The sequence below is a fragment of the Mercenaria mercenaria genome, chromosome 2, assembly GCF_021730395.1.
Source record: "Mercenaria mercenaria strain notata chromosome 2, MADL_Memer_1, whole genome shotgun sequence".
Taxonomy (NCBI): Eukaryota; Metazoa; Mollusca; class Bivalvia; order Venerida; family Veneridae; genus Mercenaria; species Mercenaria mercenaria.
Window position 1 is genome coordinate 49,854,041 of NC_069362.1, and position 66,708 is coordinate 49,920,748.

A 66,708-nucleotide genomic window follows, 5' to 3' on the forward strand; every position below is an offset into this window, starting at 1 on the left:
TCTCAGAAATTGACGACTGAATCGTGCTGATTTTCGATGAGTCGCTCCGTGAATGTTTGGTAATGATAGTCGCGGAAGTTGTTGGTTCCGCTAAATGTGTGGCTTCTGTATATTGTGATTTTTCTGTAGATTCTACACGCAATAGTTCGTTTTTTTTTTTTATTTCATCTCCATTATTTCTTTGCTCTTTCATTTTCTTTACGAATGTGTACCATTTCTCAGGAAGTCGTTCCGACTTTGGATCTGTAGCTCTCTCCGGATGTATCAGTTTTTCGCTACCAACTCGAGATCTTATCTGCAAGGAACTATCGGACCAACGCCGGTCTTTGTTAAAAGTAATCTTCCGAAATAAGTCAAACTGATTATTAAAAAGAGCATTTTCTAAAACACTTTGGCGACGGGAATCATGTCTGGAATCGATACCCGGAAGCTGCAAACACGCTGACAGTTTCCTGTCAGCCGATTTGTGATATTCGGTCTTGGATGATTGGGAAGGTTTCCGATCTAGTCTTTTAGTCCGAAGTTTTCTAAACTCTGTAAATTGGAGAGATGCCCGGCGGGTTTTCTCATATTTGCATTCAGCTTCTTGCGACATTTCCACCGATCCGTCACTGCGTCTTCTAATTTGCGGCGGTTGAAACATTCCATTTTCAAGCAAAGCAGACGATGATAAGTCAAAGTCACTCATTTTTCTTGAAAAGTCAATTTTTCCTGAAGGTTCATCCAGTAATATTACAGAAGCCTTTAATTCCTCCGTTATTTTAGTTAAATATTCGCTGAATAAAAGCAGACATTGAACTCAGTTTTTAATTTCCACGCTACAAGTAATTCACAAACTTTCTTTAAAAAACGGCGTTAAGCCCAAAACAAACAAACAAACTTTCTTTATATATCTGAACAGAAATTGCAGAAAAGAAGGATTTATATAACCGGGAGTTAAAGATTTATATAACGAGAATAACTATTGTATTTCTCAAGTATTAAAACAGTTTGTTGGACACTATTACCACTGTCCCAGACAAAAACAACAGGTTTTCTCCAAACATGATTTTGCGTTATATACATTAAGTTTTCTTTTTAATAAATAAATATCAATATGTACATTTGTGTATAGGATATCGACCGAGTCATTCTTTCTCAAAATGCCCAGCGGTTACGATTCTGACGAAATTTTATCGCAGACATTAGATCTACACAATGAACTTGAAAACATAAAGATTTACCTGACACAGAAAACATACAGGCTGGGAATACTAAATGTTACTTTTAGAAAATTACGTTTTATTCATAGAAGTTATGGCGTGATAATTATTCTCGTACTGTAGTTTATATAGATATAGGAAGTGGTAATAGTGTACATGTAAGGCCGGGAAGGTATGTTACCCAATCAAATATTACCTGAAAGGTTTTATTTATGCAGGATAATAATCGCCTGCCTACCAAAACAGTATTTCGACATCTGTAGACAATTTGAAACCTCAGAATAGTAACTCGCGTTGTCCGTGCCAGTGCTCGACTATTCGAATCGTTGTCCCAGAAGCAGGAATATTACTCTAAATGTTAAAATATCTATAGATTTTCAATCCAGTATCTGCATTAGTTTTGGAGATAGTAACTTTCATGCCAAACTTTAACCAGAAGTTTTAAGTTCAATAGTGGACATCATTTGGCCAAAATGCATGTCAGAATTATGGGACTTGAGCTATCAACTAGTTTTATAACCCCGAAAACACATGTGAAGTTTCGACTTAATATCTGCATTTTTTTGCAGATAGTAACTTGCATGCAAAACTTTAAAAGAATTTGCTAAGTCCAAAAGGGAGCATAATTTGCCCAAAATACACGTAATGGGACTTGACCTAGTGAGGTTGGTAGTTGACCTAGAAAAATAAAAAATAAGTTGCAAAGCTATATGCCTTTAAATTATAGCCATATGTACTTGCACGCAAAACTTTAACCAGGATTTTCTAAGTCCAAAAGTTGCGTAATCCAACCAAAATGCATGTCAAAGTTATGGGACTTGATGCTATCATCTACTTTCAAAACCCCGAAGACACATGTGAAGTTTCAGTTCAATATCTAGTTTTGGAGATATTATAGTAACTTGCATGCAAAACTTTAACCAGGATTTTGTAAGTCCAAAATGGGGCATAATTTGGCCAAAATACATGTCAGAGTTACGGGACATGGCCCAGTGAGGTTGGTAATTCACCTAGAAAAAGAAAAAAAGAGTTAAAAAGCTATATGCCTTTAAATGATAGCCATATGTACTTGCATGCAAAACTTTAACCAAGGTGTGACGCCGACGCCGACGCCATGGTGAGTAGAATAGCTAGACTATTATTTGAATGGTCGAGCTAAAAATTACTTTCATTTTTGTAAAGCAAATTATGAACATTTTGGTCACAAAACACCGAAAGACATTGCCAAAACTGTTTTAAAAAACCTTTTACTGTAAGCGTTCATGGATAAACTTGATATAATTTGACTATGGTTCTGAATATAACTAGAAAACTGCATAAAAGTTTGACTTGATACTTCACATATTAAAAATGTGCAGTGACAACGTATCATAAATACAGCTGACATTTTTAAAGATATATCCCTGAATGTTTACAAATTGTATGGAGCATTACTTGTGCAGTATAAGAGATGCTCATAATATAAAACACATTATGGACAAGTGAAAAGGCACAAATCGCAACCATCCCTTTGTTTACGAGCCATCATACTTACTGTTTGGCCGATTGTGAAATGAGTTCACACGTATATGTATTGGATGAGCTTTGATACCAGGATTGTTGGATTCTACTGATACTTCAAAACATAGCTCTATAGGACCACATTCGTATCAGATCGCATTTGTAACAAATGCAATGCGATCGCATATGTAACAGGTGTTACAAATGAGATCGCATATGTAACAGAAATCAAGCACATATGTAACAATTTTTGAGACGAATGTGATCGATGCCGATTTTTGATGTGACATCTGATCACATTTGTCACATGTCATTTTCGATCGGAAAAATGAACAAAAAAGTGCATTTTTACATCTGAAACATATTTATAACATGTTTTAGCTCACTTGTACGAAGTGAAAAAGTAAGCTATTGTGATCACCCTTTGTACGTCGTCCGCCGTCCGACCGTCCGTCCGTTCACATTTTTCTTGTGAATACGATAGAGACAACATTTATTATTTGATTTTGACAAAACTTACACAGAACTTATATATATCTATGATATCTCGGTTCCTTTCGAAAACCAGCCATATCACTTTAATCGTCTTTGAGATATGGCCCCTGAGATGGCAATAATTACTGCTTTTAACCTTGTGAACGCGATAGAGACCACATGTTTTGTTTATTTTAACTAAACTTGCACACAACTTATATATCTATAAGATTTTGGTTCCTTTCTAAAACAACCGTATTGCACCATTTGACTTGGAGTTATGGCCCCTGAATTGGCAAACATGATGTTTTTATTCTTGTCAACACACTGGAGACTGCATTTATTATTTGAGTTTTATTAAACCTATAAAGGATCTCACTTCCTTTTAAAACAGCCATCGCGCCATTTGTTACGGGGTTATGGCTGAAATGGCAAAATTTGCTTATTTTAGTCTTGTGAACATAATAGAGACCATATTTATTATTTAATTTTGACCAAACTTGTATATAAGTTATATATCTATAACATCTCGGTTCCTTGCGAAAACCAGCTATATCACCACCATTTGTCCTGGAAGTACTGTTTTCACCTAAAATTTTGAGCAAATGTGACTGATTTTTAGCATTGTGAACTGAATCTATACATAGTAAGCATGGTACTACCTATTAGATACATGTTACACTGTACTAAATTTATCCATCATGGTTTTGGTTGTCTGTAAGGATTTTCATTTTTAGTAAATGCATGAAATATATGAATATGTATGATTAAAGGGGAAGATGCACACCACATGCAATCCCTGTGTTCAACTTTTGTAATCGGCAAGTCGCTGGTTGTACCGCTTCAACAACATATAAAATGCACTAAAATCAAGATGTAGGCAGTCTCAGCTAACACAGAAAGTCTTGTAAAAGCTTGTTTCCGTAAAACAATCTATTGTACACGTAAGGGATATCAAGATGAAATTTTTATTCATGAGCACCCGACATTATAGAACCTGACTCTGTATGGACATCAAAGCCCTTTTCGAACCAGCAGGAAGTTGGCAGTTAGCAGTTGCAGCAGTTGTAGCAGTTAACTGCTAGAACTACCAGCAGTTACAGCAGTAAAACATTACGAAATGTCAATAATTACAAAGCTGAAAAATATCAAAGCTTTTAGTAAGAATGCAACATCTATATACAGTATGAGGTAGCATAAACCTACGGATCGCCGGAAGTTTGCACTGGAGTAGTACTTACAGTTTTGCTGCTGTTAGGTTTTAAAACCGGTAACAATATTCTTTATTCTATTGCTGTTGCAACAACAAACACTAAATTAATAGAATCCATGTTACTACTGTATTCCCAATTTTGAGGGCAAACCATATATAGCTACGTTTATTTTGGAAATAATATCTAGCATAAACACATTTTAACATATACAATGAATAAACAATACGCAGAGTATAGGGCCTACACCTGCGGGTCTAGTTCGGGTGAATTATCCACTCACCGTGTAATTGACTAGTATTGTTTGGATAATTAAAACATGGATCTGCTGTTTATTATTTCGATCGATTCTAATATGGGTTTTTTTATGTAAAGACGTAGATGGAAGAATGGGGAAGCACTATTTCACGTCTCATTTAAGGTGCCAAATCTTGTAGGTGGACACGTCACCGTGCAACGTGTAATTGTGCTAACAACGCTGAAAAAAACGTAGGAGTGCGTAAAGTGAGTTATATTATGCGTATTGTGCGTAAATTAGCTTTTAAGTGTAACAGGCCTTTCATATGAAATAATAGATTGAATGTTTATATAGCAGAACTCATTATTCGTACCTGTTAAATTATTATTATTATTATTATTATACCAGATTTATACAGCGCCCTTTTCATGATCAATTTCACGTTCAAAGGCGCTTTACATAGTTCAAATGCAACCACACAGGGCGCATAATCATCATCATCTACCAGTACAGACACAGAGCGATCTGACCAGAGGGACAGGGTGAGTCAAAGCCCCCACGACAGAGAGATCAGAAATCAGATACAGGCTTGTTGTGAATAGACAGCCTGGTTCTTTAACGTGCCCAGTGTATAGCACTGATACACGCAAGGATTGCCTGGGTTCCTGACCAGTACACCTTTAGTTGGGTGGGAAACACTGAAAAGCGTTTCTGAAAATTCCCGAGTAGCTTCCAGGGATCGAACCCCCGACCTCAGGATTGGAAGGCCAGCGTGCAAACCACTGAGCTATCCGTCCACTCAAATGTAACTTTCATATTTGAATCAAACTATCATTTATTGCTTCACCAACGGATTGTCAGTATGCCAGAGACCTAATAACAAAATGTGCACAATATATATGATAATGGCTGTTCCATTTCTTTCAGCATTCACTGATGTGGGCATGACTTTGGAGAAACAAATTAATGTTTACAGAGCAACTGTTTCTGTAGGTTGCGTATGAAAGCCATATTACACTTGTTTATCTTTTATCAGCTTTTCACAAAACGCATCCGTATACGACTCAACGCAGCTAATATAGAAATCGCATTACAAGCATGTTTTAATGTCGGGCTGCTGTGACTTTTGTGTTTGCCCCTCTCTACCACTGAAGATATATCTTTGAAACTTATGGTGTGATCTACATTTTGAGGGGTCACACTGCCGATTCGGTTCACTGGTTAGGGCAGGGTGACGGTATCAATTTGGAGAAAATTTCAGATTTACAGAGCTAATGTTACTATACGCTGCATTTGAAAAAAATATATATGATACTGGCTGTTCCATTTCTTTCAGCTTTCACAGATGAGGGCATGACTTTGGAGTAACAAATTAATATTTACAGAGCAACTGTTACTGTAGGTTGCGTATGAAAGCCATATTGTACACTTATTCATCTTTACCAGCTTTTTACAAAACGCATCCGTATACGACTCAACGCAGCTAATATACAAATCGCATTACAAGCATGTTTTAATATCGGGCTGTTGTGACTTTTGTGTTAGTCCCTCTCTACCATTGAAGATATTTCTTTGAAATTTATGGTATGATCTACATTGTGAGGGGTCACACTGCCGATTCGGTTCACTGGTTAGGGCAGGATGACGGTATCAATCTTGAAAAAAATTAATATTTACAGAGCTAATGTTACTATATGCTGTATTTGCAAAAATATATAAGATACTGGCTATTCCGTTTCTTTCAGCTTTCACAGATGAGGGCATGACTTTGGAGTAACAAATTAACATTTACAGAGCAACTGTTACTGTAGGTTGCGTATGAAAGCCATATTTTACACTTGTTCATCTTTACCAGCTTTTCACAAAACGCATCCGTATACGACTCAACGCAGCTAATATACAAATCGCATTACAAGCATGTTTTAATATCGGGCTGCTGTGACTTTTGTATTTGCCCCTCCCTACCATTGAAGATATATCTTTGAAATTTCTGGTGTGATCTACATTTTGAGGGGTCACACTGCCGATTTCTTTTCATGTTCAAGCATGACGGCTATCCATTCTGTTTTTTATATTATGAGCTTACCATTATATAGTTTTTAATTAATATATGTATGCTTCCATCTCGATTTCAAAATTTTCAATTGACTTTGATTAAAGCCTAGATTCACTACTTATAAGGTCCCACGCCCCCTCTCCGCTCCCATAAATCCATATTACAACTCCTCTATCTCTGCTTTCACGATATAACATGTATACGATAGAGCATTAGCACATCAAGGACCATACAGACATGAGATATGGTGCTGAGTGAAAATTTTTTTCTTCATTGAATTGAAGATAATATTATAATTTATTTTTGATATTAATTATGAGGTAATAACAATTGCGTCTAGTTAGGCTAATGAATAATAATTGATATATAAATATAATATGATTTATATATATCTTATATATTATATATATATGACATTTAGTGATAAAAGATACAGAAATATATTGATTATAATGTGATAAAACACAAGATAGTTGAAAACTTCTGATTTCTTTGTGTGAAACAAAATCAATATAAAATTTTGTGTTCCATTCTATGATAACCACTTTCATTTCAGAAAATAGTGCCCAACGGACTTTTATATGTTTACAGTTATTAGACAATGTTATTACATAATTTGCCAGCTTTAGATTGGAAAGTTCACATTTTTTTAATATCACAATGATTCCAGACAATTTGAAAAATAAATTGCAATTCTTTAAGTAGTCCTCTTATCATTATTATGAATTATTTTATTTTTTATTCATTTTGATCAACAATATTTTTCTTTACAAACATGCCAAAAGAACTGATCAACTTAATATGTTATCAGTCATTCAATATTTTTAAATAATCTATATTTTCCTTTCTCACTCATTGAACACTTGTAAGAGACTATCTCCTAATGAAGACCTTTTATGTGGAACATACTGTGGATGGTCAATAGCCACCACTGTGCAGGTGAAGACAAAAATCCTTTGGCCCATGCAAAATTAGCCTTTAATGCGTGCACGAGTATTGTTATAATGACGTGCAATTCATGAATATTTGATACTGTTATTCTCAACATCAACAGCATAGAGCATATTGTAAATACAACATGTTAAACAGTTTTGACAAAACTAAACTGCTATGTAGAAGTTATGTTCGGTATATAGCCACAAAATGGATATGTTCCAACAAAAAGCATGACAAAATGATCAACTGCGTAGTTATACGATACTAGCTATATGAATATAATAAAGATGTTCAATGATGGCTGGCTGTCTGGATCATCAGTTGTTGCCACTTGCTCTTACAGGAAGGCATGTTGTTTAGTTATTTCTCATATGACCCATTTAACTTCAGCGTATAAATCGATTTGGATGGGGTCCAACTGACCGTTTTAACTATTTCCCACTGAAAATCAATTTCTCAGTTGTCGAACTTCCTTCTGTTTTTTTGTATTAGAGCTTACCATATTAAGTGTTTTTTTAGAATAGGTTTGCTATACAATCTCGATTTCAAAATTTTAATTTGATCTTGCTTGCCTAGATTCACTACTATATAAGTGCCCCCCCCCCCCACCACAATCCAATATACAACTCCCATCTTATCTGCTGCTTATCAGCGATTATGTAACAGTAACTGATTAGATGGCAATTAGCACAGCAGGGACCCATACTAGACCATGAAGATGTGTGCAGTGGAGTTGAAAAAAAATAATTGTTCTTCAATGAATGTGGAATGATAATAATGTTAATTATTATTTTGATATTATATAGATGATAATAACTATTACTTTAATGTTATAATAATTTAATAATAATAATGATAATTATAAATATAATCATGATTGTTATTATTATCATTATTATTATTATTATTATTATTATATTACATTTAGGATGATAAAAGATACAGAAATAATATTGAAAATAATAATGATGATAAAACACAAGTATAGTGAAAACTTCATGAGTTCTTTGTGCTGACAAACAATATAATATAAAATTATTGTGTTCCATCTATAGATACTCGACTTTTCATTTTCAGTATGTTGCCAAACGGGACTTTTTTCATGCTTTTCAGTTTTAGACAAATGTTATTTACAGTATTCTGCCAGCTTTAGATGAGTGAAAGTCACATTTTTTGAAATATCACAATTCTCCAGACAGAATTTGAAAAAATGAAAACTTGCATATTTCTTTAAGTAACTCTCTCATTATTTCATTATTATGAATTATTTTATTTTATTATTGTGTTTGATCAACAATATTTTTCTTTACATAGAAATGCCAAAAAGAAACTGGTATATGTTATCAATTATTCATTAATTTAAAATAAATTATATTGTTTCCCTTTCTCACTAATTGATACACTTGTAAGGTAGACTGACTCTCCAATAAACAATGACCCTTGTTTATTGGAACCATACTGTGATGGTCAATAGCCCCCAACTGTGCTGGTGAAGACAAAAATCCTTTGGCCCACTGCCAAAATCTAGGCCTTTAATGCGTGCACGAGTATGTGTCATATAATGTACGTGCAATTCATGGTCAGTCTTGAGACTGTTTCTCAACAATAAACAGTCTATAGAGCATATTGTAAATACTAACATGTTAAAAAGTTATTGCAAAACTAAATCTGCCTATTTAGAAGTTATGTTCGGTATATAGCCGACAAAATGGATATCGGTCCAACAAAAAAACAATGAACAAAATGAATCAATCTGGCGTAGTTTTACGATATCTAGTCTATCTGATATATAAAAAAGATATCAGTCCAATGATGGCTTGGCTGTCTGGGAATCATCAGTTGTTGAGACTTGCTCTTTAACAGGAAAGGCAATGTTGTTTATGTTATCTTTTCTCAATAGTGACCCGATTTTAAACTTTCAGCGTTATAAAAGATCGATTGCGGATGGGCTGTCCAACCTGACCTGCTTATTGAACTTTGTATCCGACTGTAAAAAAATTACTCTTGCTCTGATGGCCCGAAAATAACTAGTCAGCTAATCTTGTTTTTGTCTGTTTCTGCAGGAAGGTCTAATACGTATTAGTTGTTCCAGGTCCGTCCATTTTCTGTTACGCACAGAGGCTATCACAATATAGCTCATTTTCCCCCAAAAGAATTTGTTACCGACCCTTTAGGTATAACATAGAAGGTACCTTCAATAAACATCTGAACACATAACATTTGTCTTGAACGATGCGCACCTTTCGTTTAGATAGACTTTAAAGACGATTATCAACACTTTTATACCTTTTAAGACCGTACTGTACCGGCTGAATACAGTCCCGGATAGAACGGAGATTAGACACTGCACAGGTAAACTCAGGTAAATACAGGTGCGCATGCGTTATGACTCAAAATACGGAAGTGGACAAACTGAAATTGAATTTCTGGCGACCATTTTTTCGTAAATAATTGTTTCAAATATGAGATGACAATATGAAGCCGAAAACTAACAGACAGCGCAAAGAGCGCGAGATCGACAAAGACACTGTTGTCGCCTATCATGAATTTCTCCAGGGACGTATACAGGGGGAACTGAACGGGGTTACGATTGGCCCCGGATATACGCTCAGTAGATTTGCCGTTGGGTTTTTCATTTTCGGATTTGTTTGTATGATTGTTGGTATTCTTGTGATCACACTCCGCCACAGACATGTATACCTTGTGTCCTGGGATGACCAGTTTTTGGGCCCATTCTTTATCATCATGTTCTTGCTATGTTGTGCTGTTGCTACATTCTTGCTTCTGATTGCCAAACGGAGGACCAATCAGTACAGAAAAGATCTTGCAGTATGTAATTAATTCATTTTCTACCCAAGTATTCTGTGTGTTTTTATGTCACTTAAAGTTTAGTACAAGTATCAAGACCCATATTCTATTCAAAATAATTTGACGGTCAGATTGTTTTATATTTGTAAGGCTGGTAACATTGCCCGATCGGGCTTACGACATAAAAAGTGATATTTCTTGAAAAATAATAAAGATATTTCTCTCAAACTTGGTCCATTTATTAAGCATAACATATGATGCTTATCAAGATAGAAGTAACTTTGTTGCCTTCAGTTTTGTTAGAATTACTTCCCTTTTTCAGATTTTTATGATGCATAATTTTTGAAGTCCAAAATAGTTATGTTTTAATGCAATGTTTAAAACAGAGAAGGTTCAATGACTTTCTATCGCTCCAAACTTTTGCGCCAATACCTTTATTCTACATATTTAGGGTTAATACTTAATTCGTTTCTAGTGCAGATGTATGAGCATTTTTTTTTAAACTAACATTTCTCTATGATGTTGTAAGTGAAAGCAGAGTAAAATGTAAACATTCATGTACTAGCGCAATAATTTAGAGCATTAGAAAGCCATTGAACCTTATTAGCTCGACTATTCGAAGAATAGTCTAGCTATTCTACTCACCCTGGCGTCGGCGTCACACCTTGGTTAAGTTTTTGCATGCAAGTACATACAGCTATCATTTAAAGGCATATAGCTTTGAAACTTATTTATTCTTTTTCTAGGTCAATTACCTACCTCTCTTGGTCAAGTCCCATAACTCTGACATGTATTTTGAGCAAATTATGCCCCCTTTTGGACTTAGAAAATTCTGGTTAAAGTTTTACATGCAAGTTACTATCTCCAAAACTAATGCAGATATTGAATTGAAACTTCACATGTGTCTTCGGGATTATAAAACTAGTTGATAGCACCAAATCCCATAACTCTGACCTTCATTTTGGCCAAATTATGCCCCCTTTTGGACTTAGAAAATTCTGGTTAAAGTTTTGCGTGCAAGTACATACAGCTATTACTAAAAGGCATATAGATTTGAAACTTATTTTTTCTTTTTCTAGGTCAATTACCTACCTCACTGGGTCAAGTCCCATAACTCTGACACGTATTTTGGGCAAATTATACCCGCTTTTGGACTTAGAAAATTCTGGTAAAAGTTTTACATGCAAGTAACTATCTCCAAAACTACTACAGATATTAAATTGAAACTTCACATGTGTCTTCGGGGTTATAAAACTAGTTGATAGCACCAAGTCTTATAACTCTGACATGTATTTTGGGCAAATTATGCCCCCTTTTGGACTTAGAAAATCCTGGTAAAAGTTTTGCGTGCAAGTACATACAGCTATTACCAAAAGGCATATAGCTTTGAAACTTATTTATTCTTTTTCAAGGTCAATAACCAACCTCACTGGGTCAAGTTCCATAACTCTTAACATGTATTTTGAGCAAATTATGCCCCCTTTTGGACATAGAAAATTCTGGTTAAAGTTTAACATGCAAGTTACTATCCCCAAAACTAATGCAGATATTGAATTGAAACTTAACATGTTTCTTCGGGGTTATAAAACTAGTTGATAACATCAAGTCCCATAACTCTGATATGTATTTTGGTCAAATTATGTCCCCTTTCGAACTTAAAACTCATGATATTTAACATTTTGGGTAATAATTTCCTGCTTCTGTGACAATATTTCGAATAGTCGAGCTTGGCTGTCTTACGGACAGCTCTTGTTTTTGTTTTAAACTTAGCATTAGAACATATTTTTTTTTTACTTCAAAGATTATGCGTCATAAAAATTTGAAAAGGGGAAATAATTCTACCAAAACTGAAGGTAACCATGTTATTCTTATTCTAATTTGTATAATTTGTTATGCTTATTAAATGGACCAAGTTTGAAAAAAAAAACTTCATTAGTTTTCAAGAAATATTACTTTTCATGACGTAAGCCTGATTGGGCAATGTTACCAGCCTGTTTGTGATGGGCAATCTAAGTTCTAACCATCAAAACTTCGAAGGACTAAATTAATGGAGGGTAAATCACAGCCTAGTGAGTACAAAGGACTTCATGTAAAGTTATTGGTTTTATTGCTTGCTCATATTGTCGTGTAGACGTGGTAAATGTTAATCGTGTACAGTACATACAGTAGGTTTAAATCACCAGAAAATTTGTAATTTTGGAAATTGTTTGGTAATTTTCACATAAACCAATGAAGAATCGAATCCCCTTTTGATACATGTAAGTTTTATATATTTGAAGTTATCTCATATTTGCAGCAAAATCAGCAGTTAAACCCAAATTGGCGGCACCAGTTTCATCTGAAATTTCCTCCACTACTTTGGTCTTTTGGGTGTTCAACGGGAGCACTTGGAGATGTTGCCCATAAGAAATATAACTCGATATTTCCTAGGATCACCTCAAATTAGTTGGATTAACAAATGTATTTAATTATGTGCAACTAATTTCATAGATGTTAGGGATTATTAAGGTGCATGGCCAGCCTTTTTTCAGATAATGCATGTTATATACATTTTAGATTTAATTGTTGCAAATTAAATATCAAATGGGATTTAATCAATATTCATATAAAACTTGAATCTTAATGATTCCAAGATACCAGCATTCACTCAGTTGTTTTGAAGTATTCTCTGCCCTACAGTACATATTTTAGTTTAATTTATCTCCTTCTGCCAAAATAACATCGACAATTTTTTATGTAGAATAGAAGTGTCTAGCCATCCAGTAACTGGACGCCTAGCCTGCGTTCTAGCCATCCGGTAATCAGACGCTAGCCTATAATATGCACCAGATATGCAGCGTATCTACTTAACAGATGTGCAATTCAAATTTTTATCATGCTTATCAAATATATACAGTATGTAAATCCAAAATACACAATATTTGATTTGATAGATGTGTGTATGTCAGCGCTTGAACTCAAAATCAAGCGAACTGAAGTCTACAGCACTAAGTCTAAGATCCTAAATTACATCACACTAAGTGTTTTAGCTTCTTCTGTAATTTAGATGGAATTTGATGGTTGACATTTGCCATTCTTTAAACTGTGTCAGAAATACACAGCTGATAAAGGGGTTTATGAGTATGACACTTGATTGAATAATCAAAATTGATAACTGACCAGCAGAAATATTTTAAACCAAAAGTGGTAAAGATGAATGTCTGTGGCTATTGCTCTGATAGGGTACCAAACTGACCTTGAAAAGCTTTTCTGATTGTGAAAATAGCTGACCAGTATATTTCGTCATAATTCATAATAGATTTTACTGACATGTTCACGTCTTTGCACTTGCTTGAGTATAAGCATTTATAGTGAACATGATCCTGCTCATGCCTTATGTTCATCAGAACACTGATACTGTTAAATTAAATTATGCGTGAATGAAGGTAGACATCGGTTAATACATCACCTGGTATAATTTTTGAAAATGAATATATTTCAGTTTCGACCAATTGGAGACTATGGTGTTGCTGTGGTCCACAAGAGCAAGCTTAGTTATGATGACCAAAAGAAGTAAGTGAAAGAGTTATGTTCTAGTCATTGTTTTCAAGGGTCTCAATCTGCATCATGACATGCATTCAGTTTAAAATCTGGGACATCTGTGTATATTTCACCAATATCAGATTGAGCTCCTGCAAGGTCTTCAGCTACTGTTGAGTTTTAAGTCCAAGTTTCATGCATCAGTTTTGACATCTTACTTTCTTTAGTTTTTGACAAAGATTGACAACACATTATTTGACAAGGGATATTAAATTAACTACTATTCACTTTGCAAGTATTACCTTGCAGAAGTATATATGGCAGAATGAATACTGTTGATCGAACCATTTAACTTTATGGGTATGAAATTTGACCAAAATGGCCATTTTGCGGGGGCATATATTCACGGATTCCAACTTTAGTTTTAATGATACTATGACTTGGAATTTAATTGATCGATCAGATTTTATTTGATAGAGGAATGATATGCTACCACAAAATCCATGAAAAATGTGTCCCCTGAACCCCATGAATATAAATGATGAAACAGTAATCAGTTTGAACAGACTATAAAATAATTTTGCAACTGTTATTTACACAAACAAAGCTCATTTTTCTTGTTTTCAGATCAGAGTTAAAGTCTGGTACAACGCCACATAATGTCAGACATCCAGGCCGACCAGTAAGTATCAGAGAACGAATGGTGTACTCGAGGCTTAAATGCACAATATTAGGTCATGTCTTTCTTGATTTCTGTCTGAAAATTTGTGAATTCTTTTTTTAAAGAAACACAGGTGGAAAAGGACTTTTGTTGTAATGTTGAAAACTACAGACTTTGTGCATACCTCGGGTATGTCATCTCTCCTTTGCATGACTTGAATAAGCTTAATACAATGGGTTTTTTCCTCTTTTGAATTCATTTTGAAACATTAAATTTGCACACTGGAATTACATTGTGTGTGTTCATAATTAAACTGGCACATTGGATTGAAAACTTGTGTGTGTTCATATTTAATCTAACACACAGTTTGATATGAAATTTGAAGTTTATATACTTACATTGATTTGTGATTTCTAAATAGTTTCAAATGGATGTGCATATAGTAATAATATGTTATTGTTTGAAGCATCAACAGAAGTTTATAAGATAATTTGTTCATCAAACTTTGACTAGAATTCTGTATCTGCCAGGAAGTTAGTGATGCACTTTTGTACTTAATTTCTTAAAGTTTCAAAGATATATGTGATCATAAGCCTTTGGCTTGGCTTTGCACAGTCAAGATTATGATAGTTTGTAGTTTGCAGAGTAGTATAGTTAGGGTTTCTCTATATAGCAATATAAGCATGGGTGTAAGGTCCTATAACCTTTGTATTAGCATGTGTGTTTAAACAAAACCTCCAGTAATCTCTGTTCTACATGTCTAAATGATACTATAGATTGGGATTTCATTCTGTCAGTTAACAATAAACATCCTTAACTATGTTTTTAATAATTCCTGCATCACAGCTGATTAAATTTTTTGGGACTGGTAATTTATGGATTGAAGTTGTTAGCTGTACAGTTTGCCCATATAAATTTTAAGTCTATACGAATATTACTCAATCTATAGTATTGAAATTGCATGTTATTAAGTTATGTAATCATATATTATGCAGAATTTGTAATGTTTATATTAAAATTAGATTGAATTGTGTAAGATATTTTTAAAGCTGCTTTATTTACCTTCTTTCTAAAGAGAACAAAAAAGCGACCCTCTATGTCAGACATAAAAAGGGGGAAATATATGCCTTTAAAGGTATCGCCATGGTTTTAGGGCAGTTACCCCGGTTGTTGTAAATATCTTCTCTACTGCCATTTTTAGCAAATATGAGGAAATTACTTTAAAAGTTTTTAGCATAACCTAGAAGGGTCTGGGGCCACCAGTCATGGGTCAGTTATGCCATCACATTTCATGTTAGATACCTTTACAGTGAATTATTATGTCTCCCCCAGGAGACATATTGTTTTTGCCCTGTCCGTCCGTCCGTCCGTCCATACGTCACACTTCATTTCCGAGGAATAACTGGAGAACCATTTGACCTAGAACCTTCAAACTTCATAGGGTTGTAGGGCTGCTGGAGTAGACGACCCCTATTGTTTTTGGGGTCACTCCATCAACGGTCAAGGTCACAGGGGCCTGAACATTGAAAACCATTTCTGATCAATAACTAGAGAACCACTTGACCCAGAATGTTGAAACTTCATAGGATGATTGGTCATGAAGAGTAGATGACCCCTATTGATTTTGGGGTCACTCCGTCAAAGGTCAAGGTTACAGGGGCCTGAACATTGAAAACCATTTCCGATCAATAACTAGAGAACCACTTGACCCAGAATGTTGAAACTTCATAGGATGATTGGTCATGAAGAGTAGATGAGCCCTATTGATTTTGGGGTCACTCCGTCAAAGGTCAAGGTCACAGGGGCCTGAACATTGAAAACCATTTCTGATCAATAACTAGAGAACCACTTGATCCCAGAATGTTGAAACTTCATAGGATGATTGGTCATGAAGAGTAGATGACCCCTATTGATTTTGGGGTCACTCCGTCAAAGGTCAAGGTTACAGGGGCCTGAACATTGAAAACCATTTCCGATCAATAACTAGAGAACCACTTGACCCAGAATGTTGAAACTTCATAGGATGATTGGTCGTGAAGAGTAGATGACCCCTATTGATTTTGGGGTGACTCCGTCAAAGTACAAGGTCACAGGGGCCTGAACATTGAAAACCATTCCCAATCAATAACTAGAGAACCACTTGACCCAGAATGTTGAAACTTCATAGGATGATTGGTCATGAAGAGTAGATGACCCCTATTGGTTTTGGGGTCACTCTGTCAAAGGTCAAGGTCACAGGGGCCTGAACATTGAAAACCATTTCCAATCAATAACTAGAGAACCACCTGACCCAGAATGTTGAAACTTCATAGGATGATTGTACATGCACAGTAGATGACCCCTATCGATTTTTGGGTCACTCCATTAAAGGTCAAGGTCACAGGGGCCTGAACATTGAAAACCATTTCCGGTCAGTAACTTGAGAACCACTTGACCCAGAATGTTGAAACTTCATAGGATGATTGGTCATAAAGAGTAGATGACCCCTAACGATTTTGGGGTCACTCTGTGAAAGGTCAAGGTCACAGGGGCCTGAACATTGATAACCAGTTCCGATCAATAACTTGAGAACCACTTGACCCAGAATGTTGAAACTTCATAGGATGATTGAACATGCAGAGTAGATGACCCCTATTGATTTTGGGGTCAGTCTATTAAAGGCCAAGGTCACAATGGCCTGTTCATGTAAAATCATTTTTTGGAAATAACTTGAGAACCACTTGACCTACAATGTTGAAACTTAATAGGATGATTGGACATGCAGAGTACATGACCCCTATTTATTTTGAGGTCACTTGATCAAAGGTCAGGGTCACAGGAGCCTGAACAGTGACTTGAGAACCACTAGGCCACGAGTGTTGAAATTTAGCGGGATGACTGGACATGCCAAGTAGATGATCCCTATTGCAGCCAACCATCAGTGTCTCTTTGACTTTCGCTCCTGACCCCTATTGACTTCTTGCCTATAGGACTTTGCATTGGGGGAGACATGCGCTTTTTTACAAAAGCATTTTCTAGTTATGAAAGTTTCTGAATCAGCCAATGTCTACCATATCACTTGGTTGAACACTTACATTAAATGTCGGAGATAACTAATACTGTAATTCACTAAGTTTATATAGAATACTTACTGAATGGCTTGCCAGTCTTTAGCCAAAACTATTGCCCTGGGTCTAAAGGAATGTAGTTTGACTACATTGACCAGCGAGCCATTCAACAAGACTTAGTGTTCTATTTACATAACTTCAGAAAAAAAAAATTAATATTTTTTTCTTCAAGTTTCGACTTTAGTCCAGCAAATCTTACTGTTGAACTATTGCCCAGACAATAGTACAATCTATGAACCAGCAGTTTATATAAGGAGTCATGTAATGATAACTACAGGTTTATCTAGAGGTTGAATTATTTATTTCCATAAAAAGAATTTCAATTTTCAAGGCATAGAAGCTAAACTCCATTGTATTCTATCACTAATACATGTGAGGAAGTTGTCAGTTTCTGGTGAAGAATAGGTTACTGTTGCTATGAATGTTCAGCCAAATATGATTGGAGGAATATGTCTTTATATAAAGAATGAAATGGCATTGGGGAAATATCTTTCGTTTCCCAGTTCATAACATAATTAGAGCAAAAAAGATGAAAATATATCCAGATGAATATTTTCAGAGAGCTTTAATATTATGGTATATATACAGTCATGCTGCTTTGGTTTCCTTTTCACTTTACAATCCTGGGTTGTGTTTTCTTTGCTTTATTGAAATAAACCTTGCAGGTGGAAGTGCTTCTGAATTTGCTTTGGATTTTGTGACACTGACTTAAACATTCAAATAAAAATTTGAAGTATCAAAGCACTGCAGTAGCTAGGGTAGCCAGACATGAAAACACTGAGGCAGAACTTCAGAAAAGTTCTTTCATTAAAGGTTTTGCTTTCCTTTTTAATTTTTTTCTCAGAAAAACACTAAGTCAGCTGCCTTTTGTGCTTCAAAGTAGCTGTTGGCACTGCAAAACCTTATATACTTCAGCATCATGAAAAGTTCTTAAATCCAGATTTATGCCATTTTGAAATTAATTTTCTTTTCACATGTTATTCTTTAAAAAAAAAGAATTGTATTAGAAGTTAAAGAATATTCATTGTCATTTTTTTTGCATCTAATTTCCACAATATTTATTCTCAATTTTTGTTTTCAGATCTTCAGATAGCATGTTCTTTTATTGATATTTATTTTACAAGTACTGTAGAGTAATAACTCTCAATCTTGTTATCAGTTATGCATGTTCATATCTTCCAGTGTGCCCAATCACGTGATCGCGCTACGTCATTTTGAGCTTGAAAGTGAAAGTGGAAAGGTAAACAAAAATTATAAATCAGGGTGTAAGTTTTGTATTTAATATATTGTGTTAATATCATACACATGATTCGAAACCTATTTGAAAGTGCTACCCCCGGTACTACAATTTCCCCACCAACACCTCGTTTTAACACTATTCCTGTTCAATTGACTTGCAGTGAGAACACCTCAGAGCGCACAATGTCGAAAGTGGTTGAACAAGAAAAGCATTAAAACGAGAAGATTTTGGTGGGGAAATCATAGTACCGGGGGTACCACTTTAAAATAGGTTTCGAATCATGTGCATGATATTAACACAATATATTGGATAAAAAACTTACGCCTTGATTTATATTCTTGTTTACCTTTCCACTTTCACTTTCAAGCTCAAAATGACGTAGCGTGATCACGTGATTGGGCACACTGTCTTTGTGAGTCACTGTGTGAAAAGAGACCTGCTTTAAGCAATATATTTCATTTTAATAACCTGGTATACTATTGTGCTTGGTGCTGAATGGAAAGTCTTTAAATTAATTGTTCTGTTACAATCTGTGCAAAAGATTTTTCTTCACAAAATCTGAAAGACCATCCAGCTAGCTTACAGAAGGTTGGTGATAACATACCCGGGGGTGGTGGGGGGCGCGTTTTCAAGGGCAGATAACTCTTTTTTTCAATACTGGTGACCTATGACTTTGATTGCATATCTATTGCGAATGTCTTAATTTAACAGTATGGGCACAGTACAAATCATTCAAAGATGTACATAATAATGACATATAATCTGTAGGAAATGCATTATTATTCAGAAGTAATGATTCACACAAACAGGTATATTTGGAATGCCTTTAACACATCTATGTAGAAATCAAGTGGTTGATGGGTTGTTAAAATTACTGACTTTATACAGAGTATTTTCAATTGTCTTAAGATGTAAGGGATAGGGCTTGGCACAACTTCCAGTTGTAGAATCCACCTGTAGAAGTAATGTAGTTAAAATAATTTCATTGCAGGACTGAGGTATTTCACCCTGAAGATCCCTCCTCACATAGTTGTACTAATCATCTATAATTTCTTTGATATATTCTCTAGTTATCTGCACTGCAGTTGGTTTACCCCTACCTTCTACCTTATATATATATATATATATACACACACTATTTAACCAGAAAAACATTTCAGTTTTTAACTCCACTTAACTAAGGATATGGAGAGCTATCCTATTCACTGTTGCATCCGCAACCAGATAACTGGTTAAAAGATGGATGAATTTTCATTTATTTGTGTTATGACTCAGAGGGTTTGTTTCAAACTTATCATAGTTGTTCCTCATTTTCACCCACATGTGGCACAAGGGTCATAACTCTTACACTAATATTACATTAATTTTGCTCTCTTTTGAAGTTTTGATACATTTTCACTCCCGACCTGTAATCACTTAATGGACTTGATTCAAAATTAAAATATATGGTCTGCATCATGCACCCACCTAATATGACACAAGGTCCATAACATTCATATTGATATTTCAGGAATTATGTCCCCATTTACTTAGAATTTCAGGTTTCAGGCTAAAGGTTTTGTTATACATTCACATTAGATATCCTCTATTTCACTATCCAACATGGACATAGTCGAGCACACTTAGATACCTGAAAAATGTGTAGTGACAGTCACTGAGAAGGTAAAGACTAAATTTGTAAGTAAGTACATGTTTATAGGTCAAAAAGGGCCTTAGAAAATCATTTCATTTGAAAACCGAACTGTAAGTTAAAAAATTGGAAGTTTTTTCAATGTAGAAATTGCTAGAGAATATACGCAAAGTTAGATAATGCTCACCCATAAGATGACTGTCTTTACTTTGCTCTAGAGCCTAACAAAGCCTAACTTTAGTGACAGTTAGTGCGTATGGAACAGTGTTTGTGCATAGATTAATTATAAACTTTCTTAGCATAGAATAAAATCAGACATTTTTTGGAATTTTTCCTCTGTAAAATATAATTATGATATTTTAAATGGTCCGAGCCTAAATAAGTTTGGTCAAATAGAAGCTAATTGGTCTTTATGACTGATGCTGTCAAACATTAAAAAAACACTTTATTAGTCCCCTACTGGTTGAAAACCAGTTTCGGGGACTATAGGAATGCGCTTTTCCGTCATTCCGTCCGTCCGTCTGTCCGTCCGTCCGTCTGTCCGAGCCCACGAATGAACATTTGTTGGGTATAGAGAACAATAGGTAACGGTAAATTCTATTCATTCCGTAGTGTTTATTGGGTACTTTTTGTAGCATATTGGGTACTTTTTAACAAAAGAAATACCCAATAAAGGTCCATCTGTAGGAACGTCCGTCCGTCCGCAATTTCGTGTCCGGTCCATAACTCTGTCATCCATGAAGGGATTTTAATATTACTTGGCACAAATGTTCCCCATGATGAGACGACGTGTCATGCGCAAAACCCGGACCCCTAGCTCAAAGGTCAAGGTCACAATTTGAGGTCAAAGGTCAACAGGGCTTTTTTCCTGTCCGGTCCATAACTCTCCCATCAATGAAGGGATTTTAATATTACTTGGCATAAATGTTCCCCATGATGAGACGACGTGTCATGCGCAAAACCCGGACCCCTAGCTCAAAGATCAAGGTCACAGTTGGAGGTCAAAGGTCAACAGGGCTTTTTTCCTGTCCGGTCCATAACTCTCCCATCCATGAAGAGATTTTAATATTACTTGGCACAAAAGTTCCCCATGAGAAGACGACGTGTCATGCGCAAAACCTAGACACCTAGCTTAAAGGTCAAGGTCACAATTTGAGGTCAAAGGTCAACAAGGCTTTTTTCCTGTCCGGTCCATAACTCTCCCATCTATGAAGGGATTTTAATATTACTTGGCACAAATGTACCTCATAATAAGACGATGTGTCATGCACAACTTTCAAACCCCTAGCTCAAAGGTCAAGGTCACACTTAGCAGTCAAATGTTAACATAGCATGAACAGGGTCTGTTTCGTGTCCGGTCCATAACTCTGACATTCATTAAGGAATTTTAATATCACTTAGCACAAGTGTTCCCCATGATGAGATGACGTGTCGTGCGCAAATCCCAGACCCCTAGCTCAAAGGTCAAGGTCACAATTGGGGGTCAAAGGTCAATAAGGTTTTTTCCCTGTCCGATCCAGAACTCTGTCATCCATCAAGGGATTACAATATTACTTGGCATAAATGTTTCCCATGATGAGACGACGTGTCATGCGCAACACCCAGTACCCTAGCTTAAAGGTCAAGGTCACACTTTGAGATCAAAGGTCAAGAGGATTTTTTTCCTGTCCGGTCTATAACTTTGTCATGCAAAGCAGGATTTAGATATCAGTTGGCACAAATATTCCCCTGGATGAGACAACATGTCATGTGCAAGAACCAGGTCCCTAGGTATAAGGTCAAGGTCATATTTAGAGGTCAAAGGTCAAATTCAAGAATGACTTTGTACGGAACATTTCTTCTTCATGCATGGAGGGATTTTGATGTAACTTGGACCAAATGTTCACCACCATGAGGCACCCTTGTTTTTAGAATTACGTCCCTTTGTTGTTACTATAAATAGATTTTATTGTAACTTTTTTATTACTGGCGGTAGAGAAAAATCGAGACCACTTTTCTGTGGTACAGCATGCATGTTACATCCAATTTTTAGGTGTATTTTGACCTATCTCTACCTGGTAAAGAGTTTCTTGTGGACTTATATTATATAGATTTTTTTTTTTTTTTTTTTTTTTAAGATTAATTTCCCTTTGTTGTTACTATAAATAACTTACATGATAACATTTTTATAATCAGCCAAAAAAATTCAATATGAAAACAACTATAGGTTTTTATATATATAAATTTTAATCCAAGTGTTTTGTTATAGCATATTGTATATATAGTACAATATTGTTTATACAACATTGACAGGTATCAGTTCATTATGTTATACTGCAGTAGAGAAAATTAGGTGCCTTCCAGTAGGGGACTTTGTATTGCATGGCAATACTTCATTCACTTGTTAATTTGACTTTGTTGCCACTTTTATTTATGAACCAGACTGTCTTATGGTTGGGTATATACCATATACTATTGTTGTATGTTTTGCTTGTTTTTACCCATTGTGAATTATGATTGTATATGCACCAATCAAATCTTTAACCACTTGGAACATGACAATTCCCTTTCTTGGTGTGGGTCGGCTTCTTAGGAATTTTTAGCATGTTTTATTTGTTGTTCAATGGCATGAGTTTTAAGTTACATGTTTTACTCATATTTTTTATGTAAATTTCCTTTTATATTGTAATAATTCACAAGTGCTAGTTCAGAATGCATGTCTTTGTTCAAACCCCTTTTGTCTTTGGAAACACAGCTTCAGGTGCTTAGAATGTAACATCACTGTTCGTGTTTAAATTTTACCAGTAATTTCATGTAGTGCAAATTAATAGATGAGAAATCAGATTCTTAACTGGAGATAGAATAACAGAAGGCTTGGGAAACTACAGAGCCCTGCTATAGCTTGGCAAAAAGAAACTTTTTGAAATTTGAACATGCATTTTTAGCTTCTTGAAATTAATTTGGCAATGTTGTTTATCTCTGATAAGTGACAACAACACCAACACAGTCAGTTGGAGGACTGATTTGAAATGTAAGATAACAGTTTTGAAGAATGAAAATGAAAACAATAAAATGTATCTCAGAAATTAAAGTGATTGTGTTTAAGTGTAGCTACATGCCTTGAGTAAGATAAAATGGAAAGAAAGTTTATTTCTTTGCTTTATTGATCCAATCCATTTCTTTTTGACAAGAAATAAGACAGAAGGTTTTTGCTCAAGTTTTTGACTTTCTTATAAAATTAACCTTTCCATAACAACAACAACCTCTGACACAACAGACTCCAGACTTCCAAATGATGTTGCTGTTGAGAGATTGTGCTGTGTTTTCACTTTGAAAATCACTTTTAAAGGGAATAAGCTTACGCTGTTTGTAGAATGAAGGTAGACTGGCATAAGTCAGAGTCCTTTAAATAAATATCTGCCATTAAGGCCTCTCAAATAGCACTTTCTGAAAAAAAAATTACAGTATCTCTTACCTCTGACTGTAACGTTGTGTTGAGATGAGCCTAGAGAGAAAAGGGATTTCTTAGAAATTATCAGTGTCATGAAAACAAAGAGATAAACTTTATTACAGATTACTTAATCTCAACAGACTTTGTAAGTCTAGAATGAAGGTACCTGAAGTGGTTTCAAAGACATTGTTGTGATGTTTAACAAGTTAAGTTATAAGCATAACAAGTGGTTAAAGCTTTGTAAGTAGTGGTAGTGTAGACTTTTGTATGCCTTACCAGGGAGAGAAGTCCAGGAGATTGAGTACAGGAAATAGAAATGTTTGACCTTGACCCCAATACACTGTAACCATGGTTATCGCACAAGAAATTAGACCTGTATTCCTACCTCCAGTCCTTCTTTCCCTGAGTAAGATACTAATTGTTGAGTGTTTTCCTGTTTTCAGGGCGTTAATGACAAAGGTAACCGGGGTGATTATAGCAAGAGTCGAGGCTATGATAACCGTGGTTACAATGACGACAATGGACGTCGGTACTATGACGATGAAAAACGACGTGACCGAGACAGGGACAGGGGTAGAGATCAGAGAGACGGTCGTAGTCGTGGCGATAGGCCTAGGGATGATCGACCAAGAGACCGGCCACCTAGAAGGGATGGGGATCGTCGTCCTCCTCCTCGTGAAGGAGAGAGGGGTCGCGATGATCGGGAAAGAGGTAGAAGACCTCCAGGTGATCCTAATCGCCCACGACCTCCCAGGGGACCAGAAGATGAACGCCGTAGAGCTGAAGCAAGGAGGAGATATGAAGAAGACAAGAGAAGGAGATATGAGGAAGACAAAAGACGAGCTGAACTCAGGAAACAGGCAGAGGCTGAAAGCTATGAGTATGATTTTAACAAATTGAAGTTAAATTGATTGTAAGAGAATCTTTATTGAATCTCTGTAATTTACTTCAGAGAGCCACTAAGAATTGGTGTCATACAAGGAGGTGTTTTACCTTAGGGGTTTGAGACTTCGGATTTGTTTGACACCTAAGCCACTACTTTTGCCTCCCCTGAAGCAAGGCATTTGCCAGATTTGTCATTTTTGCAGTGCAATAGCAGTTGTTTATGAAATAACAGTTTTTTTCTCACGGAGTTCCATATTTTATTACATGGCTTGGTTTTAAGTAAGATCTTCAAAAATTAAAATCTCCTTGGTCACATGTGTGATGCGTATCATTCTGACATTTAGAAATAACAAAACGAGCAAGTCAGCCCACCCGCTTAGCTCAATAGGGAGAGCGCAGATCTACGGATCTTGGGGTCAATGAGTTCGAGCCCTGGGCGAGGCGTATGTTCTCCGTGATGATTTGATAAAAGACATTGTCTGAAATCATTCGTCCTCCATCTCTGATTCATGTGGGGGGAAGTTGACAGTTACTTGCGGAGAACAGGTTTTTTCTGGTTCAGAATCCAGGGACACTCACGTTAGGTGGGACACTCATGTTAGGTTAACTTCCCGCCATTACATGACTGAAACACTGTTGAAAAACGGCATTAAACCCAAAACAAACGAACAAAACGAGCAAGTCTGAATTAAAAGATTATAAAAACCTATGGGGAGTATTGATTATTGTCTATCAATATATATATATATATAACAGGGTTCTCGCCAAGCTATTATCGCCTGTCGCGTGCGACATGCCTTCAGACTTTGAGTTGTATATTCGACATCCCTTATTTCCCCCGTCATCCCTTAATTGCCGAAACGACATGTCATAAAATCATCCCAATAAACACCCCGATTAATTCGATAATGTATTCGAAAAGCTTCCACGTGCTACCCGATAGTTTAGGTAAAGCGATGCCAGTTAAGATAACCGATAAACCAATGACAGCTTCCTATATGTGGAACGTGTGACGTAAATTTCATCGTAGCTCCGCCTTTAAATCCTTTGACAGGCGGCATCTTGCGATGTGTACATGAAAGTGACTGTTTTCGCAAGTTTTAAGATTATACATGTCATTAGATATAATGACAGATGATTCAACAATTATCGTCCGAATGTTTTTCGCAATCAAGGAAAGACAATGTAAGGAATTAAGTCAAAATTGTGCAACACGGTAAAATGCTTTTGAACAATTATCGCCGTAATATTAATGTTTTTCACATGTATGAAATGTGTTTTCTCGGGCGGAATATCGAAAAGACAATGCAAGAATTAATGTTTTCTGTTGTCACATTCAAAATAGAACTTGTAGAGAAAAGTTTGAAATACCCTCCGTGCATTATTTCAACACGAACGGACACTTTGGTAGAACCACCGACCTTCCGTAAGCCAGCTGGATGGCTACCCCACATGAAGAACCTCGCATGAAGAATTCAACGCCCCGAGTGAGGCTCGAACCCACATCGATGAGGGGCAAATGATTTGAAGCCAACGACCTTAACCACTCGGCCACGGAGGCCCCGTTAACAATTTCAGAATCCCTCCCAGCCATGCCAAATGGCCATTGATCCAAAATGGAAACCAGCGTTTCCCTGGATGACAGTCTCAGATTGTGTTGTTTTACATGTATGTACAACAAACAGTTGACATTTTCAAAAACTTAAAATGGATAAGTTTTCAGCAAATAAACTCCGCAGAAATAGAAGACATAAACTTTAAAATACAAATAGATCTGTGTGCAGTGCTAAAATTGTGTTGTTTTATGTACAATAAATAGTAAATGAACATTTTAAGCAACTTAAAATTGATGAACTTTTAACTGTCATTCAGCAAATAACTCCATAGGATTTTTATGACCTAATATCTTTTCTTGTTGTACATGTAAATGATGCTTATTAATACCACTATGTTTTTCACTCTGAAATGCACCAGAATGCACCAAAATGAGTTGTAGTAACACAAAATTTTCTGGGGAGACCCCCATACCCCCCATGCACGAGGGGGCACCCCTCCGCACCCACCCCTTTGCTCGTCAAAAAATATCCTTCTGCAACATGCCTTCAGAAAATCCTGGCTAGAACCCTGATATATATACACATTCTTTTGCACTTGCTATTTTATACAAATTTATTACCTAGAAATAAGTAGCTTCAAAAATGTAAGAATTAGAAGGAATTTTCTTTTCTGAGACAACAAAGCATCTGCGTAATTTGAATAGGGTTTTGATTAATCTGTATAAATATTTCAGTCGTATGGAGCGTACTCCGAGCCAGGAACGTGGTATAGACGTTGATGAAGGGGCACGTACGTACCAGGTACAGACCACAGTAACATTATCACGTCAGATTCAAGAAACGGATGAATCTGAGTTATAGATCTGTACATTACTACAGCATTCCATTGTGCTTATACTTGGAAAGGACATTCCATTAATATGACATTCCTTTAATATGACATTACAGATAACAAGCAGAAGATATTCCATGGTACATTTTATACTGATTAAGCGGACATTGTGCACACATCATTCCATTGAAAACCATTCTAGAACACAAGACAAATGGAAGTATATTTCATTGTACATATGATTACAGTAGGTTGATGTTCAAAGTAGGTAAATGTTGGAAAGGGACTTCATCAGTTTTTTGTAGTAAAAGAGCTTTGTCAAAGTATTAGTGTCAAATAATTTTGTTATTGAATTTAGAAAAATTTTAATAGCTATTCCTTGTCTGTAAAGATTTTTTTTTCAATGATAAAATTTTAAAATAGAATTAAAATGCAAGACCTAAGCAAAATTACTTTTTCCACTATATTCAGAATTATTTTCTTTAGTAAGAAAAATGTTGCAATCAAGTGTTTTAACAAACACTATGTACAGCCAAGTCATTTTGTTGTAAAATTATATAAAACTACTAAAGTATTAGTCAGGTATATAGAAATAATTTAATTTAATACTGGATTATCTTATCCTTTTAAAAAAGAAAAGGCTTATTCTAATCAATAGCATGTCCAGAACTGTATGAGTTGGGAGTTATACATGTCCTTGAAATAGTTTTTGTACATATATGTATGTATACATTTTTTAGCATTTAGTCGTTTTGAGTCCTGTATCATAGCCCTGATCATACCTTTTATATATATCATTTGGTCTAACCATTTTCACATGTATATAGACAAGCATATATTTTTATACAAATCATTTTTATAACTCTCAGTTGTATATTCTTTTTATGCAATCTTTATTACAGCAGAATATGTAATTTTTAAGTGATTTTATTCAGTACTATGTTGTGAACAGTAAGGTGTTTGATGTTGAAATTTGAGAAAAAAGTGTTAACTATGATTTAGCTGTGAACCTTTAGGTACTTGAGTATTTGAAATAATAAGCATAACATAAACTGAACTTTTTCATCAGTTAAAATGAACTTTAGTTTTAGAATTAACTATCCATATTGTCAACAATGGTTGTGCGAAAAAAAATATCAAGATTATATTAAAGGGAGAAAACTGATGCTTGGCTTGTTAGTTTTGTTTAACATAGTTAACAAATCCTGGTTAAAATATTTCATTGCTAGAGCTGAAAGTTAAATGAGCCGACCTGTATTTATGATAACAAAAGGGTGTATAAAAAGTTTTATCCTATTTAGAAAGTAGGACATTGTCAGACAAATGTGTAAAGGAAAAAATGTGGGTAAAATGATGACATATTCCTCATGCAGAACTTTGGTAAAATCAAGGGTATAGTATTTCAATGAAGTTAGTGTAAGTTATTTTGATGTTTGATATATGGAATCTGTCATGTTCTGAAAACACTTAGTCTAGTATTTTATGATAAATGTATGTGTAATAAAAGCCAACCTTTCATTCTAAAAAATGTAACCGCTAATTTCAAATGTTTTGCAGTATATTAATGTTGTAGAGTCTGCAGGTGGCCTACAGGAAATTTAGTACATGACCATTTTTTAGCTCATCTAATTTTTTGAAAAAAAAGAAAGATTAGTTATAGTCGTCACTTGGTTGGCGTTGGCATTGCCAGGTTAAGTTCTATGTGTAGGTCAGCTTTTCTCCTAAACTATCAAAGCTATTGCTTTGAAACTTTCAACACTTGTTCACCATCAATAGCTGACCCTGCACAGCAAAAAACATAATTCCATCCTGCTTTTTGCAAGAATTATGTTCTCTTTTGGACTTACAAAATATTAGATTTCTTGGTTAAGTTTTATTATGCCCCCACCACTTTGCGGGGGGCATATAGATTTGCCCTTGTCCGTCCGTCCTTCCGAGAATGTGTTGCGCCTAGCTCCAAAAGTATTTGACGTAGAGTCACAAAACTTTACAGGAATGTTGGTCAGCATGTGAAGTTGTGCACCTGGGGTTTCGCGTCCAGATTCATTCAGTCATGTAGAAGTTATGGCCCCTGACTTTGTAAAAATTGGTCATTTTAGTGTTGTGTCAAGCCTAGCTCCAAAAGTATATGACATAGAGTCACTAAGCTTTACAGGAATGTTGGTCAGCATGTGTAGTTGTGCACCTTGGGTTTCATCCAGTCATGTAGGAGTTATGGCCCCTGACTTAGTAAAAAATTGGTCATTTTAATGTTGTGCCGCTCATAGCTCCAAAAGTATTTGACCTAGAGTCACCAAAGTTTACAGGAATGTTGGTCAGCATGTGCAGTTGTGCACCTGGGGTTTCGCGTCCGGATTCATTCAGTCTTGTAGGACTTATAGCCCCTGACTTAGTTAAAAATTGGTCATTTTATTGTTGTGTTGTGCGTAGCTCCAAAAGTATTTGACCTAGAGTCACCAAAGTTTACAGGAATATTGGTCAGCATGTGCAGTTGTGCACCTGGGGTTTCCCGTCCGAATTAATTCAGTCGTGTAGGAGTTATGGTCCCTGACCGGGGAAAAAATTGTCATGTAGTGGGGGCATCTGTGTCCCATGGACACATTTCTAGTGTTTAGGTAAACTTTTTCCTAAACTATCAAAGCTATTGCTTTGAAACTTTCAACACTTGTTCACCATCAATAGCTGACCCTGCACAGCAAGAAACATAACTCCATCCAGCTTTTTGCAACAATTATGTCCTCTTTTGGACTTACAAAATATTAGATTTCTTGGTTAAGTTTTATGTTTAGGTAAACTTTTCTCCTAAACTATCAAAGCTATTGCTTTGAAACTTGCAACACTTGTTCACCATCATAAGCTGACACTGTACAGCAAGAAACATAACTCCATCCTGCTTTTTGCAAGAATTATGGCCCTTTTGGACTTAGAAAATCAGGTTTCTTGGTTAAGTTTTGCGTTTTGGTCAACTTTTCTCCTTAATGGTCAAAGCTATTGCTTTAAAACTTGCAACACTTGTTCATCATCAAAAGCTGACTGTGTACAGCAAGAAACATAACTCTGTTTGCATTTTGCAAGAATTATGTCCCCATTTGGACTAAGAAAGTATAAGATTTCTTAGTTAAGTTTTGCATTTAGGTCAACTCCTTAGTGGTCAAAGCTATTGCTTTAAAACTTGGAGCAGTTATTTGCAATTAAAAGCTAACTCTGCACAACAAGTTCCATATCTCTATATTGCTTTTTGCAAGAATTATGGCCCCTTTTGGACATAGAAAATCATGGGTAGGACACTATTTCTATTATAGAGACAAAAAAATCAGATGAGCGTCTGCACCCGCAAGGCGGTGCTCTTGTTATACAGTATTGCAAGAAAAATGGCCAAGTTTTGTTCTTGTTTTAGCAATTATCCTGTGCTGTGTGGTATTAAGACTTGTTCGATCAAAGGTTTCCTTGCTGCAGATAGCATGTCTCCCAATATGATGTTATAGCTGTTGTTTAATTGGAACAAACTTTTTGCACACACTTTGTCTTTCAAAAGGCAACCAAAACATATGTATCTTTAAAGTAGTACTGTACATTTGATAAAAATATTGTTCTACAATGCAGAATTTTATTAAAACCAAATTTTTTCAATGGATCATTGTATCCAAAGGAAATTGGGTCAATAAATAAAAAGGTCATGTGCTTGAGATTTTGTTAGACTGATGTGACGATATTAAACCTTCACAATGGGCTCCTTTGAGTAAATTTCACTTTTGCTGACAATTTTGCATACTAGTGTAAGAAAAGTTTCACAATGATTAAACTTTTCATAGTTGTAGAATTACATGTTTTCACTCATATGGCCAAATAAGGTTTATAGGTCACAATTCCTCAAACACATCAGTTCTGTTTTGTTGGGTTTAACGTCTCACCGACACATTTATAGGTCATATGGCAAATGACCAGCTTTGATGGTGGAGGAAGACTCCAGGTGCCCCTTCATGCATTTTATCACGGGTGGGCTCCTGGGTAGAACCAATGGTCAAGACTTCATATGATGATTAACTATGGTCGGCAGATGATCCCAGTTGTTTTAGGGGTCAGTAGCTGAAGATCACATTGGCCTTTAGATTGAATTTGGTATCCAATTAATAAATGAAGACTGCTTTGGCCTACTGTCATCAAACTTTATAGGATGATTGCCTATCCATATTCTTTAAGGGATCATAAGGTCAAGATCACAGTGACCCCGAGACTGACCCAATAACAACATTTTACTCTACAGTTGTCAAACTTAATAGCCTGTGGTCAGTATATTGTCCCTATTGTTTCAGGGATCAGCAAGTCAAAGGTCATGGTCACAATTTCTTTAGGACTAGAAACGGTTTCCACTTAGTAAGTATTGGTAGAGTGACAATGATCAGAAAAGTCCCCTATTTTAGGAGTAGGTGGGACCCCTCTGTTAACAAGGCGTGTTATATACCAAAATGTTTGGCAATGTCTGTAGTATCTGGAACTGCCGGCATAAATTGGCAAATATGGTGGCGTTCCGAAAAATCCAAGATGGCGTCCAAGATGGCTGCCATAATTGCGAATTCAATGAAAATTGTATGTAACAATGTTGGAGTTTTATTTTTAAAGGTAATGCTAAGTATTTGCATGGATATTATTTGTATTATGATGTACTTCATATTGGAATATAGCAGGGACCACTTCAAGGTCAAGGTCAAGGTCATTTCAAGGTCAAATTACAAAAATGACATAAAAATGATATTTCCTGTATATAGTTTCTTATTTTAAATGATTTTCATATTCACTTTGATCACAAATGTAATAGAAAAACTTGTAATTGGGTGTTTTTCATTTAAGTTATATTTTCAATAAAGAGTATTGATATGTTGTGGATACTAATACATTTTCATACCAGTACATGTTGTCTAAACTTCACCAAAAAAGTCACTGTTTCTGTAATATCAAAAGGTGAGGAGGGACCTCTCTGTTAACAAGGCATGTTATATACCAAATTGTTTGGTAATGCTTGTATAATCTGGAACTGCTGGCAAAAATTGCCAAAATAGGGGGTGTTTCGAGAAATCCAAGATGGCGTCCAAGATGGCCGCCATAAATAACCAATTCCATGAAATGTATGTAACAGTATGGGGGTTTAATTTATAAAGGTGATGCTAAATATGTGCATTGATATAGTTTAATATTATAATGTATCTCTAACTGAAATATAGCAGTAACCACTTCAAGGTCAAGGTCATTTCAATGGCAAAGTACTTAAAGTTCCCCCAAATTTGATATTTCCTACTTATTTTTTCTCATTTTAAATGATTTTTACATTCGCTTTGGTTACAAATGTAAAAGCGAAATTGGTAATTGCATTAAAAGTTGTATTTTTGTTAGAGTATTTATATAATGTGGACAGAAATATTTTTCATACCCGTACATGGCGTCCAGAATTGCTAAAAAACTGCTGGGTTTATGATAATTTAATGTTCAAATGTTATAGATTAATTTTAAAGGTATAGCTACATTTGTGCACGGAAGATGTCTTTAATATTTGTATACTCTTTCTTTTATAAGTTTACTTTTGATAAAGAATATTCATGTTTTGTGAATACTTTGAACATCTTTTTTTTTAATATCAACAAACATTTAGGAAAGAGTATTTAGAATGGTCGTCTGCTAACGGTAAAATACTGCAAAGAGCTTTGGTCAAGTAGTACACCATCTGATATCATACAAAAATATTTAAGCCTACTATAAATAGATAATGATTTCAGTGAATTCAAATCCATCTTTTATAATAAACAAAATAAAAGATAAATACTTTACTGAATTATTTATGAAGAGGTGTTAAAAACAGATAATAGAACATCCCGTTATAACAGGGGTACTGAAAAATGCAACAATTTGCTTGTCTGTTTTGAGCATAGACAGGTAATCAATGCAAAAGACCATTAACTCTATCACTAATTTTCAGAAAATTCTTTGTTGCAATCAAAATGCCACCATCTGTGAACAAACTTAATAGCAAGGGTGAGTTCTCATATAGGAATGGACTGAAACTCCACACATTTTTGATTTTGATGATCTTTCATTCATTGCAAAGGGTTCATAACTCTACTTTACACTGTTACACAATATGCCCCTTTTTGGTTTAATTTTGTATGAAAGCTGGTAGCTCAGCACCCACTAATGAGAATGGATGGAAACTTCACACACCTGTCCACTGTGATGAGCTGACGTGCATGCTACACGTTCCATAACTTTGCATTGCTTTTTTACAAAAATGTTCCCCGTTTTCAACTTTTGTATTAATTGAACTGACAACTGTTAAATTGTTTAACGTTGCTGTCCACCAGCAGCTCTTGTTTCCAAACCAAAGATAAAAAGTGCTTTTCAACCATTATGATTGCTTTCAGCGCTATGTCAAAATCTTTTCCAGACAAAAAATGCCCTGCTGTAAGATTGGCAATTACATCAGAGTCAACCATTAGGTCCTTCAGACCAGCATCACCATAAATATGCCCAGTCTCATTTAACAAAGCCATCATGTAAAGCATGTCAACTTCTATTGGTATAACAACATTTTGTTTTCCGACAGCATTTTTGAACTACTATCAGTATTTGTGCATCTTTCGGCAAACACTTCTTATTTGGCCAAACAATCCACCTTCCTGTGATATCTCGACTCAGCAGCCACTAAATTACCTTTTGAACTATGTAATCTATTATACAGTTCAGCGTCATTCTTTTATTTTGATGTTTCTAGAAGCTGTAAATAAAGTTTTGAACTTTCATCAAAAGATGAAATTCCTTTGGAAGCACAGAATGCAACCAAGCAAAACAATAGCAGACTCTGTTTGATTGAGAGGTAATTGTAAAATGGACACCCCATGCCCTCTAGCACCAGCTTATGCAGAACTTTACTACCCATGAACATTGAGTGGTCTCCTTAATCCCAAAGGACCAGAAAAAATAATAACACTGAATCCAAGTATGTGGAGATTTTTACGGCTGCCACACGGCACATAAAATTTCTGTTGATATAGTTGATAAAATCTGTAAGAAGATCCTTTAGGAGCATAAAATGCAACTAGGCAAAATGATAGCAGACTCGGTTAGACTGAGTCTATTTATGAGAGGAAGTGTAAAGTGCAATACCCCTCATGCCCCCAACTCCTCCCCACTAGCACCGGCCTAAGCATAACTTAAGGTAGCATAGCTTTACCTGCCCGGAATGAATTGCTTTTCATTTACAAGCTATCTTGTCATTAAGAGTTTTGCAAACAGCTAACAAAGACTCAAGGTTTCTGGGATCTATTTCTGTTTTATTTTCTTGTTTAGAACAGAAACAACATCCAACAGAAATGAAATCCAACCGCCGCTGCTTCGATGGTGTTCCTACAGGCAAAAATGCGCCTAAACCCTATTACCACCTACCTTGATATCAATCTATACTTCTTCATGAAATGCATGTTATCATGATGGATTTTTATAGTTTGCATCCTGACATTTGAATTTTGCCTCCATAAAAACTTCAATTGTGTTTATGTAAAGTAACATATTTCATTTGAAACTATAGGTGATTACAATATGATATTCACATGTCTAATTAAAAAGAGTTTTATACGCGAAGAAGTGTATCTAAGTAACACTTATTGAGAAAAATGATATAATTTATGCCATCTGTGAAATATATTTTTCTTTCCTTCACTTTAAAAAGATGGTTGGATTGGATGAAGTAACCGGCATTGTAGGTTATTACTGTAACCATTTGCAGATCAACTTGGCCCATCTCCTTTTTTTAATCGATAGAATTTTACCATTTACGTCACAAAAGAGGCGATGCTGAAAGCATTTTTGGGCCTCGTCTATACAGGTAACTTCGCCCTTTCGGTATTTTTTTCCGATATGAGGTAAGATATTAATTTACGCAACAAGTCGGTAAAATACACTTAATGAACTTGTTAACGTTGGCCCTATGACCAAGAATTTCATAAGATATAAAGTTGATTTAAGTACTGTTGAAACTGGTGTTTAATCGAACTGTAAAAGATATACTAATCGTCATTTAAATTCTAAATGAATTTTGCCACAAAATATTATGTTAAGCATGCATACACACTAAATTTAGGTTAGAATCCTCTAATACATTATATATAGAGATTGTACCTAAAAAATCAAATTCATCTTTATAGGTTTTTTTCAGAGTGAAATGATAGCTAAAGGCACCAATTTCCTAAATATATTTATGGTTTTCCTCTTCTCTATGTCAAAAATAGAAATATTTGATATCTAAAAAATGACTTTCTCAAAATATCTGAAGCAAAATGGACAACTCTTGTTTTGACCGTTTATCAAAGATTTTAGGACTTCCCCAATTATAGTCTATATCAAAAGCTCCCACAGCTAAATAAATTCAATAGAGTATAAGGTAAGTTTACACTACTTTCAACATTTTGAAAGAGCCTATACTGAACTTCCTTTTGTCTTTTAATAAAGTCAAATTCCAAGACTAGCCAAGAGTCTAAAACGCTTGAAAAAATTCTGAGTGAAAGAGAATGGCATGCTCTTTATTATACGCTTACCAAACCGATACCAAAAATGTACCTTAAAGAAATTATTAAAGATTTTATATTGTAAACAAACCCCTACACCATTTTACCATCATTATTTTCCACTCATGAATGCACTCAATTCAGGTGATAATTGTTGATATATTTGTAAATTAGAGGCCCCAACAAAAACATTTTTTTCAAGCTGTGTAAACAGTATATGTTTTAATTTAATGTTGATATCTGAAATTATCCGATTTCTTTGTTTTCAACAGTAAATAAAACACCTTTTAGTTTGTTTAACTACGACTTCTAACGAAAATCATCAAATAGAGTAATCTCCACATGCTTTTTCAGCATTTATTCATTTTTCAAGGAAAGCAAATGATCGTGCTAGTTCCCTCCAGAGAATGTTTAAATTGAGAATTGCTTAAAATACATTACATAGAGTAATTACCTGTCAGCTACCTTAACATGTAGTAATTACAACCACTACCTTAAAACATTGGAATTATAATATTTGACGACAACAAATTTTTGTGTTACCAATTAAACTTTTTATGTTATTTCTCATTGTTGGATACATACATTTTACATTTTGATATATAAATGTTGTGTAAACCAATGTATCACCATCGAGAACAATAAATAAAGAACTTTGGCTAAAAGATCAAAACTTAATAACGTTTCTTAATGTCGTTAATTTTCTTCAAAGGAATGTATGCATTATTCTATATAATCTTCATGCATTACTAAACTTTCTATCAGGGCCTCACTACAACTTACAAAATAACTGTCAATGTAAGTCATGAGAAAAGCGTGCATATTGTGTATGAATACAAAGGGATTTAAACAAATGTAGGTCATATTTTGTCTACCTGATAAGTTGTTTGTAAAAGGACCTATCTGATTTTTCTTTCACTTTTGATCAATGTTTAATGTTGGCTTCAGTCTATTGATCAATTCAGAGTTGTCCCCCTTTGATTTTTTTGGGTAGGTACCATCTCTATTATATAGGCATTGTCCTGCCTAAATTTCAGTGCCCTTTTGCTGCAAACTTTTCTTCTAAGTAATGTATCTCGTGTTTAGCTGTTAAAATATAAAATTCGACTGACGCGTGCTCCAGTTCTTGGAGTCGCTTTTTTAAAATCACTGTAACCTTTCAATGAATGAAGGTCATAAGTTCGATTCCCGGAACTGACCATGCCTCTTAAGTTGAAAAAGTCGGTAATTTCTTATTGAATATGCGAGTCTAAAGCTAGTTCTTCCCAGGAACGAAGGCAAGGCTTATCAACTGCCCGTCTGTCTGTCCGTAAATAACTGAAATAGTGTTTAAAAGGCGGGCATTAAACCCTTCAAAATAAATAGTAGATAAATTCACATATAAACTCATATAAAGGATCAGACTTAAGACTCCCCAACCCCACCCTACACCCCCTCCCCCGAAAAATGCCCCCAAAAAACAGAAACAAAGAACAGTAATCTAGGTCAAAACGCAAATTACTACTAGTATATCTTTTCATTTTTCCCTCCTCGCTAATAATGGTCAAAACGAACAAAAAACGCTGTTTCTATTTGGACGTAGTTGAAATATGTACATATTTGTATTTTCCTTCCTTCGTCTGATACAATATTTTGAAAAAAGGGAGAAATGGTCCATGATGTATATTCAGTACTTCATATTTCCAATAACATGCCTTGTTCAGAACAATTTTGACCAGATTTAATGTAAAATCCTTAAATAGAGTGGAATTATCAAATTGTGTGGGGCATTTCTGTATTTTGACCTTGAAACGACCTTGACATTGACCTTGAAGTAGTCAGCATTGTATGACAATTTGATATGTATCATAAAAATAGATAATATCCATGCAAACATTTAGCTTACCGTAAAAATTAATCTGTAACATTTGAACATTAAATTATTACGGAAACAGCGACATTTTTGATCAATTTTAGACACCATGTACTGGTATGAAAAGTATTTGTTTCCACAACATATGAATACTTTGTATTAAAAATAAAACTTTTAAATGAAAAACATGCAATTACCAATTTCGATATTACATTTGTAACCAAAGTTAATGTACAAATCACTTAGAATTAGAAAAAATAAGGAGGAAATATCATTTTTTGGGTGCGTTTTGTACTTTGACCTTGAAATGACCTTGACCTTAAAGTGGTCCCTGCTATATTTCAAATTGAGGTACATTATAATATGAATAATATCCATGCAATTATCTAGCATTGCCTTTATAAATAAAACACCCACACAGTTACATAAAATTTTCACGGAACTGGCAATTTATGGCGGCCATCTTGGACGCCATCTTGGATTCCTCGGAACGCCACCATATTTGCCAATTTATGCCGGCAGTTCCAGATCATTCAGACATTACCAAACAATTTGGTATATAACATGCCTTGTTAACAAATGGGTCCCACCTCACCTTTTGATATCCCCAGATTGTCACCCTACCATATAGAATGGTTTCTGCAGTGGTCAAGCTTCATAGGGTGATTGCCTGCGCTCAGTAAGTGACTCGTATTGTTTTCGGGGTCAGTGGGTCAATGTCACTGACTCCAGTACTGAAAATTGTTTTCGCTTAATAACTTGAAAGCCTGCCGGCTTGCTGCCTTCATACTTCATAGGATGGTTGCCTGTGTCTATTGTTTTGGGGGAATGTAGGTCAAGGTCACTGTGTCCTTGTTCCGCTCAGTAATCAAAGAACCGTTTGGCATAAAGTCCTCAAACAAACAACATAAGATGATTTCCTGCCAGTAGGCCAGGTCATAGTGACTTCTGGACTGAATATAGGGCAGGCTACTATTGAGGGCACGCGTGCTGTACAAAAAAAAACTTATTTCATAATGTTATTGTAGTGTATGAGACTAGTATGTCATTGTTTTTACAAGACTAAAACACACCTGCAATACTTTTTCCTTTGAAAAGTATTGCTGGAATTATCTTACGTGAAAGTTGACAACACTCAACTTGCAATACATATCTGATGAGAGATACCAACTCAACGAAATATCACATGAAAATAAAAGTTTGGTGTATGAACCTGAAATTAACTACTTAATCAGTAAAAGTTTGTATTCTAGAAAGGTACGTACTTGCCGACGTGTCGTTGCATTAATCAACGTAAAAGGTGAGTTCGAATGTTACTGATGGCAAACCAACAATCTTTTGAAAAAGATCAATTCCTGTACTGACTAAAAGTAACTATTCATTTGCAACTTTTTAATTTCGAAAACTGTATTCTTTGGGCAGCAAAGTTTATTACATAAACGCTGAAACAAATGCATCAACATGAAATGCATAAAAGCTTCAAATATTGTAGCGAGCATGATGTAATTTGGATTTTCAAAAAAAAATGGAGATTATATGGGAAAATGCAATGCACACGACTATAAATTTAGTGATAATGTCCTGTCTTTATAATGTCAACTCAATACTTTGTAAAGTACATAATTCTTTTAATATATTCACGAAATTCAATTGTGAAAAGTTCGATTTATAGATTTAATATTAAGCTGTATACGGCAAATAAGCAATTTCCATTAATGTTCAATTTATAAATGTCTTTCATCCTTTTAAAATGTTAGGACATAAAAGTAAAATCTTACAATAAAGACAGTGTCAAAGACTTGATTTTGTAAACTTTGCTAAAATTAATAGCTCTTAGAGGAAATCTGATTGTTGGCTTTTAAAGTACTTCATTAAATCAATTCAGTATTAAGCAGTATTTTAAGACATACATCTTTTATAAATAATGATATAAATAATGATGAAAATATTTATATACATTATCGAACAATTGATGATGTTTGAACATATGACCATAACATAATATCATTTTGACAAAACCATTAGCGACCATCGTTTTAATAGTTTGTTGATGTTGATTTGTTGGGTTAAAGTCACTCTAACAGATGCGGATTATGGCTACATTCAGCTTAAATGTTAGGAATTGGATGGGCAGACCCTGACTTAAAATAAAATAAAAAAAACTTTTTTATAGTTCTTACATCTTTATTACAGCTTTCTTACTCCATAGAATTTTATGATGGGAAACTTAAGGTAAAAGATTTCTAGGTCGGCAGCTTATGTTCGTCCATGCCCCGACACATTTATATCATTAATTACGGTAAAACGTCTTAAGTACAGATCATAATATAAGTTCCATTGCGGTGATCATATATTGATCGCTATTTAGTACTTTTTTGATCTTCATTTGAACCTTAAAAAGTTAAGTTTTTATACGGTCCAATTTACGAACATTGGATTAAGCCGTGTGTGTAGAATTTGAACAATTGTTAATCGTAATTTGAACGTGGCGGCGCGCATGGCCTATAGAAATCAATATATCTATTCCCTTGTACTTTATCAAAAAAATTCCATACATTAGTATCAAATATATATTTGCCGAGAGATTTTACATAAATCTTTCTATTAAGATGTATTGTATACTCCGATACTGATTCCTTAATCAAAATTGTATACATTGTGAGAGCACATAAAATTTAACAAATTCCTCAACGTTCTTATATGGTTAAAATCAAGTGGATTTTTCGTATAATGAATGGAAAATAACATACGATATCAAAAGGTTCCCAAATGAATGGATAGATCATTAACGATGGAAAAGGTAAGTGATTTACATGATTAAATATAGTCAAGTTGTAATAATATATAATAAAGGATTATTTTTTCAGAAACGTGTGAAACAAAATAATCCGTCAGATTATCATGTCGCCGATTTTTATATCAGATTCGTTGCAGAATGTAATTACTTTCAAACGTATCATAGTCTAATCATTCACCTTACCAGGGTGATTATAACGAACTTATTCTTTTATAAAACTTCTGTGGTAGACCTGTAGGCTTCATTTACTTAGTTTGTGCATTCTATTTTAGATTTTAGTACATTTAATTGCGAAATTCGGAACAAATGTCAAACATGAAACAAAAATGAAAAATTAAGAAGCGTCCTTTTGAAAATTTGGCATCGCTGGTGAAGCGAATAAGGTATCAGTCGTGTTATTGTAGCTGGGGAAAGGTGGTGAAGCGAATAAGGTATCAGTATTGTTACTCGTAGCTGGGGAAAGGTGGTGGAGCGGATAAGGTATCAGTCGTGTTACTCGTAGCTGGGGAAAGGTGGTGGAGCGGATAAGGTATCAGTCGTGTTACTCGTAGCTGGGGAAAGGTGGTGGAGCGAATAAGGTATCAGTCGTGTTACTCGTAGCTGGGGAAAGGTGGTGGAGCGGATAAGGTATCAGTCGTGTTACTCGTAGCTGGGGAAAGGTGGTGGAGCGAATAAGGTATCAGTCGTGTTACTCGTAGCTGGGAAAGGTGGTGGAGCGGATAAGGTATCAGTCGTGTTACTCGTAGCTGGGAAAGGTGGTGGAGCGAATAAGGTATCAGTCGTGTTACTCGTAGCTGGGGAAAGGTGGTGAAGCGAATAAGGTATCAGTCGTGTTACTCGTAGCTGGGGAAAGGTGGTGAAGCGAATAAGGTATCAGTCGTGTTACTCGTAGCTGGGGCAAGGTGGTGAAGCGAATAAGGTATCAGTCGTGTTACTCGTAGCTGGGGCAAGGTGGTGAAGCGAATAAGGTATCAGTCGTGTTACTCGTAGCTGGGGTAAGGTAGCTGGGGAAAAGGTGGTGAAGCGAATAAGGTATCAGTCGTGTTACTTGTAGCTGGGGAACGGTGGTGAAGCGAATAAGGTATCAGTCGTGTTACTTGTAGCTGGGGAAAGGTGGTGAAGCGAATAAGGTATCAGTCGTGTGTTACTTGTAGCTGGGGTAAGGGTGGTGAAGCGAATAAGGTATCAGTCGTGTTACTTGTAGCTGGGGTAAGGGTGGTTAAGGTATCAGTCGTGTTACTTGTAGCTGGGGAAAGGTGGTGAAGCGAATAAGGTATCAGTCGTGTTACTTGTAGCTGGGGAAAGGTGGTGAAGCGAATAAGGTATCAGTCGTGTTACTTGTAGCTGGGGCAAGGTGGTGAAGCGAATAAGGTATCAGTCGTGTTACTTGTAGCTGGGGTAAGGGTGGTGAAGCGAATAAGGTATCAGTCGTGTTACTTGTAGCTGGGGTAAGGGTGGTGAAGCGAATAAGGTATCAGTCGTGTTTCTCGTAGCTGGGGAAAGGTGGTGAAGCGAATAAGGTATCAGTCGTGTTACTTGTAGCTGGGGTAAGGGTTACGAGTTCGAACCTTAATTTCCCATTCTTAAGCCGCTGTAATTGGTTGTTCCATAGAAAGTGATGAATGCTATTAGTAAAGTTAAGTTATCGTCTCATTCTAGCTATATTATCCACTAACAAATGATTTTATTATTTTGATTGAATTCGTTAAGCAATGACTGTGTTTGGTATAAAGGCTAACCTGTCTCAGATGCTGAACGCTCGGGACAAGTTCTAGAGTTAATGGCCGTGTGCCGATTTACTTCTTCTATAACTATATTTAACACTAAACCCACTGTCAAGGAAAGTGCGAACAAACCTAAATAAGGAGTTTGAGTGCTCACGGAACGCACGTGCTATGAGTTCAAACTTGTCAATAAAATACAAAGCTATCAGTTGAGACAATAAAGTTAGATATTTTAGATCTCTTTAAATCGATGAAAGCGATATATTTTGCACTTCACAGCAATTTGCACATTCCGGTAACAAATTTATAAACTCATTTTTTGCCATTTCACCACTCAACATGACATAAAACAAAAATAAATGGCTGATAAAACGCAAAAATCGTTGCATAAACGAAACAATTGCAATAACCGGTAATTGTTTTTTTCACGTTGATAAAGATCGTTCGATTTATATTGAACGCGTTCACTATTAATGCCATTGTTTTACGTACAATGACTGTCACTCGGCGACCCTAATCCCCGATTGAACTTTTTGTGGCCGCAAAACACTTGGCTAATAAAAAATCAATGAAAATTTGTAATGACTGGAAAAATCATGTATTTATTTAACGGCATTGTTTTATTAGGACTTTGGGAGGTTGTTACATTGTAACTATCGATTGCGCTTGTATGCTGTGGAATTTTGTTTGTTTTATGAATAAATAGATATATGTATACATTGTTACATCGACTTTTATCAGCGGTTCAAGTGGATTTACGTGACTGAGTGCGGTTGAAATTTTCTCTTCCGTTTTAAATTGAATTATTTCAGCTTATGTTGTTATATCCTAATCAATGGTGACTTAAAAAATTTTTTTATAGTTCTTTTAAGTTTTGATTTTTGGATTACTCAAAGCAAGTATGGTAAGTGTTGATTATTATAGCGGTCATGTTTCTACAAGAGCATATTTTACATTTATTAACTGAATTGCTGGTCAATAATCAAAACTATTAGCCCGAGGGCTGATAGATTTGACTATTGGTCGACAAGCCATGCAATAAGTGTTACATGGCATCAGAAATAAATTTTAGAGTTTTTTTCTCCCTATAATGAACTAAATACTTGCTAATGGTACAAACTATAACTTCTCATCTATATGATAATTATATCAAGGAGTCAGGTAATATATATATTTATTCAAATGATGTTATAAAGATTTGTCAAAAGTTCTATTTTGGTAAAATTGAAAACTAACGACTCTTGATGTCTTCACTTTAAATTTGGATATGTATGTACATGCAAATGCATTGTTTCGACCAGGGCGTATTACCACATTAACATGACCGGATTAAAATGGGATTTAAGAGAGAGATTAAAAGTTTATCGGACTATTTTTATACATTTATGTATACAGCAAAACATTTTAATTTGCCGATCCTATTCTGTCGTTCATTTCGCATGAACACCGGAAAAAAATCATTTCATTTCTTAAATATATACCTACATTTTGGAAGGCGGTTTCTTTTCGGAAATTACGCTCTTTTGACGTAAGTTCTTTCAAACAAGACATCTCAACATCTCCTGCACTAAGTGTATTTTCAAAAGGCACAGACGTGGATCAACTAGTGAAATGCATACTCAAATGTATTATGTTTACCGATAGATAAACATCCTCCCCTACGTACAAAAACTATCGTTGTTCGACCTAGCTGTTCTTTGTTTACAGACGAACTTCATGACCAAAACTCTTAAAACGTAACGCGTAATTCTAAACTAACAATAGGACATCAACCTTTTAGAGACTAATGTGCGACCGTAAATAAACTCCTGATTCAGGCCCGAACCGACTACTTCTATTATGTGGCACTGACCACAGAGGCCAAGACAACCAACAATCTGCTAGGAGACAGTCAATACGCTGCCAGTACCTCCAACTCATCGTCAGAGGAACTTGCGCTGAAGTTTCGTGACTTTTTCATCGATAAAATTGAAAACATTAGGAATGACATTATTTCGCATAGCCAAACTGATTGTGATTCAGCAGACTTGAATTATACAGAACATCAGGAAGTAGCAAACTGTCTTGTTGATTTGGCTCCTGCAATGACAGAAGAGGTAAAACAAATCGTACAAAAATCTTCAAACAAATCCTGTGAACTTGACCTTTTACTAACATGGCTTTTGAAGAAATGTCTTGATGAGCTCTTGCCATTGATAACAAACATTATAAATACATCAGTGGGGTAAGGTTATGTACCAAAAGAGTTTAATACTGCGAGGATAAGACCTCTGCTTAAGAAACCAAATGTTATCAAAAACTACATGCCTGTGTCTAATCTACCATTTATTTAAAACAACTTAGAAAAGGTATTAGATGAGCGGCACTTGAGTGGTAATAAGCTGCATGAGGGACTGCAGTCTGCGTACAGTAAGTTTCAACTGAGTCGGCTTTGATAAAAGTACAGAATGACATCCGCAGATCTCTAGACCAAAATTCTGTAACAGTTCTCGTCCTACTCGATCTGTCTGCAGCCTTCGACACGATTGACCACCAAACATTGTCACATCGCCCCAAACATTATTTTGGAGTTACAGACAAAGCACATGCATGCGTGTCATCATATCTAAGTGACCGTTATCAAACTGTGTGCGTTGATAGTGAGTTGTCGATGCCTATGTTGATGACGCACAGTGTGACCCAGGGATCAGTACTTGGTCCAAAGAACTATACCATGTACACTAAACCTGTCTGTGCCATATGCAGACGTCATGGACTGCTTCATCATTTCTACGCCGATGACTCTTGAGTTATACCTTTCATTTAAGCCGCTAGAAGTGAGGCTTTGCGCCGAATTGATAGTTGTCTCATGGATGCATTCTCAATGCTGATAAAACAGAGGTTATTCACATCAAAGCAGACATTGAGGTCGTCTTCGTGATGGTCGGTGCCTCTGTAATAAATCAACAAAATTTGTTAAGAATATCTTGTTACAGTATTTGACAACAGTATGGATATGGAACCGCAAGTTAGTTGTTTGGCGAACTGGATATGCACAACTACGCAGAATAGGTCACATCAGACCGTATCTCACCAGTGGTGCAACATCGACCCTTGTCAATAGCCTAGTAACCTCGCAGCTAGACTACTGTAATGTCTTGTTCAGTGGTATTCCAAACAACACACTAGACAAGTTGCAACATGAACATGTCCAGAGCACGGCAGCTCGCGTTATCACTAGGATCGGTTCTGAAGGAGATCCACTGATTGCCGGTGAAATACAGGATACAGTTCAAGGTTCTGACCCACGCCTTCAAGGATGTAGGCCCTACACGATCAGTCCCCTGCCTATATAAGGGGTATGACTGAGGTGTATCCTAAAATCACAAGACACATACTCATAACTCGTAACTCATAATTTGCGTATCTCGAAATCTCGAAATTTCGAGCTGATAAATAACATACAATTGGCATTAATGCTCTATCGTAGTATTCTGTAACATGGTAGGCATTCCTTAGCATCAATTACATAAAAAAGTCGTCGCATATCAGGGTAAGGGGCGGGGTGAAAAAGAAGGTTGAGCTTTATCGTCTTTATAATACTTGCCACTGATACCAAACTGCTAGTTGTATTAACCGATAGCACAAATGGAAATGATCTGTGACTTAGTGGGGACAAAATCATCAGTCATAAACAAAAGGTCTTGAGTTCTAAACCCCGATACCCCAGCTTAGATAACGTCTTTTGTAAACTACACAGCTTAAAACGAATATTCTTGCATGACTCGATTTGATTTCCAGTTAAACAAAGAAGGAAATCAAGCTCTGTATATTCTGCGATAAACAACGCTTGACCCGCGGACCGGTAAGAGAGCATTATGACGTCAATTATGACGTCGAATTGCCGCATGACGTCCGATACATTACTCCTCGGGTAAATGAAGTCCAACATAATATTTATTGAGCATGTCAGAATGTAAACAATCAAGGCCTTATTGTGATTTATCGTCTAATTTACCACGGTTCATTGTTCAGATGCTTCAGTATTTAACCACTCGGACTAACGCCCTTGTGGTTCAATTCCTACATATCTGAACTCTGGACCGTGGTAAATTAGACGATAAACCACTCGAAGGCCTTGATTATTTATTAAACATATTTCAGGAGGAGTAATCGTTGCGCAGACGAAAATTACAATGATATTCACTGAATTCTTATATCTTGATACACGTAATTTAAACAGTTCTTCGCTTGAATGTTCCTGGTATGGTTGTCGATTAATTTGTCAATAATAAAGCCATCTATACGCCTTGTTTCCATAAAACCTATCGATATACAATCATCCAAAACCATTAGGAGTTTTATTTCACTATGAAACACAGGGCTTGTATTTGCTGATCGCCAATATCCAAAAAATTGAATGATTTTTTCAACAAAGTAAATGTTGTATTGTACAACTTAAGATCAAGCTAGTCGGTATATATACGACGTGGATTAAATAAATGTTTGACAACATTTCATTCGGGGATAATAGCGAATTTCTTTAAAGAAAACGTCGATTCTATCTATCTTAACAGTAAATACTAACAGTGTATTTTGGCATTTAAACAAGTTTAATTTGCTTAAAGAGAATTGTGTCAAATATTGTTGACAACTGAAGGACTTGGACAATACTTGTTAAAATTGGATTTTGTTTTATGTTAATAAGTAGAAGGTAAGATATCGATTTCATACGGTCTGTTTATAAAAAGGGTTCAGCTCAATTCACTGACAATCGGGGTGTTTTTAGATGTTTGTTTATACTTGAAAAAGTCACTAATCACTTCTTCTGTTTCCGTTTTTCAACACTGAACTTAAAAATTGTTTTAAACCATGATATTTACATTCTTCTCATTGAAAATTTTTAATTTCATTTGCGCAATTCATAGATTTGCTGATCATATTCGGTCGTTCTTTTCACATGAACTCCGAAAATGATAATTCATTTCTTAAAAAAATGGTTTTTGTAATATTGATAAATTTTAGATATATCTATTATGTATATCCTTGATATGGATTAGCAAACAAGAGAGAAATTCTTAAGTTACTATGAAGATTTGACAATCAGACGTACTTGATTGTAGTTGATAGGATTGATCGTGATCCTAGGCTGAAATGAATACGTACAGTATAGAATATTTTGTCGTCTGCTGAACGACATTTGTCTTCCCGTCACGAAGTAGGTTTTTTCGTATTCTGTTAGAAAACGGAATTCTGGGTATAAATATACATATCCGGTATCAATGTATACATGTATTATTAGTTACACTGCTGGTTGGTGACAGGATACGGGATATACGCTGTCGAGGAAATCCATATCAGCGAAGCTCTCGCCTGATATGGATTTTCGAGACAGCGTATATCCCGTATCCTGTCACCAACAAGCGGTGTAACGATTTTATCTTGCCGACTACCCTTTACTTACATGCTATAATCTAATATTTTGTAAATTAACAAAGCGGCAGCCATTTTTTTTTAAAATCAAAATTTATATCTGAAATGTACTAGCAGGATATGGAATATATCCTGTCTCCACGTGACGTCTATTGACCAATAGAAATGCAAGAAACTTGTATGAGGCAAGATAAATCAATATTCTCGTTTAAAAATACTAAACATACTAAACATTAGTATTATTTTGTCATCAGTTTTGCTGCTACGAGTGTTTTAGACCCGCAGAATTCACATTCAGTGTTTTTTTGTAATATGTCGCAAAGATAAGTATGTAAGAATAGAGAAAACAATAGGAGTCGCGTCCTTTGTGTCAAAGCTTGTATATAAATCTTTATTTCAATTCGATTATTCGACAAAAAATGCAGATTTTACGTCTTAGTATCACACCAGTTTTGTAAAAAATACTATTACTGCATGTAGACGACTCATTTGCTTGCACAAAGTTAGTGTATGCTACATACCATAATCGTCTTTAAAACTTTGTCTTCTTAGTATAATGTTTTGCTATATATTTTATAAACATGTTAACGTTAACATTAGAAATAATTTAATTGTTCAGTTGCAAGTGAGTTAGGTGAGAGAGGAGGGTGTATGTTGCTGTCAGAGTTAATGAAATAATGCTTATTCTTTCTATATTAACTACAACCTTATTAGTAACGTGTTGTTTTTTGTGGTTTTATACCAAGGCAAATCAGTCAAGGCTGAGAAGCCAATAACAACTGGTTTATTGACACAGAAAGTATAAAAAAATAAGCCCAGAGAAAGAAACTTTTCTTTATTTTCATTTTAGCTCTAAATATGGCAATCATAATGGTATCATAATCCTGTCACAAAAGTATTATAAATCTATGTTCATTTGTATTAACAAACAATAGAGAAAGCACGTTATTTTGATTCGACGTAACCAAAATAGATAAGGCCAAATTTGAATCCAATTTTAGTTATACAAGAATATTTTGACCCTATGAAATGAGAAGAGACAAATTGAATCATTGAAAAAGATTGTGTGAAAATTAAGAAACTCTTTTAAATTTAAACAAAGTGTTCTGTTTTTTCTCGTTAGTGAGAAGAATGAAATCAAGCTATTTGATGGGGTATATCGCTTCCAATGACAATTGGTTTTAATTGCCGACCAATAACGAAGCACATAGTCTCTAAGTAACCATACTCCAACTGAGTATGATATTGATGACTGCTACCCATTGGCCTTTTGCCTTTATAAACGTCTGTAAAAAAACAGAGTAAATCAACATTTCCTAAGTTATAGCTCTGGCAAAAATGAAACAGTGATGAAATTATTAAATTTCTTATATGATTCATACGAATCGTGTTTTTTTTCCTTCTCATTGTGAACGGTCCAGTTTATCTTGAAGACATCGGAATCATTAGAAACCTAACACTGGTATAATATTATCAGTTGTTTATTTCTGAGGGTCCTCACATAAATGCCGCCGACTCAAAGTCAGACCTAACTGTATAACGAAAACCATTCTAAATAATTGATATTTGCTTAAGCAGTTTCTAATAAAATCTATAAAAATATTCTTTGAAATCATAGAATGCAGCCAAGCAAAATAATGGCAAACTTATCTTGATGGAGGCGTATCACGTGTAACATGATTTAATTACATATGCAATTTATATTAATTCATATTTTGAAGTCTTATACTTAAACTATATCATGGTAAAGATGTAAAATCAATAATGATGGACAAATACTTTATATTCCTTCTTTTTCATAAAATGTTTACTGTAGCACTTATATACATTGTGTTTCCAGAAAAGCTACTTGTTTAAGAGATAATATCTAAGATGACTTTTCTGTTGGTCTTCATTGAATCACCTTAAAGTGTATTCCAATGTTTCTTGCGAATGGAGGTTTTCAGTTTTATGCCGACATGCAATATGTGTTGAAGAATTTTGTATTGATCTCTTTCAAATCGCTTTTCCAAATGTTCCTTGACTTTTTATTAAGGAGTTCTTATTGCAACTATGTTTATAGAATTATATCATGAGATACATACTCTTTCTTTGGAAGGTGTTGACTACTTTGTTAGCCACATCAACGTAAGACCTGGTGACATTTTTGCACGCTATAATGCTATATTATTAGGATTTTACTCAACTATAACGCATGTTTAAAAAGTTACCATAATCTTACCTCTATCATAGTCTAATTTATCCACCACCACCTCTACCTGGCGTTCCGTAGTGAAAATGATGATTAAGCCACGAGTTGGACTACGCCTAAACCACAACAAGCCGGTGTCAATTCTTGGATATTTTTTTATTGTTTTCGTGATCTAGCATCAAACAGAATTGGCAAGACACCACATTTAGAAACTAAGGGTTTGGAGCTCGAGCCACCAACTATCGTCCCAAGTTGAATCACAAAATAGTGAAAGAAAATCTCGAGTAGGTATTTAACACCGAACTGGATGAATCTTATTAAACCAGTGTATTGTTTATCCTTCAATAATAAATTCTATAATAGCAGAGTCTGTTCATGAGAGGTAATGGAAGTGCAACATCTGTCACGCCCCGTAGAACCGGCTTAAGCGGAAGTATGTTACCTAGAAATTGAATGGACTCCATGATTTCAAAGGACCAGAAAATATAACAACACTGATTCAGGAGGAGTCATTTTGATATTTTATTATAATGATATAAAGTACAGCTAATTTTACAGAACAAAACATAGTTTGCTCAAACTCTGCAACGGAGCGTTTCTACATATATAATTACTTTACAGACTAAAGTTTAATATTTGTGTATGTGTAAGACACCATGCACTGTTAGTTTACTTTTTTTTGTTCGCAATTACTTAAAAGTGAGGAATTTTCAAAATTGAAAACTAACATATACATCGAGACATGCCTCTTTAATACATTTGAATACACGTTATTAGAATTAATCAAATGAGATAATAAAAATTTAAGCATAGATTGCAAACAAGCAAAATAGTAGCAGACTATGTTTAAATCGAGTAAAGAAAAGCTTCATGTTGTTGTTTTTTTGTTTTTGCTTTTTTCTTGTACGTTTTTTTATTATTTATTTATATAAGGACATATCTTGATACATATTATTAATTCATCTCTTGACTTAATTGTCCCGGGTTTCTTTCTCTAGAATATGTCAATTATAAAGCCACCTTATAAAACTTGTTGATATACACTCACGTAAGACCTTCTCTTTGACGATCGGCAATATCCAATATATTGAATGATTTGTTGAACAAAGTAAATGCTGTATTGTACAACTTAAAATCAAACTAGTCGGTACATATCCGATGTGGATTAAATAAATGATTGACAATATTTCATACGGGGATAATAGCGAATTTCTTTAAAGACATGGTTTGATCCTGTCTTAAAGACATCAAATACAAAATACACTTTTATCTGTAAACTGGCACTGAGACAAGTTTAATTTGCTTTAATAGAATTGTGTCAGATGTTGTTGACAACTGAAAGACTTGGATATTACATGCTAAAATTGGAATAAAGTTTTTAAGGTATGGTATCGGTTTCGAACGGTGTGTTTATAAAATGGGTTCAATTTAGTTCATCGGCAGTGTTGTGTTTTAAATGTTTGTTAACACTTGAAATAGTCACTTATCCCTACTTCTGTTTGACAAAATACTCTTTTTTTCTCATTAAAACTTTTTAAAAAATTTAAAATAGTAATAAAATGGATTTAGCCTTATTGATAAATTTAAGATTATAGCTTCCATGTTTACCTTTGATATGGATTAACAAATGAGAGAGAAATTCTTAAGTCACTATGAAGATTTGACAATAAGATAGACTGAAATAAATACGTTTTATTTTGTCGTCTGCTGAAATTGTTTTCTGCTGAAATGCTCTCGTCATTGTCAGATTTTATATTTTGCTTTATTTTGTTCCGCATTTTAGAACTAGGGCTTCGTTACTTTAAAATGAAAGAAAGAGTTGACGAAATGCCTGGAATCTGAAAATGCCTGTATTTAAATATTAGTCAGTATTAATTTATACATAATTATTGATATGTACACCTTAAACACATATGAGCCGCGCCATGAGAAAACCAACGAAGTGGCTTTGCGACTAGCATGGATCCAGACCAGCCTGTGCATCCGCGCAGTCTGGTCAGGATCCATGCTGTTCGCTTTCAAAGCCTATAGCAATTATAGAAACTGTTAGCGAACAGCATGGATCCTTACCAGACTGCGCGGATACGCACGCTGGTCTGGATCCATGCTGGTCGCAAAGCCACCATGTTGGTTTTCTCATGGCGCGGCTCATATCAGTCAAGTTTGAAAATACGAAAACGTATTATGATTTTATCATTGTTTCTCTGTTGCTACGTGCATTTTTACTGCTTTTTTATAACCGTCAAAAGTTTTTATAATATGTCACAACGGTAAGTCAATGTAGTAGAGAAATCAATAGAATTGACGCTCCTTGTGACAAAGAATGTATTCGGAAAAGTTATTTTAATTCTATTATTTGACCGAAGTGTAATTACAGATTTTTCGTTCGTAAAATTCTCTCGTTAACTTGCAGTCCAAATTATGGCATACATTCAACTCCTTTTCTAACATAATGTTTAAAGCTTAAATCTTTATAATAGTCAGCTTTTAAAACTGTTTAAGTTAAGACTGGTTAGCAAGAAGTATGTTTTGCTACATGTTTGATAACAATACGCATGTTAATGGTTGTTTATGTTAAAGTGCAGTTGACTTGCGATGAAACCCCGTCTCAGAACCTATTGAAGTTTCAATGGGAACTATGAGCCAACCGAAATTTGATGATAAAGATATGCATTGCTTTCCTTTAAAGCTAAGACCAATGAAAACTGACTTAATTTATCTATATTTTTATTTATATCTCAATTGTATCATAATCCCATGACCACAGTATTTAATCCACGTACATTTGTATTAACAAACAAGATTAATTACACGTACTATGCTCATTTTGATACGGTAATACCGAAATAGATATGGTCAAACTTAAGCTCGATATGATTTTAGTGCACCGATTCTTAATCGGAAGTTACATCCCTATGAACTCAAGAAAGGACAACTATAATAATTGCAGACATTGTTTCAAAATTCACAAAGGAGTTGAAGATCAATATAATGCTGTTTACTTTATTATTTTCTCGTAGTCGAACGAATAAATTCCAGTTCGTTTAAACGAATGACATTTAGATGCAAATTTGCTATAATAGAGTAATTGTTAGAGTTGATTGGACCCAGTCGTTTCGCAGTGCGAAAATCGGGATTTGTACAGTGACTGCTGCTTCATAATGATCGTCCTGTTAGAAAAAGTCTGGAAAACTCATTATAAAGACGGTGTAACATTTCAACATTTTCTAACTATAGCTCATGCAAAATGGATGATGTTAATATATGAGTTTCTCTGCTAATCCATATTAAACAGGGACGTTTCCATCTCGGCTCTATAAGCGGCGAGAACATCGGAACCAGGTCTATGGCGTTTACAAAATTACTCTACAACCACATAAGTAGAAGCAAATGAGCTAAATATATAAATCAGTTTGATGCCGAGGCTTGTTTTACAGATCTTATGCCAAGTTTTCAGTTTCAACATTTCCTTAGGCAAAAAAAAAAAATGAATCGTTTGATTTGTTTTTAGAATGCGCTACATTACCTTCCCTAGTTAATTAAAACAGTCTAATACCCTAGCTTTTTCCAGTTCTGTAGCAGTACCTGTATTAATTAGTGAATGGATGGATAGCGTTTTACATGTCAATGTAATCTCTTACGTATTTTGTGTATGAAGTATAACATATTCTGATCTATGTAACATTGACTTTTCCGATATCGTATAAGAATACTCATACCTGTACCCTACCTACTGATTTTGAACAGACATATTTTGTTCACTTCAGCATTAACTTTATCGCTTTCGTATAAATCTACAGTAAAATAACATATTAGTATTGTAAAATTTAAACGATGAAACATCAAGAGAAATCGGCGTGTAACGCTTGATAAAATTTTATTCGATTAAGTCTTCAAGGGGTTGTATCTTTTCATTATTTTTAGAAAACGTAGGTAACTCTACATTTTCAAACATCTTTCACACCTCTGAAGGTTTGGATACTTTCTTAACATCAAAACCTTTAAGGATTCTATCGAGTAGAATATAATATAGCTTTATAAGCCACCTGAAGTTTCTTTTATACAAAAACAATAAGTATACTTCTTTAAAGTGTTTTTTTTTCAGATTCGCGAAGATAAAACAGGCATAAACTCAGATTCGTCATACCTCACAGATCGTCAAATATGGCGCTGCCTAGGACGCCATATTACTTATTAGAAACCAGTTATGGAGAAAGCAACAAGGAAGCCTGTGGACAGACAGGCGACATTTGACACTGATCCACATCGTGCAAATCTTGCCCAAGGTAATCTTAAGTTACCTGTCATAGAAGCTCAAGAACTGGAGAAAAGAAAATCTGCATTGAAAGAGAACAGGAACAAGCAGACGAAAATATCAAACAATTCACCAACTGAACATAAAGAAAAGAATTCACTGAATAATTCAAAGACAGGAACGACCGAAAAGGACACAAAAACGACTGTACAAACTGTTAAAATTAGTGAAACAGACAGGAAATCAAATATCTTATCAAATATCAATAAGAAAGTAGTTACAGGTGCTGATAAAGAATCAAAGGAAGTGCGAAATTCGAAAGACGCTTCGCCTAAGTCTACAGATGAATTAAGTAAGAATTCGCGTAAAACTAACGGGATAATAAAGACTGATAGAAGTGTTGTTGCGCATTCCGAGCAAAAACCTAGTGTCGGTATAAAAACAAATGTAACTGGTAAATCTAACACTCAAAACAAAGTAAATGAAACAAAAACTGCGACAGGGAATTTGAATTCCGAAGCTAGTCAGAAAACAAATAACAGTAACAATAAATTGACACAACAGGCAAATAAAAATGTTAAGGAATCCGTAACCGAAAGTAAATCTAAAATTATTGAGAGTCGTTCAAGAAGCCCAGAAAAACAACCTTCAAAAGCTACTGTCCTAAAGGATTTAAATCGCAAAAGGAGTGTAAGTCCTGCAAAAGGCAGGAACGCCAGTCCTTCAAAGGAATCAAGATCGACGAACGTTGAAGAAAATTCAAAAACCAAACACCAGACCACGACTACAGTGTTAAACAAATCGCCTCAAAATAAGACATTAAATGTTAATGATCAAAATCAAAAACAGTCTCCTAGAAAGCAAGACAACGCAAGTAAAAGTAAGGTCGTGTACCGTCCAAAAGAAAATAATAGCACTACTGATAAAACAACAAATAAGCAAAATGATTTAAGTGCTGTCAAAGAAACGAACGACACAAAAAGCACGTCTAAAAGTACACTACCGTCTAACAACGCTCCTGTTGAGACAAAATTGATTGACAGTGGTAAAATTGAGAAGAAAAGTAGTAAGGTCAGTCCAAGAACAAAACTTCAAAACGGAAAGCAACCAACGTCTGTTGACCCGAATACAAAACAAAACGACATTAAACACGAGAGAAATGAGGATGCACAACATAACCAAAACAACACAGCTGTTGATGTACCTACATCAAATAATACAGTAAGAACAGTTACTCCGCATTTAAATAACTCGCATATTAACGGCAATCAAAGTGAAGTGCAAAAAGATCAGAATACAGAACAGAATCAGACTGGTAGAAATTCTGAAAAGCTTTCCACAGATTCAAATGAACAAACTGTGGATAAAGAAAGAAATCGAACTGAAAGGGTTCTGAACGCGAGTGTTCAAAGTAAAAACGAAACATATGTTTTATCCCCGTCTCCTACTAAGTTAGATTCACGATCACAAAGAGGCAATAAAGTGTCAAGACCAGGTCGCCTTAGTCCATCAAATGAATCAGTCGAACCCATAAAGCTAGAACAGAGACCGGCGCCGGAGAGACCAGGTATGGATGTTGATAGAAAGGAATCGTATGCACAAGTGTATGCTGAACGCAATACTCTGCTCAATGCCGAGTATACATATAGAAAACGCATAAAACAGCTCGAAGAGGAAGCAAATGGTTTTCTTAAAGCAATAGACGAATTAACAACAGAAAATAGATACTTACGAAGTCGCGTTGACTCACTAGAGGATGAATTACGAGGTAAAGGAGATTTAAATGCAGTTGATAAGATCTCAGAGTTAGAAAAGGACAAAAGTGAACTAAAAAACAAAATTAAACAGTTAGAAAAGTCTACCCGATCAAACGAAAATACAGATGAATTAAGGGAGCTCAAGGAGCAAATTGTGAAATTGCAAAGTGAAAATCAGACTATAAATGAAGAAAACATAAAGCTAAAATCAGAAAATTATGAAAATACGAAGAAGTTACATGCGCTAGAAGCAGAGAAGAAATCTCTAGAAACAAGTGTTACGGACGTGGAATCGGAAAAACTTGATAAAATTCAAGATTTAAGCAATGAACAAAAGCAGATGAGTAAGAGGTTGAACGAACTGAAAAATAAAAATCAAGGTTTAGAGAAAAAAGTTGATACTCTGGAATATGAAAATAAAATGCTCTCTGAAACATTAGATCAGAAAAAGACGGAGCTTGGTGAGCTTCTTAGTGCGATGAAAGATGAAAATAAGTTTGATGATGAAATTAAAGATCTGAAAAATGAAATTTTGAAGCTGAATAAGGAGAAGAAAGAGTCCGAATTATCGAATAATAAGGAAAAACGTATACTTAATGAAAAGCTTAAAGATGTTAAAGCGTCATTAGACACAAAAAGTAGATATGCTGATGAACTGAAAATCAAACTTGATCAAGTTGAATCTGAACATAAGAAAATGAAGTCAGATTTTGATCCAATGAAACGGTTAGTGGATTCCCAAAAGAAAGAAATAGCTAGGCTCAAAGAAGAAATTGAAAGACTTAAACAAGAACTTAAAGAAAGTAAGGAAACATACGCAAACCTTAAAAATGAATCTGGGAGTGCATCAAAGGAACTCAAAGAAACAAAAGACCAGCTGGAGCAGTTTAATAAAGAATTGCAGAAGATAGTTAATGACAAGGAAAGCCAAATTAGCAAGCTTATTAATCAACTAGACACAATGAGACAAGAAAGGGAGAATGATCGAAAAACAGCCAAAGAAGAGAAAGAACTACTTGCTTCCGAAATGGAGAAAGTCGAATCATACCAAGCTACTACAAAACGACTTGAAACGGATTTACAACACTTTAGTGAAAAACTCGACGAGTCTAAATTAAGAGAAAAACAATTATCACTGCAGTTGGAAGACAAGAGTTTCGAAGTATCAAATTTAGAACATCAAGTATTTGAAATGAATATGAAAATGGAGAATCACTCGAAGAGAATGAGTGAGCTCGACCGCGAGAAGCGTGAAATGGAAAAAGAAAAACGAGAATGGGAAGTGAAAAAAGATAAAATGGACGATATTGAAGCAAGCAATAAACGATTACTTGAAGAAAATAAGAGACTCCGGAATCAGATAGAAATGTCAAGTTATTCGTCTACTTATCGAGCATCTGAACGCGGTGCTGAGGAGAAACCGGTGGTGGAGGCATGGGTAAATGATCACGGACATTCGAATGCGATAAACCACGCAATCTATGTTCAAAAGGAAAAGGAGAGGGATCATAGAAAAAAGAGAGTGCATCTTGCACAATCCAGTTTACAGAAAAAGAGAATACCTTTAAGCAAGTCAAGCCCGGTGAAAGTATCGAGACAACACAAAACAGATGAACATAAATCATCGAATCAGAGTACACACAGAAGTCTAGAAGACTTGAGAAAAGTTGGAGACAGTAAAAGTCCGGAATCTGAGCACAGTTTACCGGAACTTAGACAAGACGCTCGTTTAACAATGGGGTACGGCAGCTTAGCTGGATATAGACAGATTCACAAAGATAGGATACGGGCTGCACACAAGAGGGTTTATTAGATTTATTAATAAAGCACTGATATATTCATGAATTCATTTGCAGCATTAACGTTCTATGGGACTAATCTCATTTAACTACGATGTGAAATATTTCATATCTAGTGTTTAAACCTTGGAATGAGTGTCAATATCTTTTAAAGAGATGTTTATGACGCATTGTTTTAAAATACAAGAAAATGCCATCACAAAGTGCTTCTTTTCACACAATTACTTATGATATAGCGTGCAGGTAACAGGGTACTGAAGCTGGCTGTTTATTGATATCATAGAGTTACATATCATGTTAGGTACAATGAATTTCAAGGTATCGGTAAGACTAAATCTTCATTTCTAGGATGGTTAAACTGTTTAAAATGTACTGTATATTTGTGTATCGTAACCTTCAGATGGAAACATTACAAATGGGCGATACAATCGATTTCAAACTTTTCACTTTTTTCCAAAACTAGTCCTTAAGGCTTTCAGTTAAAACACATGAGTGATGTTTCGAAACTTAATAACTGTTTGCAACTTTTAGATATGAAACGTTGCATGAAAAGCTTTAGTGGAAAGTCAAGTTAAAGGTGTTCTTTTCTTGATGATTTTGAATGACTGTCATGTCGGTTCAATACTTACTACTGAAGCAGTCTGCATCAACATTTACACCAGATTAACTACCGGCTCGCGGACATGTGATATCTTCAAACAGTATTGCCTTAAATTGTGCTCTATATTTCAGGGCATTTACTGATTGTTTAACTTATTCATTTTATTATGCATCCATTACAAACTAATTAAAAGTGTTTTTGTTCTGTTTTATCCCTTGAAAATGCGTGTCCTACCCATCATAAACGAGATCAGGTGCTGTAGAGAAAGACACATGGATTGTCTCCTGAATGTCATGTTGTTTAGAGGAATAGATAAAAATGCCTTTTTGCATATTCCATATCATGCCTACGTAACCGTCCTAAATCCAAAGATTTGTAAATCTCATCAGCACGAGGTCGAAACGTATACTACATAAATTTCATCAAGACAAATATTTACGCTTCATGTATGCCAGGCAGAAAATGTGGCCTCTGAACAAGGCTTTTCTATGATTAGATCCGGTGACCTTGTTTTCTTACGTCCCATTTTTTAATTTGAACTATATTTCATCATCACAAGCATTCTCAAAAGTGTAAAGTAGATCAGTTTGAAAATTTAACCTCTTAAGTGAAACAAGTTTATTTCCTTGATCTGACCCTGTTACCTTGTTTTTGAGTCTATATGCAAAATATACATAGATCAAAATATTCCATCATGACAAGGATTGTATTAATACAAACATTGTGACCAGCTTATGTGTAAAGCAGGCACAAAATGTGGACTCTTAAAATGTAAAATGATGTTTTTCTGTAATTTGATCTAGTGACCTACATTTTATGCCAAGATGACATAGCTCAAAAAGTTTCTAGCTTTCAACAAGATAAATATTCTGACAAAGTATAATGTAGATCAGATAGAAACCGTGCCTTCTACAATGCCAACAAAGTTCTTCTATCATTTGATCCAGTAACTAAGCATTTGATTCTATATGAACCAGTTTCAATGACATAGAACTTATCAATACATATTCTGAACAGATTTCATATTATAAATCAGATTCATTTGTAACAAGATATAGTCTATACGGTTCTCATAACATTTTTCTTTGATTTTATTTTTGAACCTCAGATATCCGAGTTTCCAACTTAACCAAGAATATATAAAGGAATACAAACGAGGCTTTTCTACGATTTAACTTAGTGACAATAGTTGGCCTAGATATTATCAAGACAAACATTCTGACCCTTGCAGAGTTCACAAGGTTTTTTCATTATTTGACCAGATGACTAAGATTTTTACCTAGAGAGATACATTTAGGAACTAGATTTTACAAATACCAACATTGTAATCTAGTTCCATGAAGATTATGCTAAAACTTTTGTCAGAGAGCATTAATATAGGGGTTTTCTCTGATTTGTTTGTTTGTTTTTGGTTTAACGCCGTTTTTCAACAGTATTTCAGTTCAATGATTTGAACTAGTTACTTAGCTTTAGACCTCAGAAGACCAAGTTTCAAACTTTACCTCGGTTTTATAGAAACACACATTCTGGCCATGTTTCATGTAGATCAGATAGAAAATGTGATTTGGCTTTGTGACCGAATTGTTTAACCCATGTAAACAAGTTTCAAGCTTGACTTAGACTTTATCAAGGCAAACATGACTTCTGGAGTATTAACCAGCTTTTTCGAAGAATTCATTCATTTACTTAGTTTTAGACCAGATATGAATCATTTTAAAATTTGACAAAGATTTTACAAACATTTTAGGGCCATGCCATTTTAAAATATATAAATCAGGTGCATGGAGTAGGCCTACGTGATATTCTTTCTGAGAAATTTCGAAGTCGCTATAAAACAAATTTTATTACAATGTGACTTTAAGTTAAAACCATAAAGTACTGAACTCTCACTTTAAATAAAAGACTAAAGCGACATAATAAAGCTGAACTATCCGTGTAAATCAGCTGAGCGCTATTTTTCTATTTCCATTTGTTATTACTTCTCTAAAAACACATTATACTTCTACCTAAAATGTCGGCAAAATTTGCCATTTTTGTGCACATGCCTTTAATTTTGAAAAAAAAGTAATATTTATTTAATTGTGCAGGCGTATGCCTGACATATGACATCTAGAATTCTAAATGATCATTCAGAAATCTGCATTTTCAAGTGCCTGCCATTTTCCACATTGGTTAAAATGCATTTTTTACAATAGGTAAAGACTGACTTGAGAAGGAATATCACGGTAATAAAAACGCTTAATTCGCTTTTCTAAATACGCTTGTCATAGAGGATGCTACAACCTACAAAACTTCAGTTTCAGTTATTAAGAACTTGTACTTTAATTTAAAGTGTAAAAGAAACTAGGAAACGATAATACAAGTGAAATACTACCAATTTGCAACTTTTCAGACCTGTTAAACAATCTCGAACATAATATGAGCCACACCATGAGAAAACCAACATAGTGCATTTGCGACCAGCATGGATCCAGACCAGCCTGCGCATCCGCGCAGTCTGGTCAGGATCCATGCTGTTCGCTTTCAAACCCTATTGCAATTAGAGAAACCGTTAGCGAACAGCATGGATCCTGACCAGACTGCGCGGATGCTGGTCGCAAAACCACTATTTTGGTATTCTCATGGTGCGGCTCATAACATTTTAATACCATGGGTGATTTTGCTCTGTGAATACATGCTAATTACATTAAATTCCACAAGTACATATACTCTACACTAGGAAAAGCGTTCTTATAATGTTTCTTGCATACTAAAACTGAAACATATATCTGGTAATTTCACAGACACAATTGGACAGACATCTAAAACCACTGAAATATATTTGTTTTACACGTAAGATAAAAGCACTAAACCCCTCGTGAAAATATTGCATGTAGCGTTCACCGTCAATGTAATATATTTTCACGTTAAACTGAAACAAACAAACAAAATCGGGTACAATGTTTATCTATTTTATTTTGTTGGGTTTAGAGTAACATCGAAACGACACAGTTAACGTCATATGGCGAATTTCCCAACTTTTGTTGGTGGGGAAAGATCTTAGGTGCTCCTCAAGGCTAGAACCACCGACCTTCGATAAACCAGCAGGATGGCTTCCATCCATGAAGAATTTTACACCTCAAGTCAAATTCCAATCTCACGTCGGTGAGTGGCAAGGAATTCAAAGTCAGCGACATTAACCATTCGGCCATTGAGGCACCTTTAGAAGCAACGTTTGGAATATTCACAGCTGTGAAATTCTCACGCTGATTTTCAAATCTGCCAGTATTAAACCAGCCTTAATGTACGAGTCAATCTCATGAAACCGCTTGAAGGTAAACTTTAAATCATCGGCAAACACATCTTCTAGAATAATATTCTAGCAAATTTTATGAGGTGAATATTAGAAAAGTCTTGTCACATGGACAGAATTGTGTGAATTGATAAACTGTGTCTCAGTTTTTCAATGCAAGTAATAAACTTAGAATATTCAATTCTAAATTTGCTGTTTTAGTCAACATAAATAATACCTGCCAATGTTTACCATCAGAAATTATAAAAAGTTGGTCTAATTGATACACCATACTTTATATAACAACAATTTACACACACACCCCGAGGGTCGGAATGCACGAAATGTACGTTTTGTACGAACATGTAAATCCATGTTTGAAATGTAAACAAATGAATAAAACTAACTGTTTTCTTTTTCATGGAAAAGCCTAGAGCTGTGATTTTCTATATTCCCTACAGACCTTTTCGGCGTAAATGGAAATGTACACGACTATGTAAATGTTTATGTATTTCGATCAATTTCGAGGGGTTCTCTCAAAACACTGGACAGATCATATTTTGGAATATCTTGTTTGTTTTGGTTTTAACGCCGCACTGACACAGTTATAAGTCATATGGCGACCATCCAGCTTTGATAGTTGAGGAAGACCCAGCTTCCCTTCTGTGATTCATCGCGAGCGGGCACCTTGGTAGAACTACTGACCTTCCACAAGCCAGCTGGGTGGTATTTTGGAATTAAGCCAGTTTACATACAAAGCGAAACAAAGCCAGGAACGTGCGTGATAAAAAGTCAGGCATCAAGTCTGCATCTTACTTCACCGTGCCAATATTACGAGAATTTGTATTACTATTAAAGTGGAATTTTGTGCATTTTTCAAGTAAAAAATCCAGCTGAAATAGATGTCTGTGCAAAAAGGGTAGAAAAATTGTAGTTATAGTTATTACCCAATATACCAAACTATTCCTGTTACCATTACAAAGTAACAACTTTTCAAATATGAGTTGTCTTATTTTTACTGGGGCAGTCTTTTTAAGAAGTCAAACTAAGGACAGGAGTTGCTTCCCTTCAACTTCAGAAATCTCTCCCTATAGGTTAGAGAGATAATGCTTAGAAGATCAAAGAAATGAACTATTATTTCATTAGTCCGATTTCTAAATATTTCTAAAGAATCAACTTCAAATACTTACGTGGCATTGTTGTAAATATAACACATTTGAATGCAAAGCAACTGAAAATTGCTTTCATTATTCGTTGATTAGAAAAAGGAGGCATGCCTACCTGGTATTAAAGATTTTATTTTTAGTTGTGTTTGAATGGAATGAGAACATACATACATAGAAAATTTAGTACGGGTCATCCATTTTTACGATCATATATTTAATTCTTCTGTGAACATGTATACTGTAAATGAATAACATGCATATGAAACAACATGTTGTGAACAATAAAGACTAAATACTGTATAGATGGCACTAAGGTAAAAGTTTGACATGTCAATACATGTGTACAGTTTTAATAGTCAACGTAATTATTGCATGTGAAGTAACACATGTGATTGGAGGTTCTAGGAATTCCTTACTGGAAGTAAAACAAAATACAACAGTACTGTCTTCCATACGTAGGATATGGAACAGAATAGAACAGTTGAAAATAGTTGCAGTTATTTTTTGTGTTCTGTTTTGTTGAATCTTCTATACATACTTTAATTTAGGCCAGATTATTTCATCTTAATGCAATGTAGCCCTCGCTGGGAGGCAGATACTACAATATACGCTGAGTGCGAAGCAAGCAATATGTCTTATATGATTTTAGAATATATTTCATGAAGTTAATTTTCTCTATACCTGAAAACAGACTGGCAGTATATATAAATATAATATATAAAGTTTAATGTTGGAATCGGAATACAAAAGTATTCATTAATTTTTTCTGACAATCCCCCCACCCCCCCCCCCCCCCCCCCCCCCCCACCACTCCTTCTTCCAGAGTTTCTAATGGCCATCGTTATTTGATATAGATATGAATAAGTTACCTAGAAATGTGTTTGTGACAAACATTTCACACTGGGCGACAGATTTGAGGAGCGGTTGAGCATATATATTCGATAATTGTAGAACATTTTACAGGTTAAGAAATTTTCAATATTCAGTATCGCGATAAGGAAGATCATTTTTGAGTCGTCAAACTCAGGTGTAGGGGGCTTTCGTGGTCGAGCGGTTAAGGTCGCTGACTTCAAATCACCTGCCAATCACCGATGTTGGTTCGAGCCTCGGCGTTGAATTCTTCATGTGTGAAAGACACCCAGCTGGCTTACGGAAGGTCTACAAAGGACCGCTCGTGATGAAATAATACACGGAGAGGCATTCCTTCACCATCAAAAGCTGAAAAGTAAATTGTGTGAGACGTTAAACCCAACGAAAACAAAACCAAAACAAACTCGGTTGTGCCATGGCTATGAGACTTTGCATAGTAGTAAATTATCTAAAATATGTTTGAGAAAACCCCTTACCTTTGACCGAAGTACATAACACGTGTTCGCAGTCGCATAAACATACGTTTACGCCGAAAAGGTCTTATACGGAATAAATATACATGTTAAAACACGAGCTTTTTTCTGTCTTTGGGGACTCACTGGAATATAGTAAGCAATATGAATGTTCTAGTATCCAAAATATACTAGAAGCTATATTGCATAAATTCTTCGTATTTCTTTGCATACTAATCCCCAACGATAACAAGGTTCCCGCCGAAACGCGAGGACGATTCTATTTCATGATAACCGATGAAATACCAACCCATATAATGCTTACACATTACCTTCTAAGTAAATATTAGTATTTCTTTCATCTTAAATATACTAAGATTATATGGAAACATAGCTCAGTCGGGTAAAACGCAGATAACAAATGAATGTAAGAAAATCATTTTGTGGGTTCGAATCTTCGTGAGTTTTTTTTTTTCAATTTTGGTCTTTTTGTGTTTTTTTTTCTTTTCGTTTTCATTTTTGTTTCCGTATTTTTGTTTCTTTCTTTGATGGTTTGTATTTGTATGTATGCTTTTATATAACACAACAGTATGTTTATTATTTGCATGGCTTAAATGCATGCATTTAGTCAATATCATCTTTAATATAATGCTAAACTTTTCTGATCTGCTATATCGGCTTAAAATACTTCTCTGTTGTGTTGACACATTAGTTTATGAAGGAATCTAAATGTTTATGAGAAATAAAAATTTATTGTCTATGCTGAGTTTCGAACCCACACGCAAAAACATCAGTTTAACATGACTGTATGCTTTTACCGCTGAGCTAATTTGCAATTGGTTCAAAATCTAGAAATATTTAGGTTGTAACATGTTAGAAAAATGTTGAATACACTATGTTCCATTTTAATCTATTTATAGTCATGTTTGTAAATATCAAGTTATCGTTGGGGCATAGTACAGTTAGAGTATCAAAAAATTAAAGAAAATAAAACATACTAGTATCATAGAAAAAGTCCCGATCTTTAATCATTTGTTTTGTCGGTGAATTTTATAATTTTAATATTTGAACCAATTAGACGACTTGTTCGAATGTCAAAGAGTAAGGAGAATGTGCAGTCAGTCCAGGGTTCGAACCCAGAACCCCTCGCTTACTATGCAAGTGCCCTACCGACTGAGCTAACCGGCTATCTGACATTTATCAACATAAGAATTGTTATTATCAAAACCCAAGGCTTTTTTAAGCTTGCAAAATGTTGTAAGTAAGCCTATGATTGGCTAGCGGAAGGGTCATCAAAACGAGGCTATTATTGTTCGTCTTCAGATCCTAAGCGTAGCGTAATAGGAGATGATCCATGAAGCTGTTATGTGTAAAGTGATGATTTTGATGACACGTCGGTTTTGTTTTGTAATTGTGAGAGATTGTTAATGGATCAGAAAGAGCGGGCAGTGGGGAAAGGATAACTTTGTTTAGATAAGAAAGTGTATAAGGAAATCTAAGGTAAAAGACTCCTTTTATTTCGTTGACTGAAGAAAATATGGCGGACATATTTTTTTTAATCGGTGCACGTGTGATTTGTGTTAGGCAGTTTAACGACATTTTCCTAAAAATAACGCTCAACTCAGTTTACACTGACATGTCCTCGATTGATGAATATGTATTTTGTGTAAAGTTGTTAATAATAATAATAATAATAATAATATTCTTTTTAATTAAGGCGGAAGCACAACTGGTCATTGACCAATCTTACCTGTGTTCTTCCATCATATAAATGTACATAATGTTTACAAGCGGTATAAAAAGTGATGATATAGAACCAGATTTCTATAAGTCGATCAGTATAAAGGTACAACATGCCAGATGTACAGCAGAATGCAATGTATTTTACATGTTGTTCAAATCTCTTTTGTATAAAGCCAAGTTAAAATAATTTGACAGACACAATTAACCATCCAAATATGATAGGCAACACAATACACGTGTCTGTAAACACAATAGTGTGTGTGTGTGTGTGTGTGTGTGTGTGTGTGTGTGTGTGTGTGTGTGTGTGTGTTCGGGTTTAACGTCTTTCTCAACATTTTTTCAGTCATATAAACGACGGTGTCTACTTGTAGCAGTGAGCACAATGCCCAGCTTTATAGTGCTGCCTCACTGGAATATCATGCCGTAGACAAATGGCATGATACCCCACCCAGTCACATTATACTGACACCGGGCTGACCAGTCCTAGCACTATCCCCTTAATGCTGAGCGCCAAGCGAGGAAGCTGCTAGTACCATTTTTCTACGTCTTTGGTATGACGCGGCCGGGGATCGAACACACGACCTCCCGCACTCGAAGCGGACGCTCTACCACTAGGCTACCGAGCATTTACAATACCTGGAATAGAAGGACCACAAAAATTTTCATTTTACACAGATAGTGACTGCAATGGGGAGAATTATATTTAAATTTATTTTAGTTTTTCTTAAATTCTTTAAGACTAGAAACCTACTTTAGGGTATTGGGTAAGGAGTTTAGATCCATTCTAATAAACCGTTTATAGGATTCGGATATTGTGCTGCAGGTGCCGTCCAGTATGTTTCTGATGAGGTGTTAATGTTTTTGTCAAATATAAGCTGACATTTGATAGTTTGGTGTAGAGGTTCTTTACCACAGTTACCCCATGTCGATGTGTGGGAGATGTAGGCATTGTGACTGAGTTTCTTAGATAGATAGATAGATTTA

General features: G+C 35.2%; 2 protein-coding genes across 5 annotated transcripts; both read left to right on the forward strand.

Annotated features, from left to right (window-relative positions):
* Window positions 1-10,003: 10,003 nt before the first annotated feature.
* Window positions 10,004-28,450, forward strand: LOC123563848 (nuclear speckle splicing regulatory protein 1-like). The gene is made up of 5 exons (XM_045356919.2): window positions 10,004-10,446; window positions 13,907-13,977; window positions 14,572-14,626; window positions 24,456-24,892; window positions 27,188-28,450. Exons 1-5 carry the CDS (start codon window positions 10,093-10,095, stop codon window positions 27,312-27,314), a joined length of 1,044 nt encoding a protein of 347 aa, XP_045212854.1. The 5' UTR covers window positions 10,004-10,092; the 3' UTR covers window positions 27,315-28,450.
* Window positions 28,451-40,237: 11,787 nt separating this feature from the next.
* Window positions 40,238-58,415, forward strand: LOC123563850 (structural maintenance of chromosomes protein 1A-like). 4 transcript variants are annotated; one of them, XM_045356921.2, is made up of 2 exons: window positions 40,238-40,486; window positions 53,916-58,415. In XM_045356921.2, the coding sequence occupies exon 2, from the start codon at window positions 54,018-54,020 to the stop codon at window positions 57,633-57,635; it is 3,618 nt and encodes a 1,205-aa protein (XP_045212856.2). In that variant the 5' UTR covers window positions 40,238-40,486; window positions 53,916-54,017; the 3' UTR covers window positions 57,636-58,415. The 4 variants fall into 4 exon arrangements, with proteins under 4 accessions (XP_045212856.2, XP_045212858.2, XP_045212855.2 ...); XM_045356923.2 differs by lacking the exon at window positions 40,238-40,486 and adding an exon at window positions 42,881-43,111; XM_045356920.2 differs by lacking the exon at window positions 40,238-40,486 and adding an exon at window positions 46,555-46,900.
* The last annotated feature ends 8,293 nt before the right edge of the window (window positions 58,416-66,708 follow it).

Bases quoted from the DNA above. Each gene is read 5' to 3' on its own strand.
- LOC123563848 (XM_045356919.2), top strand. From the start codon at position 10,093: ATGAAGCCGAAAACTAACAGACAGCGCAAAGAGCGCGAGATCGACAAA. The intron at 10,447-13,906 runs GTATGTAATTAA...AATATATTTCAG, and splicing joins AGTACAGAAAAGATCTTGCA to TTTCGACCAATTGGAGACTA. The intron at 14,627-24,455 runs GTAAGTATCAGA...TCCTGTTTTCAG, and splicing joins TCAGACATCCAGGCCGACCA to GGCGTTAATGACAAAGGTAA.
- LOC123563850 (XM_045356921.2), top strand. From the start codon at position 54,018: ATGGAGAAAGCAACAAGGAAGCCTGTGGACAGACAGGCGACATTTGAC.